This window comes from Vespula pensylvanica, chromosome 6 (assembly GCF_014466175.1).
Source record: "Vespula pensylvanica isolate Volc-1 chromosome 6, ASM1446617v1, whole genome shotgun sequence".
Taxonomy (NCBI): Eukaryota; Metazoa; Arthropoda; class Insecta; order Hymenoptera; family Vespidae; genus Vespula; species Vespula pensylvanica.
The window spans coordinates 2,969,788-3,041,876 of record NC_057690.1 but is presented as its reverse complement, the minus strand read 5'-3'; the positions used below and the strand labels follow the sequence as shown (position 1 = coordinate 3,041,876).

Genomic DNA, 72,089 nt, shown 5'->3' with positions numbered 1-72,089 from the left:
TTACGTAAGGTCAGAAAAATAAGAATAACGATGCACGTATCAACGTTAATGGATAATTTCGACTGAATTTCATCTAAGAATTCTCCGTTTCTATGATGATCCAGACAGAAGGAAGATGTCGACTCATCTGCCAGCAATGCACGTAATCAGAGTCCGGTCTTACTAGGAAGAGGGAGATATACACACACAGATATACAGACACATACGGAACTTGGATTTCTCAATGCAACTATGTATACGTATGTATGTACGGTCTCTCGTACATGACTCGCAGTCTTCGAAAAGCTAGTTTGCGATAGCAGGTGAATAAGGTATGAGAGAACGGTTCGTGATTCTCAGTTGGAACGCCGAACGGATAACCGATCGCGAAGGAACTCGCAGTTCTATAAATTTCTACGAAGCTACGACCGTGGATTTTTAATTCGCACATTATTCGCTTGAATTCGAACGATAAGAATGAATCGATTTTAAGTCGTTCTTTGAGATATCCTCCAACGGTTTTGAAAAAATCCATTGAAAATTATTAGCAAGTTCAAATTTCGTTACAATATATTGAACTTGCTAGAAACATTTCAGCGACATATGAAACTAGATAATTTTTCATTTAGAAAAATAAATTGTTGAATGCATTATTTACGCGTCATATACAGAAAGAGAGAGAGGGTGTGTAAAAAGTTTCTTACAATAATTTTTAACGATCATTAAAAAAGAAAGAATAAAAATCAGGAAAAAAGAAGTCTTAAACATGAAGCTTTGTAAAGTGAAAAACCGTGGAGTTGGTCGCGTTGAAGAGTAAGTCTACCACTCAGACTCCTAACAAAAAGTTTTGATTGCGAATGCTGTCTCGGAGCGTTCAGCCAATGAAAATATAGAAATGTACGTTCAAAGAAGACTCGGTCCAAGGAATAGAATAGGTTCAAGAAACGATTCTTGATAGGTTGGATAATAATGACGTTAGACCGGTACGTACAAGTGCTTCCCGAACTTCAGCATATTCTATGGAAAAATATCAGCAAGTTTTAATTTCAAAGAAAAAATTTCAGAGGTTTCTACGTTAATGTAATGAATTCTTTTAAAAATTAATACGAATGTACGGATAGATTGGTATAGAAAAATTTTAATGAATTTTTTTAGTAATATCGAATATCAAAAGGAGAAAAAACTGGCAAAGAATTTACAATAATAAATTATATAAAATAATATTAAAATTGTTGGATTCGTTTTTGAACTGTTTTCGAATACTTCGAAATAATAACGAATAATTATTTCCCTTTTCACTACAGTTCAACGGCTAATGAAGTAAGCAAGGATTTCACTGGATAGCTAGCTAACGTTCTACGCTCCATTCCCAATGGAATTCCTGCAAGATTGAAAAAATTTCATCATGAAGAAGGACTCCCGGGTCCTTCTACCTCTACGAGCACGCTCTCTCATAATTATCAACTTACAAGCATATCGCAAATCTCAGGAGTCTTTATTAACGATCGTCTGCTTGAGTTCCTAGTGGATGGAAATATTCGTTAAAACGTTCATTTATGTTTTTTTTCTTTTTTTTTTTTGACGACGAAAAAATTATGACATAAAAAGGAGCTTCCCGTATATGTTTATACTTGTTCGACACACACACACACACACACACACACACACACATGTATATGTATGTACATGTATAGATACATATCGATATCTATGAAATGTTTCATTATGAATGTAATAAAGTATTATTGATTTAATCGATTTTATATCAAGCTTACTTTTTGCTACTTAATTACTTTATTTATTAATACTTTAATCTATTATCATGAGATAATTAATTGCGCAAAATAGTTTATTCTTTACGTAATAATCGATTCAAAAAATAATCAAAATTAATTAAACACTTTTTGAAACACTCAGTATGTATAATATATATAGAGGCATGTCTAGATACGTTTTCATATTCAAAATAATTCTATGGACGTCTCAGGAGAGTAGATAAGCGAAATGCGATAAAAGCAATCACGATAAGCATCGGCAGAGGAACTTTGACCGATCGTATGTATGCAAATACGAATACAAACCAGTTTTCATTATATCTGTATTGGGAAAAGTAAAAAGAAGAAAATGGGTGTAAATGTGTGCAAAAATTTTAATTTGTTATTTCGAGGGTTGCGATTGGTTTCGAAAATTATTAATATTCTGGTCGAAACACCTCTGTTATATCGGGTGAAATCAGTAAGAAAGAGAGAAAAAAATATATATATATATTATTAAAATTTATCATGTATTATTTATACAATTTGCGAACTATATTATATTATTAAATATAGAGATTAAATTATAAAGAATTAATAACAATTTTCCAATGTAATTCCAAAGATGTAATAAATTGTTTATAACAAATTGTTTATAACAAATCGTTAAATAATTATTAATATTATTGCAAACGGTAGAGAAAAATTTGTCCTTTAAAACGATATCTATATGACATCTTTACGACTCTTAATTCCAGAGATATACTCATTCATATAAAAGACAAGTTCAATGACACGGTGGCCTACATAAATTTTTGGAATTTACGTGACTCAGCTGGTAGACGTAAACACTTTTCTTTTTCGTACGCATGTTTTTATTCACTCCGCATGTCTATTGAGATTATGAATGAGAATTTTAAATGGATATAATTTTGTAACGAAAAGTCACAGAGATATGAGACAAAGACCATTTTTTTCGAAAACAAAATCTCTTTTTATCTATGTATGATTTCATTAGCTTTAAAAGCTCATACATATTCGCATATATGCTTTTTACGACTTATCGTTTATTTATCATTCTACTTATTTATTCTATTTCAATGGTTATTTTTTATCTTTTTTATTCAATTATCGTTATCATCAAGGACTGTCAATAAATAATGTTGACGGGGTCTCTCAATATATTTTATTTAAAATCGTTAAAAAACTTCTTCTTCCAAACGTAATTTTTCATCAGAAGTTGTTCGCCTTCCCGTTGCTCTTTACTCGCGAAAAGTTTAAGCGCACACAGTTGAAGGTGTTGGTAACACCTACATACGAACAGGTTGTAGATCGTGCGGAATAATTTATTCGCCAACGGCACGCTAAAGGTCGTACCTCTCCATACGTTCATACCTTAATCGGGCCGTAGAAAATCGGATTATAATACATAATTAGACGGTCTAATTGTCGGTCTATCCTAGAAAATTAACGCGAGCCACGAACGAACGGCCTCGTGGCTGCAATTAATGTTCTTTATAGGAATTACGAGATTTGTACGGAGAAAATTGCTGTTGGACGATAAACGCGTATCGTGTGGTCACCGGCACCTTCCAATCTCGTTTTGTCTTTCAGTCGTTAGCCAAAATCGTACGTATTCGCGCATTGTGCACGTCGTTAACTTACGTTATCCATTTTCTCCCACGGATATTCTCACCTAACAAATTACTATGTTGTACGTGCATATATGTATATACATATATTAATGTACACGGATAGGTATATATAGATAGCATGTATGTGTAGAATCTATATGTGTGTATTTGCCTCATTTCTAAAATACCTACAAATAGATCCGACCATTAACAAAGCTTACCTACGTGAATAATATGTCGTGAACGCGATAACAAGATAACTAGGCAAATTCTATGAACGTTCTATTCCGAGAAAATTCAGAGATAGCCGATTCCAAGTAATATGTGTGTGTCTGCCTATCCGTGATCTGAATCAAATTGTACGAGAAACCTAGAGATTGCAATAAAGTGCTGCTTCACAGAGTCAGCTATTGATAAGGAGCTGTGATAAAGAGAACTCGTTCACACGTTTAAATCGATGTACTAGCTATCGTTTTCGAATCGGTTTCGAAATTATATAAAACGATACATCCGTTCTTAAAAAAAAATTATTGTTTGATTCTTCGAACGAACTACGTAGATATTTCATGAAGTAAATTTGCGCGTTACTGAGGTCCACGGTTTTATCATTTTCTATCTACTTCACGACACTCCTCAAGATCGAAAAAGAAAGAAAGAAAGATCTTGGCCGACTACTATCAAGGATAGCGTGTTCCTCAGCATCGAGGAAGCCGTACGATCAATTTCTGGAAACGTCACCCCCGAGGCTCGTAATTTAACGTCGATCGAATCACATAGGCGGGTTAGCGTCGTTTAAATGTCAAAGGCAGCTCTAGTGGACTACGTAATACGGAAGCATTCTCGGCTAGAATAGATAAAAAGAAAGAGATAGAAAAAGGAGAGGAGAATGGAGAGATAGAGATAGAGAGAAAGGAAGCAAATAATTATCCGATTTCGTAGAACGTCTCGGTTGGTGCGAAGTTAGGCGGAAATTGGCGGAGATAGAGATAGAAATAGAGATAGATATAGAGATAGAAGGATAGAAAAAGCAAAGGAGAGAGAGAGAGAGAGAGAGAGAGAGAGAGAGAGAAATTTGTTTTTTGTCAAATCCTTTTTTTCTTCCGCTCCACCTACGGATTCGATAATCAGACGCGACGATGAGGATCGAATTTAATGGTCGATAAAAGTACTCTCGGATATCGACGCTTAACGCTGAGAATCGTGCTTCGAAGAACGTGTGACGACCCGAAGAGACGGCTAATTCCTCTGCATCAGCTTTTCTCTCTCTCTCTTTCACTGTCGAAGAGGGCTATTGGAACACGAAACGTAATTTCGAGGGAAATCGGGCAACTCGTTTGTCGATCGACTTCGACGTGACTGACTGTACAGTTCTCTCCTTCCTTCTCTCTCTCTCTCTCTCTCTCACTCCCTCTCTCTCTCCTTCCTCTTCCGTCTTTTACTTCAGCCACTACTTCGTCTCGCTCTTCATCTTCGTCTCTCTTTCACTCCCCTCCCCCAACTAGTCCTCTCTCTAGTCCTGCGGTATAACGTTCGGACCTTCGTTACTTCAACTAATTGGGAGCCTGATTAATTAGGGAACTTTGGTTGAATTACCGCTCTACCTTCTATCCTTCCGCGGTCTACGTTGGAAGCCTCGAAAATGCGAAGAGTGTTTCGGCGTTACGAGCATTGAGTGTCGGAGAAAGAAAATCGTTGAGGAGACTGAGATGAGAGGGAGAGAGAAAGAGAAAGAGAGAGAAAGAAAGAAAGAAAGAGTTGGGGTACCGAATTGGCGAACCAAAGTAAAAGGATGAAAGAGGAATCGAGAGAAACGCGTCTGTTAACCTCAAAAACCTGAACTCCGCTTTTGTGCTCTCGTCTTGCGATTAGGAGAGCCTCTGAGAGTTTCTAATTAAGACGGTCGAACTCGGTACGAAATTAATGACGACTTACCCTCTCTCTTTTTCTTTCCCTCTCCCTCTCCCTCTCTCTCTTTTCTCTCTTTCTCTCTCTTCCCCTATATCTATCTATCTATCTTTCTCTTTCATTCCTCACATGATTCAGAAAGATCAGCGGAAAATCATTTGCCATAGATCGAAACAATAATTTTCTACGAAATGACGAAATACCTATCCGTATCTTTCCGCATATCTTTCTCGATTTTCATGGCGATAGATTTGATATTCTGTCCGTGATTTATCGGTCGAAAGTGGACATATAACAATGAACGAACGAACTAACGAACGATTATGCTCTTATCGTGATCACGGTCGAACATCCGATAAATTCGATATACCCGTGTAAATCCTATTCGCTTCGATTAATTTCGAGGTACTGTTACGAAGTACTGTTCTGCTTGCTCTACGTGATCGGGTGTTTCGCATCGAGATCAATCGACTCTCTCAAATTTCGTTGTTCCAACGATATCGATTCTCTCTCTCTCTCTCTCTCTCTCTCTCTTCTCTTTCTCTTTTTTTTCTTTCTTTTATATACATTTTATTTTCCTTATCTTTACAATTTATCTCCGTTTTCTTTCTTAATATCGTTAAATATATTACCAATTATACGATCCTTCTTATCTCTTTAAATATACAAATAAATTTATTTTTCTTTATATATATATATATATGTGTGTGTATGTGTGTATACAATATTGGCTAAATGAAGAGAATATTAATTGAAAATTTTGCTTGTCCTTCTTCCTCCTTTTCCTCGTTAAATCACTAAGAATCTAGGGAATTTAAGAGGGACTTACTCTTCGAGAGTTTCACAAGGAGACACAGTAATGAGGTTACGCGGTTGAGCAGCCTAGCGAAAATCGTGGAACGCGTTTCGAGGACGCGTGCAAGTTGAGAGGAGGAAAATAGGGGAAACTTCTAAGAAAGTGAAGGAAGAAGTAGAGAAAGAGAAGAAGCAAAAGAAGAAGAAGGAGCAGAAGAAGAAGAAGAAGAGGAGGAAGAAGAAGGAAAAAAAGAAGAAGAAGAATAAGAAGGAGAAGAACCACGAGAATTGGGACACAGGCGAAAGAGTTCTTCGTTTTATGTGATCGTAGATTCGCAAAATGACATACCTATTAGCTCCGGCAAAGTCCCTTAAGATTCGTGTCTGAGTATCCACCGTATCGTTTCGAAACTAAGAAGAGGGCAAGGGTCTGCGTGCCACCGCCGCCACCACGACGATTTCTCGTTCTCGATATTACAGCCTCTACCATAATCTTCCTTCTTTTTTCATGAGACAGAGACAGAGAGAGAGAGAGAGGGGGGGGGGGAGGGAGGAAGAGAGAGAATTATAGTTTTTCTTCAAAAAGATATGTTATTTTCTCCTTTGTTTCTGAAATATCGATCGAGATAAAGAAACGGAATTGCTTAATCTAAGAAAAAAAAAGGAGGAAAAAAAGAAAAAGGAATGAACGATGTTGCTTGATTTCGCATTGCGATTAAATTTCCATTAATTTTTCGTTTTCTCTGAGAACGTGAAGTTGGGTAATTTATTTCTCTCTCTCTCTCTCTCTCTCTCTCTCTTTATTTTATTTATTTATTTATTTATTTATTCATTTTTTATGATTATTTATGGTTAATTGAAGCAATTTTTACAATCAATTTAGTGGAACTTGGAAGAGATGGAAATATTTTTTCTTTTCTTTTTTTAAACCTTGTTGGAATGTTTATTGGTATAAATAAATCTGAGCAAGCAGGAAGATTTCTTTTGCAATAAGTACAAACATATCGCTTATTGTCAGAAGATATTATCGTGATTATTCCGTCATATCTAGTGATTACCTATTGTTCATTATCCTATTATCGTCTATAAATGGTGATTAGCCTGGAAGCCACAGAACGTTATTGACATACTAGATAGGACGTTGACCCAAGTTTGGATGACTTACGTTGGCTTACGACGCCACACGGCTAAGGTACTTACGTCTGACTCAAGCGATATTATCTGTCACAACAGAAGACAGAGGATAGTCTGCTTCGGACAACGATTTGTGTATGTAACAATGCTATGAAACAAAATGATTAAAGATCATTCAAGTAGGTAACTAGAAGCTTTAACGTTTAAAGAGAGATATAATTAATAATCTCTTCTATATTAATTAAAATGTCATAATTAATAATAAGTGAATCGTTTTCTGAGAGATACGAGGAAGCTAGCTACTGTTTTTGAATTTAATACCATTTTCGCTGGCTTGATCTATTATATCATTATGAAAGAAAATAAGAAGAGAAAAAGAAAGAATAAAAAGAATAAAAAGAATAGGAATAAAAAGGAGAAAAAGTATGAAAGAGAGAAGAAAAAGAAAGAGAGAGAAAGAGAAAGAAAGAGAGAGAGAGAGAGAGAAAAGAGTCTCGGAGTCATCAAATGATGTAAGTATGTACAAGTCGTGGCTACGTGCTTGATCTACCGCATGAAAATCTCTCCTCGTAGGATTTTAAAATGTATTAGAGAGCTCCGCCATGCTAGACTCGTACTGGTGGTATGGGCTTGCAAAGCACGACCTCTTTCTTAAAGTAAGAGAAGAAAGGTCGTCGAAAGAAATGAGATGAAAGAGGTCGAGAAGGTCCAAGAATGAGTTTCGGCCGCCGAGAAGACCCAAGAAATATAACTGGACATTATTCAGTCTCGAGTTTCTTGTTATATCGAGACTATTTTCAAGTACCCCAAAGGTGCGCTCTTCTTCTCTCGGCCATTCTGTATTCTTTTCAACGTGAGTCTACGCTCTTCTGGGGAGATCTTTTTATCTATAATAGTAATAATAATAATAATAATAATAATAATAATAATAATAATAATAATAATAATAAAGATAATAATAATAACAATAATAACAGTTAATGTAATAGTGAGGAACAGTACAAGGGATGATCGACGATAATAAAAATCAAGAGAGAGTTTTTAAGGTTACTTTGTACGAAGATGTTTCTTAAAGGAACTTTTTAAGATTTCACTGAGTAATAAAAGAGTGAAAGATAAATAGAGAGAAAGAGAGATGCATATAATAACGCGAAGGCATATTTACGGCAGACTTTATTTACCAATGTACGATCTTTATCTCCCTTCGTACCATTAATCTTTCTAAACCAGGATTGTACATTATTTTTTTTTCTTTTTCTTATTGGCGAACGTGTAAAAGGGTCGAAAAAGTCTGATGATGAAATCGGAGCTGCTCGCGGACGCTCTTCGTAAGCCGAAATCAGGATTTGGCCGTTGTCCAGAGTTCGAAGACTCGGCCGCATTGATTTTGTTAAAAACACCACAAATTGTTCACCGTCGCCTGGACGACGTACAACTAGGTCGGTGCACTTATCGAATCGTATTCAAGAGATGAAGAAAATTTAATGCGGATTAAAGGGTGAAAATCGGAGTCGAGTTGAGTCAGATAAAAATGTTCATTTTTTCTGCTGGTTCTATCTTCTTTCCTTTTTTTAAGGGTTTGGGGCAAATTTTGTGGTTTTACACGAACGCGAGCGTATAGAATGGCGTGTGTGTATTAAAAGAAAAAAAGAAGGAGAAAAAAAATATATCACATATAGCAGAAATTATATAGTCATTGCGTATGAACGAGCAATTTCAGAAGCAGAGAAACTTTGGTATCACGCTTTCACTTATTCAAAAACCGTAATAACCTGCTGTCCTATTATTATAATCCTACAGAGTGAAGTGTTTCGAGTAAAAAGGCAAAGTGTAGTCTTTCTTTTATTTCAAAATCCCATTTCACCTATTCGGAATTGTATACATCCGGTGCCTTCCCTCGTGATATTATATATATATATATATATTTTTTTTTTCTGCACCGATGGGAAAGCTCACCGTCGTCGGATTTCGCGTTTGTTTGACTTTCGCTTCCAAATAGTTGACTCTGCGGCTCTTCGTGGAAAACAGGATGCACTTTTCGAGGTAGAATCAAGGAGAATGGGGAAATAAAAGAACCGGAGATCGTCGGGACATAGAGGAGAAGAAATACTGAAAGAAGAAAGAGGAGGAAAAAGAGAAGAGTAGAGAAGAGAAACTATTTGAATAGGAGAAAGATATTTCGAGTTGTTGATTCTTAGTTGTTGATTCTTGAATGATCTGAGAAAGCTTTTGCATTGAAGAAAAATCAATAGGAATCGATTTGAATCATAAAAATTTATACGATTTCTATATTAAAATTTTTTTTTTCACACACTTTTCTTTTTCTCAGAATGATCCGTCGAAATTCCTTCGTTTTCTTTTTGTTCATTAAAATCGAGAAAAAGTCGAATGTAATTTCATGTAAAATGTACAAGTGGTGAAACCTTTATAACATCTGCTAACGTCCACTTCGAATTTCCCGCCCGCTCATTATCAGCCGCGTATGCACTACGCAAAGCATAGCTGGCCTCGTTAAAAGCCAATATTCTGTGTCACGTTTGTACTATGTTATATCTACCAGGGATTACGAAGCAGCCTGGAAATCCAGTTTCACGGTTATACGAACGAGAAATTATTTAACGTATCGAGCATGTAACTCAAATATACGATGGATTCGATCATGTCTATGAGTGAAAACGAGAGAGAAAGAGAAACAGAGAGAAAAAAGAGAGAAAAATACAAATGGACACCGAATGGTCTTCAAAATTGCAAATTTCCAATTAATCTCTGAACACCTTTATACTCAAGTTGAGCACTTTCAAAGTATTGGTTCAAATTACACATTATATTTCATTTCATTATTTACTTAAATTCTTTTATATCTTTAATTCCTCTTTTATATCTTTAAATATTCTATTTATCATTAAATCGTATTTTCACATTAATTCACGAGTTCTTTTTTCCTTATTTTTACTTTAAGATCTTAAGCTATTGTTATGGAGACCTAGATACAATAAACCCATTCTTTCTCTCTGTCTCTCTCTTTCTTTCTCTCTTTCTTTCAGACACTATTTCTCTCTCGAAATAAATAAATAAATGGAGAGAACATTTCGCTCGACCATTCCCATTTTTTGATTACGCTTCGTTCCATTCCGAACTTCACTTTTCTTTGTATCCTATCTTTTCTTCCTATTTTTTTCTTTCTATCCATACTACCCCATCTTTTACATTAATTTCCCTTCGTCTGAAGATACCGCAACGAATATTAAGCGGACGATTCTCAACGATAAATTCATCAACCTCAATGAGTAGAAGAGTAGTAGTTGAGGGATATATGGAAAAGGACGATTCTGATTCGCGTGAGAGAGAACACAGTCCGCGTTGACACGCCACGTTGAAAATCTAATGACATTATCGGGCTTGGGAGATTAACGAGCCTGCAAATCGATCGTCAAAGTTGCCGTATAGAGCTCTGTTCGCCAGTGATGTCGATTTTTTATTCTTTATTAGCTTAGAGAATTAAACGACGCTATGAATTAGGGCATCAAATACTTGTAGAAAAATATGAGATCAAAACTAATCGTCTAATTATGGTCCATTAAAGAATATATTTTTAATTGACTTGTTTGTTGATCATTTAAAAAGTTAAATTTAATTTTTTCTTCTATATAATTCTGGAAATTGTGATATGCTTTTTGGACCAAGGAACACGAGTTAGGCTTGCGGTATATATATCGGGCCAAATGTGACAAATAAAAGTCATGTTCGTCGGCAAGCATCAAAAACACGGGTAAAACCCGTAATTCAATTTCTACAGATTCCTGAGCGACTTTGTAACCGACTGTGGCAAGTGCCGTCGCGACTTAAATCATAGTGCAAGGAGTTAGATATTTAAGTTATCGATTTGCAAGCTGTACATTTAATTCACTAATACTGAATGAGTTACCCAGTCCGTATATGGGGATTACTATGACCGAGAGAGTTGACTCATGCTAAGATGACGAAACTGATGGTAAAACCCACTTTATCGAGCAATGATATTCTGTATATATTGGATGATGGTAAAATAAAAATCTAATTTACTGTCCTATTACAAAATCGGAATCCACATTGCCATTTGATTGTAAAAAGTAGAAATTTTTAAAAATGAGATAAAATCGCGAATTAGAATTCGATTACATTTAATTTATTTATCTACCGATATATTGATATATAGTGTAGATTTAGATTTTGATAAATGCTTCTGGATACACACGGACTGATAATGATTCTATTAATCCGATCGTTTTTTAAATGAAAATATTTTTGGAAGCAAGAAAATCGTATATGAAAAATAGATAATTTTTTAGCTGCAAACGGTTCAATTGTTAACATGGGATATATGTCTAGTATAATTAAAATTCTGTTTCGTCGACGATCAGTAGAGTAAATTTTTCACTACCGACTGATGATAGAGTAAATTCCTTTTTTACTATTAATCGGTAAAATACAAATTTATCATCATTCAGGAAAACAGGAATCTACTATTAACAACTAGTCGGAAGAATTCTTTGGTTGAATTTTTGAATTATGAATATGGAATTGATAATTGTGATCGGTAATATTACTATTTATTTATTACACAAATATTAAAATAATCCATGAAGCTATTTCTAAAATATTATACTTATAATATCTTACATAAGATATCAATTGTAATATACATTTGGAAAAGTTTTCTTAGTATGGAACGGAACTCGTGCGCTTGTCACATTGTGCTGATTCACTATTATTTAACTACTACTAAATTAACAAAATTTCAAATATAAATCTCAACAAAGTCACTCGTGTAGTTTAAACAAAAGTAAAACATGTTTCGTACTTTACCGTCATTCACATCTTCCTGTCCCGCTAGAAGAAGAGAGAATAAGAGAAAACTATATCGAGTAAGCTTAAGAAAACGGCAACCGCGAACTCGTAGAAAGTGCTGTAAAATATAGAAAGCGAAGATAAAAGCAAGATAATAGAGAAGAGACTTTCTTTGTATCAGGTGGAAGAAGCACTTCTTGCTAGTTCATCGTCGAACTCAAAGCAATGCCAAGAGAGCAGAAGCTTCTTTCAAAGACTTTTCTCTTCTTTCATCATCCTCCAACCACGAAACGCGTTTGGTTCTTTCCGTCGATCAATAAGTAATCGTTTCGTTAAACGTTTGCAGTTCATTTTTATTCAGCGATCTCGCGGAGAGACAAAGAGAAAGAGGAAAAAGAAGAGAGAGAGAGAGAGAGAGAGACAGAGAGAGAGAGAGAGAGAGAGAGAGTAAAATCAGATGAGACCATGAATAAATACGCGTAGCGTGTTTGTCACGCACGAATCCAGAGCACGCCTCAAATTATCAAGGCAAATGATGTTTTTAACGAAGTCCTCGCATCTAATTACAACGCCAGAGGGTAGGCACCCACGCGCAAATACGTGAAATTCAATTGCATCGGTTCTCCATGTGGACTTCTCTCTTCCGGGGTTATCCATTACATGTCCAACTCGTAAAGTCCGAGTCAATTTCAAAAGGATTTCGAATGAAAATCATTCCTCAATTCCTGTCTAATTCATCAACTAGTTTTTCCTTAGTTTTTCCTCTTTCGTTGAAATATTGCAAATCCCCGCAAATGAAATTCAATTTGCTCTCATCTTTGCTCTTCTTGATATTTTAATTTGTTTGGAAAACAAATGAACTAACGTGTTTCCAGTAATTGGTAATCATTTTTTGTTTTTTATTTTTCTTTCATTTTCTTCGATTTATCTTATCTTTTTATCAATTTTTCATTTTCTGTTTCCTAGATATCTTGATATTTCTATCATCTTTCTTTTTACAGTTCTGAAATTATTAATCTCAATGTAATTACGATGACATATTGTTCATTCGACGATAGTGTCCGTTTAAAAGATCATCCGGAAAATCTGGATCGACTTTTCAACCAGTCAACTGCGTAAAACTTATCAACATCAACAAATATATTAATTTAATACGACGTCTGTCAAAAATTACATCCATTTCGTACTCTATCGATCTCGACAAGGTAAACAGACATTCGACGAATATACTCGGCAGAAATATCAATAAAAATATGACGATTGTAATCACTGTAGAAGGTACAACGTATTCTTTATATTTCCTTTAGCAACATTTGTTTTCTCGAAACATTTTGTGGAAATAAAAAGATGAGCGTAAATTCCAACCATCGAAAACTCGTTTTCTCAGGGCAGATCGTTTTCGAACACGTGTGTTGTTTCATGAGGATGGAAATGCGATAATCGATCGTTTTCGCCGTTCACCAAGCAGGGAAAGAAAAAAAAGACTGATAGATATCTACATATATACGAGAATGAGAACAAAAAAATAGAGATGAAAGCAATTTTCGTAAATGGAAAATCGGCTGGAATAGGGCGTCCGATAGATGGAAGGGAGCAAATGATCGATTATAAAATGCGGAATCCAATTTGAATCTTGTCTCTTTTTCTCTCTCTCTCTCTCTCTCCCTCTCTCTTCCTTTTATGTCTTCTCTTGAAATTTTGCAAAGAGTTTAAAGATGGATAAGACGCGCGTGCGAGCACATGGTCGTCGTTGGCAGAGCATTCTGTGCTTATGGCGGGATCTGTCGCACTAACACACTTACGTAGATACACAAATACGAACACAGGAGTCACATACATTTCATATGGAAGCACTGCGAGTGACAGGGAAATACTGCCTCTGCTAACTACTGCCTTTTGCTTTAAGTTATAGTGCCGCGTATGGATCTACGCTGGACTATTGCCCTACTACTTCCTATCCCCATCTTTACCACCTTTGCGCCACCCCCAAATGCATCTACAGCTGCTCTACTTCTTCGATCGTTTCTTCCTTTTCTATTCTCACTTAATTTCTTCCGATTAAAATCACTTTTTATCATATTTTTCCTTTTTTTTTTTTCCTATTTTCTATACTCGTGCATACGTGTATAATTTTTGTTATTAACTTATTCGTCGATTTTTATCAAAAAAGATTCGTCTGATCGACGTAAAATCCACGTAATATAACTTCTCAGTTTAATTTACTTAAAATTATTTTACGAATGCGTTCGTACTTTAAAAAATGTAACTTTTGAATACGAGTTGCTTTCTGACATGGCGACCTCGTTTCAATGGAATCCGGAAATCTCGGTCGGGAATTTGGTTTACGATCGACATAGTCATTACGTTTGCGGAGAACCTAAAGGGTGAGGGAAAGAGCGATGTATTCGTTAGTTTGACAATGATTCTCGAGGATATTACTAAACGAAATTTCGCAACTATTTCGTTGGTGGTTCGTCATGAGCTTGCGTGTTCGCGACACGTGCGTATCCACTAGCAGTCTGCTAGTTTACCGCACACGGCTCGTCGACCATTCGGGTTCGTTTACCATTCTGTGATTGTACTTCCGCTTGTCCGCAGGAATATTCCGCTTGAAATGTCGAACGAGAGGACGATCGGAATTTCGAAGAGTCTCTCGTATATCCACGAAGAAATAGTTGATATCGAAAATCGCTATTGATCAATGGACGTATAAATTCGTAAACTTGCAAATACGTATTATCAATTAAATCTTCTTGAAACTGACGCATTCACGCGAGACTCAACAATCACGACGTAATTCAGAATGAAATCGTCAATCAAATGTTCGAAAGTTTGTTATTTTACGCTTCACTCAAAATTTATCTCGGCTGAGAGTTTTGAAATTACATTCGAAATGGGTTCACCGATGATACCATAACAAAACATTTAAATGCGCATTTCTGATAAATGATATTAATGAATACAATGAAAAGAAACGGGTATACCAATCGTAACATTTTTTTTTTATATCTTTACAAAAGAAATAAGAAAAAAGAAGTATCTAACTCGTTTCTCGAGTGTGTACTTTGGATTTGATTTTCTATCGCGTTAACGTCGTACCGACGGCCGTAACGTACGACGGAAATTCAATGAACAATAGAGGTACGAAGAGCTCCACGAAACTGATTCTTTGATCACGCTCAGACCTTCTATATTGTCGTTTATTTCTATCCTTCTTTTTCGAATGTTCCGCTCAATTTCCGTCGTTCTTCGAACGAATCACAACACACATAAACAAACGACTCTAACCGGTTCTTCCTTCCAGCGAAATTTCCAACTGTATCACTTTGTTGTATTTTTGCTTTACGTTTTTTTAATTAACGTTCTGTTCCCTTTCAAGATTTGTCTATCCTCTTACGTCTTAAAGACGAGAAGTGCGAATTATCTGTCGATTTTCTCTTTCCAGAACAAAAAAGAAAAAAGAAAATAAAAAACGTGCCGAAAGACGAAGAAACAACGCGTGTCTTTCTTATTTCGTTCCTTCTTACTCACGTTCCGAGCGTATCTTCGCTCTTCCATTTAATTTTCCGTTCCTTTCCCACGGAAAAAGTTCGAGTCCATTTAATTTTCGCGCAAACACTATGGCGCCGGTATCAGGTTCGTCCTTTACCTTTCTCTCAGCGAAGTAATTTCATCTCGACAACGGACCTTTTTTATTATCTCAAAGAAGACAAGTAGAAACGTATGTACTCTCTGAACCGATAATTTCAACAATTTACTCGAGACATTTTCTAACACCGAGCAATAATTTTATGAAAACCATAAAATTTAATGTTGATCTAGTAATGGATGAGAAATAAAAATACTATTACTTTTCTAATCCGTTTCAACTTGACGAACGTACTAATTTATTTCCTATTAACCTTAATTTGTTTATTCCAAAAATATTTATAAGTAGAAAGAAAAAAAGAAACCTCTGAAAAAATGTCTTCGAGGAAGCATCGTCATCGTGTATCACGTAAAAAAAAAAAAAGGAAAAAGGGAAGAAAGAAAAGTAAGAAAAATGTGTATAATTTAATGAAACAGAACGAGAAAAAATATCTAATGAAAAAATGTAACTAGCGTGAATCACGAAATAAGAAAGAAAGAGAGAAAGAGAAAAAAAGAGAAGAACAAAACAAAAAATGAAAAGGAGAGAAAAGTAAGAGAGAGAAAACGAATCGGAATCATTGTTGGCAGAGTAGAATGATTCGTGCGGTAATGTTGCACTCACGCGATACGCACACCGCAATGATTGTTCCGGTTAAGCTATGTAGCGAGTACAGCCATGCGGGAAGCTATTCCTATGAGCTGTCGTCGTGGATTACAATTAATCAAGCAAAAACTGTCAACAGCCATGCCTTCGTATATGCGACAAGCAGCAGGAGAAACTATCGACCGCAAACAATGCGCGAAAGCGAGACTCGCGAGACCGGCAAAACTAGATCGTCCCGTGGGATCTGTTGTCAAATCGAAACTCTCCATGTTCTTCAATGTCCTTCTATGTTTGTCCCTCTCATTTCTTTTCTTTTTCTATCCTTAGCTTTCTTCTTGCTTTCCATTGTCATCCATTTTATTCTTCGCTGTTGTATGTCTGTCCCTCTTTCTCTTTTTCTCTCGCTCTCTCTCTCTCTCTCTCTCTCTCTCTCTCTCTCTCTCTCTCGTAATTTCTAGCCGCTCTTTTTATCTCTTGTTTTTAATTTTATTCAATTAATCCTATTAATAACTACGAAGGAGATCCTTTGAAAGATTTCTTACATTTTTTCTCCGAATTAATTAACTTTCACGATGAAACGAGAAAAGTATCTATTTGACTTTTTTTTTTTTCCTTATTTGAAGTATGATATTTTTTTAATACCCTTCATCGGTTTGCATCTATGCTTTGTGTTTATGGTTTTTCTTTTTGTTTTTTTTTTCTTGTTTTTCTTCTAAAAAAGAAAACATTACGTTTCGATTACAAAAGGGAGATCGTATGGATTCGTTGGAATACAAGATATTCGGTGTCGGGTTTTCTACGTTGAATGAATTGAATAGACGAGCGAATGCTGACCCATATAAATCTTTGCTAGAGCACGAGAGAACTGTTGGTGGTTCGTGTTAGAAAAACAGCAGAGAGAAACCAAAGACCATGCGTTTATCCTCGTCTTTCTAGAGTAAAAGAGCAGGAAAAAAGTGTCTCAGCAGGTGTTCTAACTCTCTATCGAACAAGCTCTGAATTGTAAGATAGGTCAACAATAAGTGATTGTACTATCGTCAATTCGTGATATGTAAAAAATAATAATTCGGACTAATCGTTTTTAATATTTTAAATAATTTCTATTTAAATTAAAAATAATTGAATTACAAAATTTTTTTTATTATAACATATTCAATGTTTTTTTTTTTTTAATATTGATTTAAATATATGAAAAATGGCGTGTATGTATGTTGACGTAAGAAATTGTGTTACATAAATCATGGAAAAAGAAGATTGCGACCTATTAATTTTCTAAATTAAAGAGAAAAAAATTGAGATAATCGACAAATAAGATATTAATTCTCGAGATTCTCGCGTTTTAATGTGGGATCGATTTTACAGAAAAATATTTGATAAATATTAATATCTTGAATTCCGTTGAATCAGTCGAGTCTCTTAGAGAATCTCGAAGCGAAGAAAAGCGATACGAATTGTCGATGTTTCGAGCATTTCTCTCCTTCTCACTGTCGCTCTTTTTCTCTGTCTGTCTCTCTCTCTGTCCCTCTCTTTTTCTCATTTAATCATGATCTCATTTAAACAAACGAGCCGTTTGAAATCGTGCCTAAAATCCAGGAAACCATCGTTGGTTCCTCTTCGTTGGTGCATCTTATTGTCTCGCGTCGTTTAGTTTTAAAGTTTGAGCACGTTCGTGTTTCTCGAGGAAATCAGCTTCGTGGCTCTTCACGTTGTCCTACAGATTCGTATAATTTTCCATTCAGAAAATCAGACGTTAAGCTTCGAACGAAATTGTACCAACGTATCTTTCTCTTTTTGCTGTATTTTTACTACTTGTAGCACGAATAGCTAGGTATGTCATTTATCGCGGATTTTAACGAGTCCCACGATTTTTTCTTTTCTCTTTCTGATTATACTTTAAACTTTTAGCGACCCTATGTTAAAGCTGTACCCGATTAATCTCCATATAAAAACATTAACACGACTTATTCGATATTTTTGCTAACCTAGACGAGAAAAAGATGACTTCAAAAGCAAGCAAAGAAGTGCTTGACATTATTCGTAAATGTACGTCGTTCAAAGAATTTTACCTCCATTTTGATCATCCTACATTTTCATTATTTCCTCCGATTTTGTTCAAATACTTCAAATTTTTAAAAGCCCCAACGAAAGACTCGATTTCTACAAGCAGCTTTTGAATAGAATAGAAATAAAAAGATACTCGCAAAAGTATCGAATGTACCAACTCTTTAGCCGATATTTTTGAACATTTCTTTCATGTCAAAGAACTATCGTCCGAAGAGATGGAAGATCTTGTATATGGGAATACATGCTTTCTGAACGTTGGTATTTATGTGAAAAACGCGAGGGATTCGAGCTCAGAGACTTTTGAAAAATGACGTTGCTTCTTCTTTCGTATTCTTCGATCGAGAGACCTTCAACTAAAGAAAGAAAGACAAAGACAGAGGGAGCGAGAAAGAGAAAGAGAGAGAAAATAAAATGGTGACTAGAAGGTTAAAGGACATGGAGAAAGAGTAGCTCGTAAGTTTGAGACAGAACGATCGTCAATGAAGGTGTCGGTGATAGAGATGGCTGATGGTGCCCGCGAAAGCCGCGATCATCGTCGAAGAAGAAACTTAACGCTAGGCACGTCGACTCTTCGTCTTCTCGCAAGAGAAGACCGAGACCATTAATCTTGCTTGACTTTGTGCCATTCTCTTGGACTTGTCCGTACCTCTTTTAAGACGCTTCTCCGCAGCAACGATGAAAACTTTTAGATAATCGTCTCGTATCAACGCTTATCTTTGTCCTTGTAAAAGTAAAATAATGTGTAATATCCCATACATCATCACGATCTTATGCATTGTAAAAACTTAATAGCATCAAAGAAAAAATAGGAATACAAAAGTAAAATAAAGTAAATAAAAATAAAAGATTAATTACAAAAGCTATGTTCTCTTCGTTTTTCTGATATCAACCTGTCATCATTATTCGTTTTTAAAAATGTATAGGTAAAAGATAAATAAATTAACGGACAAAATTCAAGCTTCTATATGGGATAAATGAGCCGTTTATTATGAAAATGGTTTATATCCATTTGCTTTATTAACAAGATATTAAATGCCTTGCATTTTAATCGATTCAAAAATACTGATAAATGTTAATCAATTTTTTCGATGTTCGCGCGAATGGGAATTAATGTAAATTTATTATAATTGATTATTATGAGAATTACTTGTATAAATATAAGTGTTTTTATGGTCTATAAATGGACTTTTATAACAAATGATTTTTGCAATTCCATTTAATTTAAACGAAATCTATATTAACCAAAATATATAGATATTTGAAAATCTGAAATAAATACACAGTACATTGTTTATTAATGAAAAGTTCATATTAAATTATAGACAAATTAATTTTTAAGTAACTGTTTTCTTTTTAGTATCAAATAATCGATATTATGAAATGCCGTGCCACTTTCATAACAAATGGTTTAAATCATTTTAATAGATTTAATCGCAAACCTCATCGTACACTTTGATATTCATACTTTCTTTCTCGGCGGTACGTTGATATGCGATACTTTATGTATCCGATAAAGAAACAAATTTAAAGAACTTTACCGAACCACGATGTAAAGTATGTAAAATATATAATGCCTATCTACATTATACGAAGACGATGGTAGAAAGCGAAAGATCGATGCTCGAGATAAACGAATTAGGTAGATCCCTATCGAGAACTTTTCTTTAGTCCAATTTGCGAACATCGAAACTTTATCTCACGGAGCCATATCAGAAGGGAATAGTATGAGACAATGTTCTTTGAAAATAAACGTAATGACGTGTAAGACTTGAGCCACACTACATTACATTTTAACGCTATCCATGTTGCACGACTATTTCTCTCTCTCTCTCTCTCTCTCTCTCTCTCTTTCTCTTTCTTTCTCGCTCTATGTTTCCTTTTTTCTTCACTAAAGTCACGTGAACTTCTATCTTTCGTTGTTGGTTTCCTTTGATCAAGGAATCCTTTTAAAAAAGGATGCTCCTATTCGCAGTGATTATGGTACGTGGTGGAGAATCTTGAAAACGTGAAAGTCGAGAACGAAGAGAGAAATCTTTGGCGAAGTTTTGCCCGTTCTTACGTTCAAGCGAAGTTTCAATCAAGTTTTTGACTGAAAAATTCTACGTACCTACGTACGTTTATATCGTCCGCATTCTTTGATAGAAAAATTTCTACGAAAACTCGATTCGTCTTATAAACGTTGTCGATGAAAGAGGCAACTATTTTTCTTTTTCTTTTTTTTCTGTTTCTCTCTCTTTTTTTTTTTTTTTTTTTAATCCGAAGCATTGACGGTATTTTCACGAGTTTGCTTCACCGACGTCGACTTTTTACGATCGTTGAAAGCAACACGTTCGATATCTAATAATTGCATTTTTCTGTTATGGAAACCACCTCTTAGAAAGCTTCTGCTCTTTCTCTCTCTCTCTCTCTCTCTTTTAGTCGCGATAAATTTATAAACCATGAAGAATGTACCTATCGCTCGGTTACTCCCATGAACAAAATTCGTAACTCCTTCATTTTCGTCTGACCTTATTTACTTAATTAGAGCATTGCTTTTCAAATTCGTCGTACACAAAAAGGAAAAAATTAACTTTTCACAACATTACATTAAACAATGTTACTTCTCTTTTCCATCTTGTTACGTTAATTTTGCTTTTAGAGAAACACGATCCTTCGTAACTTCGTACCTACAGCGTTCTACGAATTTGTTTAAACCGATGACATGAGATTTTTACATGCAACCATATATACATATATTCATCTGAATGATAATAATAAAAACTGCTACAACGAGGAAAAAGTTAACAGGTATGTTAATTAAATTTTGTTTGCATCGGATTATATTAAAAATCGAAAGAATTACGAATTGCTAACGAGATCGTTTTCAGATGCGAGCATATAAATAAAATTTTGTATAATATTTAGATGAATAACCGTATTAACATGATACAAAGAACTCGAATCGTTATTAGATAGGATTATCTACGAGATGTATAAAAAAATTTTTCTATTATATTAATTAAGTATTTTATCGGCTAATGAAAAAATAAAAAGACAAATAAAAAAAAAGAAAAAGAAAAAGAAGAAAAAGAAAGAAATAGCAACGATTTAGAAAAAATAAATTAAATGTATACGTGTATCTTCGTTCACCCCTTTCATATACATTTACGATGCTTTTCAACATGCAGTGGATAAAAAACGTTTTTATCCCAAGAGCAGAAATTCGTTATCTCTTGTTTCGAGCGATATTTATCGTTGCTCGTCCGTCCGTTAAAAGCGTCAGCGGATGGCAAGTTTTCGAAGGCGGTGGTATAACACATCGTAGAAAGAATAAAACCGACACATCCGGGATACCATTATTCGTCCACGAAGTTGGCCGATAGAACAGAGATGAAAGAGAAAGAGAAAAATAGAGAGGGAGGGAGAGAGAGAGAGAGAGAGAGAGAGAGAGAGAAAGAGAGAGAGATGAAATGAAACGATGGTGATCGCAATTGCAAGAGGGATACTGCAACTCGATCCTTTCTCTCTAACTCTCTCTCTCTCTCTCTCTCTCTCTCTCTCTCTCTCTCTCTCTCTTTCTCTCTTCTCGTTTAAAGGGGTAGATACCCTTTAAAACGTCAAACGACGATTCCGATCCTAAGATTAATCCATCGCTCGTAATTGGAAGGTCGCGCGCGTGTCGCGATCCGGAAATTTACGATCTCGTGCCGGTTCCGAAGTCATTCCGTTTTCGTTCTTCACAGAGAAAAGCATCGCTCGTTGGATAATAAAAGCTCGTTTCTCGCGAGTCGAACGCAAACAGTGACTGTTGGTAAAAGGATGGGGGATGCTAAGGGATAAAATAGAAGATGTCTTGCATCTCGATTTCAAAAGCTAATCCCTATTCCTTGATTACATTAACCCTATAGAAAGATTCCTCAAATCGCGTCTCTATCTTTTACATTTCTTCCTATTTTCTATTCCCTTTGTAAATTAAGCATTTAAGATAATGAGAAGCTTAAAGAAGTTATTATTTCCTTAGGTGTTAATTTTCTACTTTATTTCTCGTTATTTCTCAAATCGTTATCATTGCCTTTTGATTTCTTTCTTTTCTTTTCTTTACTTATTTATTTCCTTCTCTTTTTTCTCTAAGTAAGATTTATTTTAATTAATTTAAGACACTCTCTGTAATTATTTCCATTTCTCATTAATTACTTGTGATATTTAATCTTATATGTTTTCTTTAGATTTTATATAGGTGCATAGCTATTGTTAAATGCTTCTTCTTGAATTTCCTCTTACAAGATTGCAGTTCTGGTAGTAATCAACTTCTCTCTCTCTCTCCCTCTCTCTCTCTGTTCTACTTCTTCGTTCGAATATAATTCGCAATCAAAAGAACAAGTGTAACGACTTACATTTCAAATGATATTCTTTGGATTCGCTCGAACGAACGAATCGAATAAACTTTTTAAAAGTATTAAAAACTGATTAGAACAAAAAATGAGAGGATGAGAATCGAGAGATTAAAAGTATTCGACAACTTTCGTCAAGCCTTTCGAGGTGCATCGTAATACTGTCGAGTTACACGTAAAATCGTTGCTAGCTGTCGTCAAAGAGAAAGAGGGAGAGAGAAAGAGAGACGGATAAAAAGAGAAAGAGAGAAAAAGAGAGAAGGATTGCGTTAGATTTTGAGGGTGGACCGCGCAGGGGCGCTTAAGATAGCACGAGCACCTCGAACACGTGGTGAAGCTAGATGTCGCCCCATAGGTCGCAAGCTTTCAAACTCAGCGATCCAGCCAGTCCGCGGCCGTCTGTGCTCCGCGAAACGCGATTTCCGGAGTTCGTGATTAAATTCGAAATCGATCGTACGATTTTCGTCGCACTTCAATTTGGGAAGATCGTTGGACGTTACCATTTCACGGTAAGTTCACATGGGAAATAACTATCTTTTTTTTCTCTCTTTCTTTTTCCTTTTCCTTTTTTTTCTTTCTTCCTTTTTTCCTTTTTTCTTTTTTATTTTTTCTTTTTATACGGAGGGTAAACATTCATTTGTACGTAAAGAGAAAAGAAAATGTTTCGACATTTTTTAAAAATCGTCCGTTTGTTTTGAAAATCGTAATTTAAAGGTCGATCTTTTGAAAGAGAATAAAAAAAGGAGTGTCTGATCGAAATTCGCCGTACGAAGGACGAATGTCTATTCATTTGATTGAAGTACGTAAGACGTGTATATATTTTTAAGGATCGATAGAAAGAGAAAGAGAGAGGGAGAGAGACAGAGAGAGAGAGAGAGAGAGAGAGTGGGAGAGAGAAGGCTTAACGGGGCCGAGGAAGGTTGCCTAATTACAAGACTTCCTTTTTGTTCCGTTTTTACGCGTCGTTATGCGGTAGCTAATTAGTTTCCTGAACGTCACTGAAAAAATGTGAATTCACGCGCGCATATTCGGCAGATACCTTAAACACGCGATAATTATGACTTAGAAGTATCGCGAACGTTTTCGAGTATGTTTTTCGTGTGCAATATCGTGTTTCGTGCAAAAAAGAAGGTAGAATTTAAAACGTTAACACGAATACATTAACGTCGGCCCCGAAATAAACGTAATCCTGCTAGTATGAATAAAAGTTAAACGCTTTTTCCTATTTCACTTTACTTTTCTTTTATTTTTTTCTTTGTTCCTCTATTTTCTATAGCGTGCGTGAGCGGAAGTACATACTTTTGGAAAATGTTACATAATGTTGACGATTAGGGTGACCGTCGAAACAAAAGCAAGTACTTGGCGTTGTAACTTGTCGCTTTATTCATAGTCGTCGTCGTTGTTTTCCTCGTTGTCGTTCCTCTCGTAGTTCTCCCGTTTGGATTTAAATGCGTACTGAATGGCACCGTTGCCCCCTCAACACTCTCGAATCTTTCGGATTTACACTTGACGAGTGTTTTTGAAAGCGTTTGTAAAATTATTCGCCTTTTCATCGTCGCTCGTGATATACATTGCTTGTGGCTGCTAGGACGCGACTAATGAGAACGCGCTTAATTTGTAAGTGTGATACGTCGACCTCTACCATTGCTAGTTGACATCGGTTATAGTATATCGGAAGGAAAGTATAAAGATACGAATAAATAAAATCGTACATAGACGACCTGTCATAGTTAACAAATTATCTAGATACCTAAATGAAAGAGATAGAGGGAGTTTTAAAAGGAAAAAGAAAGAAAACGTTATAATTATAATTAACGATGTGGGTATAACGAGAGATTTCTAATCTCGTTACTGAGCTTCGTTAAAAATATTTGCCTTATACATAGTCATTATCTTAAATAATATATGTACATAGGATATACATGATATAAGTATATATAAGTAAATGAAAATTTAATCGACGGTGATATACATATATGTGTAAATAATGGAGACACTCGTGAAAAACTGAATCAATTAATTAAACAACTTATTGTAATTCACAAAATCGCGATGTTTCATTACGCGTCGGTCAACTTTCAACGAGCTATAACCTCATTGTATCTTTTGAAAACACGCATCTCCGATGTGCTTTATTTCGTCAAGCGTGAAAACGAATATCAAAATGAACGAGAACAAGTTGATTTCGCAGAGTGTTCCATACTCGTAGCTACTATTAAAGTACGAATTATCAGAATTATAAACGCGAATCGGACGGATATGACGACGGGTGGGCGTTAAATACGGACCAATGATTCGGTGTCAATTTGTACATGGTGCTCAACTGAAATCGTACCGCTCGTAACAACATCGTTACTATCACAAAGCTAGCTGGTGAAAACTTCGACGATAGAAGCTTTTCGAGAGTCCATTTAAAAATTCAAAATTAGAGGGAATAAGAGGGAGAGAGAAAGAGAGAGAAAAATTGAGAGAAAGGAAAATGGTGTTTCAATGTATTAACGATAAGCTTTACAAATTTTAAGATACTATAAAATACAATCTTTGAAGATTAAATTAGATTGGATTTCCCATAGTTAATCATTTTCAAATTACGAAATGGATCACTTATAAAATATAATATGAAATCGATCGATGAATTAACGGAATGATAGGAAGGTAGGATGACAAAGAAGAATGAGGGTATAATCGGACTGACTTTGGTTGGCACAAAGAAAAAAACGAACCTGAAAATTACATCCATTACAATCAATCGAATTATCCTCGTTCTCGATTCGGTTTTCCTTCGATTCATTTCTTTGAACGAATTCAGAAGCCAGAAGAACTTAGAATGAGAATGGAGAATCGGATGGCTTAAACGGCCACGAAGGAATATAAATTGTAACCACACTCTATGCAGGAGCAACCGACTGACAAGAGACTTTTCGACGTTTTCCTAACGTCGACGGTAGTAGTACTATCGTGCTAAGCTGCTGCCGCACCTGCTTGCAATATGCATAATGCTAATTGTCCCTTTAACAAAGCTCCAACGCCCCTCGCAAAACTACGCCAACTAGAGGTTGCCGACCTGAGAATGTATCTCTTTTTCTTTTCTTTTTTCTCCCTCCGTTTTCTTTCTTACTCTACTTTACTTCTCTCTCTCTCTCTCTCTCTCTCTCTGATAAATTTCATGCATGGATATGTCGATAAACATCAAGGATCGAAATGATCTAACAGTAAATATATATGTACTTATCCACCGAATGATACGATTGAAATTCTCTTTTAAATAACGTCATAAATGTAATTTTCAATCTATCGACTTATTATCCGATATCGAAGTAGCAATCGTATTCAATAAATCCACGAAACGTGAGACGACGTTAACAAGGAGAATGATTTCTCCTGACTCATCAAGTATGAAGATTGAAACGTAGGACTCGTTGTTGAGTAGGTATAGTTAGCTAATGTTTCAACTTACGTACAAGCTGAGCTTTGAACGTTTAATAATTGATAATGTGTACTCCTTTTCGTACAACCTGACGTATCGAAATACTTTAGTTAGTCGACATATGTTTTAAGAGAATATGAAACTTATAAGCTTGCTTACTAAGCGTATAAAGCATATCTAATTTTAGTGTATACTTACATGTATACGTATACAAGCACACATATATGTATATATACGTATATACGTGTTTTTGATTTTCTCGTTAAAATAATAAAAATTAACTCGTCATGAGGATAAAGCAATATACTTTTGAATTTTTCATTTCACGATTGAACGATTTTATTCAACGTTTTCTATCCCAATTCATACTATTTTGTTTGAAATCGATATAAATTTTTCATCGATCGAAAATTTGCAAGGTTAACGGATTAACGATAGGTTCCTCGCACGTTTGTCTTGGCTCAAAGACAAATCAAAGATCGATACGATTACCATTTACCTTGGCACACGTACGATACCAATACACTGTGAAAATCAACGGCATGCTCGTACGTCTTGAATAACGAACGATCGTAGCGATAATTGATTCTGCGTGCCCTGTCGAATAATGCTTTACACAATCGGCGATCCGTCTTATCCTGTGCTCGCTTGTAGACGATACCCCTGGAACGGATGCCGTAAGCCACGTCCATTCGATTCATCCATCGCAAGCATACACGATTAGGAACGATCGACGCGATGTTAGTTCCCTGTAGATGACCGTCAATAGCATTGCCTGGCAGTATCATCGACTCGTACTACTTGATATCAACGACAAACACAGCTTATCCGACTTGCGTGTTTATTGTTAGGATAGGTCATCATTTGTACAACCAAAGTGATTTGACTCTTGTTAACAATGTGACATTTAATATAAAGCAAGATGATATATCAGTACGAAATAAGAAATTTTGTTCTGATTAATGATTAATAAATATTTGAAATTGATTGACAATAACGATTATAAACTTATGGAAACTTCGATTCACTTTTTAATAGTTAAGGTATTGCATCGAAATTTCATTCGTATTTCGAAATTATCGAATAATTGGATGTCTCGATAATACATGGATGATCGAATGCTCTGAACAAACGATATATACGGAAAGGTCTCATCGAATCGACCGTGAGACATTATTAAAGCGAATCTGTGCGGTAATGCGGATTGATTATATCTACTCAGACCATCCAGAATGTGGATATGATGTATCGCTATGAAAGGGATACGGAATTCACCTCATCTCCGCCATCTTTCGCACCTCGTAATCAATCCTCGCCATTAATGTAAACCATATCGAATACCAACTGTTATCCATATCTCTTCTTCGATATATCCTTTTCGATCTCTGAATCTTGATGACAAAATTATTCAATTGAATTAATATTACGATCGATCATAATAAAGTTTTGTTAACGAATTCATGAACTATCCGAGTTATCTTCTTTCGTTTTTGAATAAAAATAAAATATCGGTCACAGGTGAGCCTAATTAAAATTAACTCGTTAAATTAAAATTCTCGTTCCTACTAATTACGACGTCCGTTTGTGAATTCGATGAAAAAAGAAAAAAAAAGGATAAATAACTAAATAAATAAAAAGAAAAGAAAAGGTTCGACGTAAAATCAACCACAATAACGAATCATTACACTTGATTCATTCAATTTTACAAATGCCTTGTCTCTGAATTTCTACCATCCGGAAAATTTCGATAATTCAGCTGAAGGGACTAACGACGTTACCGTGAATATTGTCGCGGTAAATATTACACAGTACCGTAAATAAAATTATATTTTCTTTTACGTATTCCAATAAAAGAACGTACGTATCTTTTCATTGGCATTCAGTATACGCGAGAACGAACATGATGGTCCTGTCATTTATTTTACAATCCTCGTTCTATCCAACTGCCTTACATACACTTTTGTATTTCGTTAAAAGTTCGCAAGAGAATACTGGGAGCAACGTTTGAAATCGAATGTGAGATTTCCGCGCAGACCAGCCGTCTGGTTTAAAAATATATGAAAAAATGAAAGTAAAAAAATATATGAAAAAACAAAAGTAACTTGCAATGTATTTTTTCATCGCTCGTTGCTCATACGCATGCGTTTATAAGAGAAAGAGAAAGAGGGAGAGAGGGAAGAATGGAAAGAGAGAGAGAAAGAGAAAGAGAGAGAGAGAGGGGGGGGGGGGAAAGGAAAAGAGGAGGAGAGAGAGAGAACTTTGTGTGCAACCGAGTGTTCGAGAAACAGAACGATGAAACAATTGATACGATTTTATCCTGTGATGCTTCCTGCATTTTCGATAAGAAATAAAGCCAGCCTGATAATACCTCTATTGTAAAATTATATCATTCAAAAAAAAAAAAGAAAAATAAAAATAAAAAAGAATAGAGTCTTTCAAAGCAAGACGAAATTTTTCTATCGTTTAAAGGAAATTCTAAAAAGAAAGATATTTAATAGAAAGAAAGTACATCATTAAATCACATGCAAACTTTGATCGCGATTTTAAAGAAAAATTATTAATTTTATGATGAGAAAGTCGAGGTTTGATATTTTGATCGTTGATAATATTTTTATACATATATGTATAAATCTTAGAAGTTAATTAACAAGAGTCGAAAAGAAAATTAAAAAAGAGAATTAATGAAACATCATGGATATGCGATTACAATAGGGAAGAAGTTCATTTCGTTTCGTTAAGCCAATGGTAATAGTACTTAGTCCTTGCATAGGTATCTTCCATGTTACGTACGCATGATCCATTTGATGTGATTTGCATATTCCAGCGAATTCCTTCTACCGCGGCTTTATTATTTCGCTCGTTCCTCGATTACATTAACGGATTCGCGTAATCTCCATTTGGTTTAATAGCAATTGGTTCCCCAGCTCGTTTACGCATTGTAATTTGATTAAACCCATTAAAATCTTTCGCTGAATTCCAAGAAGCAGCTTTCAAAATTTGCGACGATTCTATAATGGAAAGGAAACATTTTCAATCGATCGATAGTTATATAATTATATTGTACTTATTCGCATGATATATACGCTTACTACAACTCAACTTTGGTATGAAACAGTTATAAACGATAGAACCAGTTACTAACTTCCATGATATAACATGACTAATGGCCACGTTAATTTCATAATTAGTCATTAATTTTGAACGCATTAGAGCGTTAACTTACGCTCGGATCTGCGAGCAAATTATTCGCAAGAGAATTGGAAGAAATGTGTTATTAATTTATTCCCTTATTATTAAGTAATTCACTATTTAGGCAGTTTAATAGCGAGCAAACATTCTTATTCAAATGGTACAAGTTTTGAGTGCAAACATTAAGAAGATTCTTGTTAAAATTTTCAAGAAAACGATAAGCGTTCAAATGGCACTCAACAGCGTGGGAATATTGCGTTAGGTGTCCTTTACTTAACGTGACTTTAATTACACGTTATTTAAAAAGTTTCGAATCATTGTAGATAAGTTTCTTAAAGCGCACGTTTATTCACACGCCATGGAGGATAAAGTCGTTTTTCTTCTCGCGCAACGTCTCGTTAATCTCGAGAAAGCGTGCTAGTGATGGAAGTGAAATAGTCGTTGATCACGATTAGAAACTCGACTCGTTTACAAAGGATCGACGCTCAAAAGCCGGTTACTACCTTGAAAGCTAATTTCGTACTCGTCATGAACCTCAATGTTTTCCTACGATACATTTCTCAGCTGCAACTACAATTACACGTGGACATTGGTCGATGGAAAAATAATCAAAACGGTTAATTCGAATAAAACGTAAATCGATGAACGAATATTATTGTTAAAAAAGTAGTAAAAGTAAGAATGAGTGTATCAAAAAAAAAAAAAAAAAAAATTAAGAGAAAAAATATTACAATCACATTGACTTCGAATAAAATTAAACGCTGATTTAATAAATATAGATGACTCGTTGAAATGCAGGGAGGATTGAAAGAATACTGATCGAACGTAAATATTAAAATTATGTTTCATACAATGAAATAAAAAATTATTAAAATTAGAAAATCATTTTAATATTATACTAGTTCGCAAATATCAATCTTTGAACGAATAACACAAATTCGATCCGATGAAAATCTGAATAAGGTAAGAGGTAAATAAATTCAACACTAATATTTACGTTCTAAATACTCGATCTAATTTTTAATCGGATATATAATTTCTCATGTTCTCGACGAGCGACCTCGTCGCGGTCCGTTACCGACGAATTTTCGGTATACGAGGTCGTGTATATCCAACCAGGAATCGGATTCGCCTATATTTGCCCTGAAAGACAGAGAACAGGTTCCGTAATTTCGTAGATGCGAATCGAGCATTTGCGGTTAGCTCGCATACGCTCGAGCTAGGCGTTTCTATAGGTAAGCTGAATCTACAATTATTGCGTTTCGTGGTAGGTAGGTACTTGATGGAGCCCAAAGACGCGATCGAAACGCTAACGAAATCAACGTTGGACTGTAGAGGAACGATAAAACGAATTAACTAGGTATTCTGCTAAAATGATTCGAATTAGCATCAAGTACAGGCCATTTTCGAATTTCTCATAGGCCCTCCTTCGAATGATTCTACCTGTGGATTACATGGTATCCTATAGATCTTCGACTGACTAGAAGGACATCGCAATCTTCCAACTAATTTACATTAATGCGCTTAGGAGCAAGAACTTCTTGGATTTCCGTTGACACGAACTTATATATATATATATATATATATATATATATATATATATATCTTTCTCTTTCTATCCGAGTTACGGACACGAGTTAGCTCTCATCTATTCTTACTCTTCCTTTCTTCTGCTTTCATGTGTGAAAAAAGTAAATGACCTTGGGCCTACGTATGCATTTAGATGTTGTACATCAAATCAAACTTCGATCATTCGAAGAATGCGAGCAACGGAAAAGAAAGAGAAAGAAAGGATCTTCCAAATGAAGAAATTTTATGGAATGTCGAGAGTTAACGATTTGGAAGTAACCTTTCGATTTGACATTTTCCCGGAAACAATGATTCAAAAGATCCCTTCGAAAAAAACCTCGAGAGGTTCTTGCAGTTTCTTTACGAACGATATATCTTGTCGAAAGTTTACAAGTATAAATATATTGTATAAAAATAAACAAATCCAATGGACGACCATAAATAATTCTTTTTGCATGTTTTTTTTGTTCTTTATTTTTATTTTATTTTTTTTTATTTTTTTATTTTGTTTTTTTTTTTACTGTGAGAGAGAAAGAGCGAAATGGATGCGAACATTTTAGCGAATAAAATGTTCCTCTCTCTTTCTCTCCCTCTCTCTTTCTCTTTCTCTTCATATTTCATAGCTTTTATTTTCCTGAATAACGAAGCTATGCACGAGCACGTAGTCGCTACTGTCACGTAAAAATATTCCGTCGTTGAACAAAATGTCCTACGCAAAAATATCGGTGGCTAACTTGCCTCCTGGATTATGCAGATATATCGAGAAATCTCGCTATCTCTTAATCGCTACTGTCCTCCAGCGTGAAATGCATTGCCAGTGTACTTTTTTCTTTCTAACTTTTTCTCTTTCTCTTCCCTTCAACAATGTAAAAATTCTAAAATATTTTCTTATATGTATATATGTATACATCGTATTCCAAGCAATACGATATCTTTCTTATTCCTTTCAGCTCAATTCCCAAGTCACTCGTTCTTTCCCACGAGACTAAGGAATTTACAAATCACCATAAATATGTAATCGATTTCTACCTCAAATCTAGAACGAAATCTTTCTAGAGAGAGAAACTGATTGAACTTTTGTATTATTAAAAAATCGATATTCATCAATTATTTATCATTCATATAGGATAGAACGCACATAATAAAAATATATTACATTCTACGATAAAAATACTCACCCGTTTTTCGGTTAACTAAATGACCTTTCCTGGAGATAAATACCGTGAGAACACTAAAGTAAGAATAGAGAAAAAGGACGAGAGAGAGAGAGAGAGAGAGAGAGAGAGAGAAAAGATAACGGTGAAGCAAAAAAAGAATAAGACGAGGAAATTCTATCGAGGAGACCGCTTTTATCACCCCATCACGTTATTTCGCGTTGCATTTCCGAACGATAAATTTAAGAGGATACTTTTGAAAGGATTTCGATCTCGAATAATGAGGAACTAAGCTATGTAAGAGGGAAAGAAAGATAATCGAGAAGTTGTGTTACATAGAATCTGAACAGAGTTAAACCATACACACACACATATATATATATATATATATATATATATATATATATAAACTGTAAAACATTTAAATAAAAAATACTAACGCGTTTGAGAAAATACACTTTCCGACTACATATTTATATGTTTCTACAAAAGAAAAAAAAAAGGGGAAAAAAAAGGAAGATATATTAGATGAAAGATATACGTATGTCATGTAAATAGATCAATCGAACGTTCCGAACCAATGCCATTCGTTATAGCACCACAAAGAAAAATGATATAAGATCGAATCTCAAAGTATAGTTCCAGTTCGTTCGCTAATACCGACATTCTTTTCCAGTTCCTTGAGAGCTCGTCCGAAGAAGAACGTCGAGTAAAAATGGCTCACACGTTGCGGTCGATGTGTACCCGTTGATCTTGACGATAAATTCGGTGGGTTACGAAGTGGTACCACCTCGAACTATCCCTTACTTTTGCAAGCCTTACTCGCCTTTAGTAAATGCTGCTACGTTTCTAGCTAACCTCAGGCTGATTCTTTTTAATACCCAAGACCCACGTACAACATCACAGTGTTTTTTCTTCTCTTTTCAACTCCTCTTTTTCTTGTTTTTTTTGCCTTTCTTTCTTCCTTTTTCTTTTCCTTTTTTCATTCTCATTCTCTCTTATCATTTTTTCTTCTCTTTTTTCCTCTTTCTCTCTCGAACTGACCACACCAGTATAAATTAAAACCACTTTCAGCTGTATAAACTAAAAGGGAACAAAGGACTCTTTTCCCAACAGGTACGAAAGCAGAAAGATTTGATCGTAAGGGTGCAAGAAATTTCTCGCATTTCCTCTACGATTTCACTTCTAATCTCACTTTTCCTTTCCTTCTTTTCACCTCCCTCCCTCGCTCGAAGAATCTCACGTATTCCCCATTATTTTCTTCTCTTTCCCTGATTCATCGGTAAAATACGAATTCTAATGTTTTTTAAACGGTATTTAGTTTAATTGGAAAACGTGCTCTTCGTTTATCTAAGAAAGAGAGACGAACGCGGAAAAAAATACTCTTGCTTGATTAATTATAATACTTTTCAATAGTAATAAAAATAGTAGAAATAAAATAAAAGTAATAAAGTAAAATTTAAAAAAAAAATAAAAAATAAACTAAAGAAGTCTAATCGTCGTATAATCGAACAAGATTTTCTTTTCTAAAACGTCTTTCATCATTGACAAGAGTACTATAACTATAGCGAATTTGAAAGATTATTAATTTGTTCGAAAATTCGTATCAATCTTCAAGCAATCCAAATATTCACGATTTTTTTCTTTTTGTTCGATATTCGACGAGCCAATCTTGTTACGATGAAATACTAACTATTTCTGATATCGAAGTCTCTAATGGGACGTATCTCGTAATAATAATTGCAATAATTATTAATAAAACTCGTTCGCTATCGATGTTTGCACCATCATTAAAGGAGACACAGAATCGAAGGAAATAACAGCAGATGGTGCCAACAGATCGGGTTCTTCTTCGTTTCACTGAGTACGGAAGCTACGGTGAATATTTCATTTCGTTCTCGATTGAAATGCTTTCTACGACGCCGCGTTACATCCGGCGTTAATTTATCAACTTCTCAAGCATAGATAAGTTTTTTATCTCTCCTTTGTAATATTTCAAATCTCGCGGTATGCTCGAGAACATTCTAATGGAATATTAATTCGAACTTTTATTTACGATATCTGACTCGCGAAGATCAGAGCGACGTTCTTTATATTTTTTTCCCTTCTTCTTCTTTTTTTTTTAGCTTTATAATAAAACAGACCGATGGATGTTCTATCTTTCTCTTTCTTTTTAATTTCAAAGATTTCAATCCTTTGAAATTCATGGCAACCCTTCGCAACGCGATCGCCTCGATCTTCGACGAACTTCTACTCTTAAGATGCAGTTTTAATTATTCCAATCTCTCAGAAACGAGTAGCTACGGATAGTAACGGCGAGCTTAACCATTACGACGATTAATCCAACTTTATCAACAGCGATCCATACTTTTTCATTCGAACGGGATATACCGAGGTCGTGGGTGCAGTTACGATCGTGCCTTTATCCACGTTAGTTTTGATATACTTATAAAACGATGTGGTGGTAGTAATGATTAAAAATTTTTAAAGCGTCCCAAAGGTGACTTCGAAGAGCCTCTAATAAGGTGGTTACTTTTAACAAGGTACCTTTCATGGTCGAGTACTCTCCTGCACAATCTTTTAAATATAGAACGGCGACTTAATGACTGTTTTTTTTTCTTCTTTCTTTTTTTCCTTGTCGATAAGTTCGAAAATAATGACCATCGAATTTGGACGTTTTTTGATACTAATTTCAAAGATATCATATAATTAGAAATATTACATTGGACAATATTTTGGAAATGAAAAATAAATGTCGATTTATTATACGTGTATATGAAAAAAAGAAAAAAAGAAAATGCATACACGTGAATGTATAATTATGTTTGATTGAGTTCCGATAAAGACGATTGTCACGAATAAGGACGATAAAATTATTTTCTTTCGGAATCGATTTACGGATAGACCATTAATATTACGTGCCTTCGTAAGATCGAACTAGAATCGCGATAGTAGACATTCGTTTGCCCCCACCTCCAATACCCACCCCTCAAAATTGCACTCCGACTACCTTCCTAAAAGAATCAGTGCTCCAGGCACGTTCAACAAAATGCACGTTACGATCATTGAACCTGTTCACCTATCTTTTCGTTTTTCCCTCTGTCTCTTTATTGCAGTTTCTGATAAATTTAAACGTTTTCGTAACTGATCAGCCCATCTGTAAATTTGTTGGTTTTTCTTCTTTTCAAAAAAAAAAAAAATAAATAAAGAAAACAAAGAAATAAAAAAATAAAATAAAATTACAATTTAATTTTCTACGCTCAAAAATAGAAGATAAGTATCAAGTGAATGAAATATATGTTATTTGACATTACGACTTAAAGAATCGAGAAAATGTAGCAATTTTGTTTCTTTCTTATAAAACAGTTACTTGATTATCGGGCAGTTAGTTTTGATAACGACACAAGTCTTTTCTATCGACCTTTACTTATTAGACTAGAAACTAGCTTTAACTTAATTCTCTAAAGAACATTTTTACTGCTTCAAGTAGTTATAACTCTGTCAAATTTGTCGAGTTTCGACATGAAATTATAAAAATTTTTACTCTTCGTTGACGACAAGCTTTAAGGAGATGCAAACGAAACTATTTTTCCATATATTTTCTTTTTTTTCGTACTAAAACATCCACTTGAATCTTTCAGGGTACTTGAAAGTCTCCATAAAGTACTTTATCTTCCTGACCGTTGCTGCTTCATAGTTATATAACAAACAAAAAAGAAAAAGAAAAAAAATTACGTTCGTTTCCCCCGCCCTCTCTCTCTTTCTCCCTCTCTTCCTGTTTCTCTTTCGAAAAAAAAAAAAACAGGAGAAATTTTTATAGAGTTCGCACATACAAATTCGTGTCCACTCGTTGAGAAACGGAAAACGACTTCGTTTTTCTATTTGGCATTGATGCAGAATTATCATAAAACCGGAATCCGCAAAACGTCAATCTTCCACATCGATGAATCTCCATATCTCTGTCTTTTTCTCTGTGTCCTCCTCTCTGTGTTCGTAGTCGACCGAGCACGTAAGCACGCGTATCTGTAGCAAGTCGAGCGGATATATCGGATATTTTACGTTTCCATTCGCGAACGTCAAATAAAAATGTTTCGCTCGTAGCACAAAGATAGCGGCAAACGTCGAAATAAAACGTACGATACTACGAGAGAGGAAACGTATGCCAATCAATGCGGCCTACGTATTATTCTGTAGAGTAGCCATGTTTACCAGCTTGAATTTTCATGAGTGCGCTCGATTAATACGAATTTATGCGTTAAGTGCTATTTATACAGATTGATATCAATCGGAGCGATGTTCGTCGTAATTACAATTTACTAATATTATCCGTAATATACGTACATATATACATATTATAAAAATATAGATATAATGTTACCTTACATGAAGTTTTCACAGTCGCCATTATCCGTATTACTTCCATCGGTGATAATAAAAATGTACGGTGATGATAAAAGATATACACTTGTAGAAAAGAATATTTAGATATTCGATAAATCTAAAAATGTTTTAAAGATACTGCAGATATTCTTAAAGTGGATACGACGAAGCTTTCGAGATACGACACTCTCAACATTCCGAACAAGACTGACTCATACACAGTTTTTCGTGTTTACGTATTTTGACTCTAGGTCTCGAAGGTTGTATCGTATACAACGTAACCTTCCAACGAGTGTTCATTGTATTATCGAATGATCAAAGAACGTCGTAAACGAATAACAAACAATTACGATACTAGTATTTCTGTGTCTTTTTTTTGTTGTTGTTTCTTTTTGCATAGAGTACTTTGAAGAAATTTTCTTTAAGAAATGGGATACAGTGATTATTACAATAAACTGACTTATACGCAGTTTTTCATGTTTACATATCTTGATCTTAGAGAAGGTTGTATCGTATACAATGTAACCTTGTAACGAGTGCTTATTTCATTATCAAATAATCAAAGAACGAGAAGATAAAACGTAGTAAACGAATAATAAACGATTACGATATTTAGTATTTCTCTTTCCTTTTTCGTTGTCTTTTTTTTTCACAGAGCATCTCGAAGATATTTTCTTCAAAAAATTGAATATAGTAATCACTATAATAAAATACCGATAAATATTGAATCTATATTCCCTTTCTCATTTGTATTCGTTAAACGTTCTACCGTAACTCTTCCATGTTCGAATTACCAAGTTCCGGTAACAAAGTGTAATAATAGCGTGTGTCTTGGTTCTTCCATCGATTTAGTTCGCGTAAATTTTACTATAGAGTTCCATTATACGAATGGACACGTTTGACTAACCATTCCTTCGTTTGATGCTCGCACGCAGAATACATTTTCTGAGGAAACACGCGAAACGTCGAACTCGATGTTCCTTTCGTTCGTTGTAATCCAACTGTTAGAGGTAGATAGTAATAACTTGTCAATCTCGAGCTTAGAATAACCTACAATCTAACGATCCTAATTCCATTCTTCTTGACGATGACCAACGTCTCCTCTTCTCTTGTTAACTTCTATACTTTCCATTCCACGAAATCCAACGTTCAACGTCGAGTCCGTCGTCGAAACTTTCCAATGGTCGCTTCGAAATCCCTCTAAGTGAGTTTGATATTCTGAATATCGAACGACGGTCGATGCTTTCAACAAGGTCCCGAATACTAAATCGATTTCAGAAATTCCAATGATCTCCGATAAAATCAGTCAGTATCTACTTGATCATTGAGTATCGAAAATTTCGAGTGTTTTCGAATCATTCGATTGATGAATTCGATTTTGAAGTTTAATGGGAATCTAACGAATCCTCAAATCTCTAAACATTTCTTAAAGGTTTCTTAAAGGTTAGTTTAAATAAAAAAAAAGATCGACATTCTTTACAGAAAATCCTATTCGTGAATCTCGATATTGGCATCAGAAAGAGATTGATCGAGCTACCGATAACCTGAATCTAACGTTTCCAATGAAAAACCACAGCAACTTTGTTGGAAACGATATGTCGATTACGACTCGAGCATTATCGCAAGCTGGGATTTATTCTTCGGGTACTGCAATCCTCGGTGAAAGAGAGCTTTTTGGTAGAACGTAGACCTTCTCCTTGCCAACGTTATCGCGAAAAGTGACAACGTGTAGCCGTTTAGTTTGGCCACCTAGAGAAGAAGAAGTAATAGAAGTTGAAGAAGAAAAAGAAGAAGAAAAAGAAGACGAAGAAGAAGAAGAAGAAGAAGAAAAAGGAGAGGAAGAAGAAGAGGAGGAAGAGTACTGGAGAACACAGTAGCGGGAGAGAATCGATCAGAAGGATTCCCTCGAGTAGAATCCCCAAATGACGTCGCTTGGTCTCTCCTATCCTTCTCTTCGACAAAGGACACTCATCAAGATTCTCCTTGAGACGAAAGAAAGAATCTAACTGACCCTCTCTCTTTTCGATTTTCTGCCACTCGACTTTTTTATAACTCACTCCCATATACCTCGCATCCCTCTGGCCCATCTCACCCATCTCGACTACTCTTTATCGGTAATTAAGTCACACGGTACTCGCGCGTCATAGAGGCGTCGTCCTACTTGTGTAAATGTCGCTTTAAAACGTCTCCTTAGCGAGTACTTTAATGAGCATACTAACGTCGACGAACGAACTGCTTCGTTATCATCGTTTCAAGGTCACCGGTTAAAGCATCCGCTCTCTTCATCTCGTTAATGTTGTCAGACGTTTCATCTGTTCTTTCTCGTTCAATGAGTAATGTAATTAGCAGAAAATTCATTAAAATATGTATCATTTTCTTTTTCTTTTGTTTGTCACAGTTATGTATTGCAATTCATATTTACTAATCGACGTGTTCAACAAAAGCCTAGTTTCGTTTCTAATTAAAACTATGTTTACCGAGCATCCAATACACATATTAATTAATTCAGGTTATTATTAAAGACGTCGTGAATAAACATGAAACCTACATATACAGAGACACTTATAAGTGTACGGTACTACATATATACGCGAGCTCGTCATGAATGCTAATGAAGATGGTAAACTTTTTCGGATCTCAAAGCGAGCATTGGAAGAGACTTACGCTCTTTTTGCGAGGGACACCCTCGCTTGATATTCAATATGAGCGTCACCATAAAGGAAGAGAGATACCGCAATGTGGTACCGGCCAAGAGATATCGCTATTCTCTGTGTATGTGCGTCGCGTTTTACTTCTCAAAGGTACGCTAAAAATAGCGTTGGAGATAACAAAAGATGGATATATCCTATCTTCGTTCTATGCATTTAAAAGAAAATTTGTAAATTTTTTTTTCAAATACGCCATGCATTTAAAGATTTCCATGCAGTTAACATGATTTTACGAAACGAGCAACTATTTCAATGTTCGCATCGAGTGAGTGAGAGAGAGAGAGAGAGAGAGAGAGAGAGAGAGAGAGAGAGAGAAAGAGATATTTATTGAAAAATGATATTAAAAACATACTCTCTACGTATCGTTCGACATAGGTTTTCGATTATTTCGTCTGAATACCAAATACTACTTTTTCATTATTCTCAAAGAAAGTAGAATAAGAAGAAATAGTAATAGAAAAGCAAAGAAATTCGTTCACGATTCGATACAGTTACGAACGTGCTACGTCAGAGTATCGCGAGAAATGGAATTGCCTTAAACACGTAAATAAAATATTTCACTTCAGCGGTTAGGAAATGCTGCAGGTCTGCGTTCCGCATCGCCGACAAAAAAGAAAAAAGGAAAAAAAAAGAAATTTCTACCGAATTGTATTTTGGTATAACCATCTTGCTAATTAAATCCTACTCGTATTGTTCTCTCGTTGAATCTTACATTTTAATACTGGCTATACCTGGTGCTTCATACATCAGGTATTAATGAGACTTCTATTATTATATTATTTGATAGAATCTATTCATAAAATGAATATTTTATTAGGCAAGAAAATAAAAAGGAGATAGAACGAGAGGATCTTCTCGTTGTTAAGAATCGAAAAAATATTTTATTTAATTCTCTTTCGCTCTCTTTCTCTTCATAGCACTTTCGATTTGAAGATGTCTCTCGCGTAATGTCGTCTGATCACGTTTCACTCTCCACCGCGTTCGTACTTACGAGATTTGCTACAGTATAAATATCGACGCTATGCCTCCTAGAAATTCGAAACGAAAAAGCGAATACTGTTCACTGGTAGTGGTGGTAGTAGTTCCAAGCCGAAAAGCAGTATCGTTACCCTGTCTGAAATCTTTCAAAGTCTTACGAACTTTGTCGTTGCATCGTACAGTTCGTAGTTTGCAGTCTGCATTCGCTATTTACTATGTACATACCTCCTACTTTCCTTTCGTTTCCATTTCTCGTATGTCACGTATCGTTCGAACGAAATTTCTTTCTTGTTTCCTATTTTTTCTTTTTCCTTTTTCTTTTTTCATTTTTCCTTTTTTATAATGATATGCAAAACGTCAACGAAAACTTCAAATCAATTTTATTATGCTTCCTTCCTGAATAAAAGAAATAAAGAAAAATATACGTTTTTTCTTATTCTTTTTTAAATGCAAGTTAACAAACTTTAAAAGAATTTCGTACAATTTCGTTTAAGATATATTATATTTACGATCGGTGGTAAAAAATGATACGCTTGGAAATAAAAATGAAAATAAAAAAAAAAAAAGAAGAAATTACCAAGACTTGGAAAAAAAAATAGATAGGAATGATAGGCCGTCGACGCATGCAGACATTGACATTTAACCAATGGAAAAACGACGTACCAAATGAATAATAATATAATTGGTTGTCAATCAATTCCGAAAGGGATGCTTCGGTGCAAGCGCGAATTTTATTACCGTGAATTGAATATTCGATATTTAGTCGAGATATTTGCACGATTGATTTCTTTTTCCCCGAATCAGAATCATCGTCATCATCAGGATCGGAGAGCTACGCAAATGTTCGATGCAACAATATAATCAACAGGTTTATTGTTTTATTTAAGATGATTAGTAATCAGTCACTGTTTACTTATGGATTTCCTATAATTATTCTCATCCGAATATTGAACGATATATCAAACTTGAAAATGAAATAGAAAAGATATAGAAGAGAATTAAAACAAAGAAAGAAAACCGACATTAATTATGTCCGTCTATGCGAATTGTAAAATTGTTATTGCGTTAACGAGTCTTGACAAATAATTCGAACGTTTCGATAAATGACTGAAAACGTGGACGGAAAAGTTGACGCAAATTTTATTCGAAGATCGTAATGTTTGCATTGCAAATGGGTTTACTTCGTTATTCGAATACAATGGGCAGACTGTGTCCAAGACCATGCGGCAACCGGTGGTGCGTTTATTTCGAAATAGAAAGGGCGGGCCATGTTCTATGTATGTGATTCTACCAATGGATGTATATATTGTTCTGAACGAAGTCAGGAAATCTCGAGCTTTTCGCTTTACGACTGCACGCAGGTTTTAACGTGCGAACTTGGAAAGGAAACTGGAAAAGTTTGCCATCGCTTTACCATTACTTTACTTGTGCTTTCTTGCTTCTTACTCACTGAATGAGATCTTGAGTCTTCCGGAAGACTAATGTTTAATATAGGTACATGTAATAAACTTTGAAAAACAAATGTAAGGAACTTAGATATCTTTTTATATATACAACTACAGCTTCGTTTCGATTTAATGGATAACGCGAAGCAATATTGTGATAAAAAATGAAACTGCGTCTATCATCTTATATTTATCTTTTAAATTAATGTTTTTTTTTCCACGTGCAATACGGAAGATACATAGCTATACACATTTATATTATATACCAATGTATACGTATTTATCATGAAATGCGGGCCAAAAGTCGAATACATTTTTTTAAGGTGAGTATTCAAAAGATAGTGTATATATATATATATATGTACATCATGAGTACACTCGTGATTCCGTGACATCTCTCAGACTCAAAACTCGAAAGCTGAATCGTGCCTTGGCGTTGCCTTTTCATTGATTAGAAGTTCTCTTTTCGCGTGTTTCCTCTTCGCGTTCCTTCTCTTTATTTCTTTAGAACTAGAACATCTAGAGAATCAAAAACTCTTAAATTAATATCCGCGAGTGATTAGGAATTTTTGTGAAAGCTTCTTATAACTTTCATAATGCCAATTTTATCCTAACATGTAACGTTGTAAGAAAAAAATGTAACAAGAGTGTAACTTCGAATTCTTTCGTATCTCATCTTCTTATATTTTTATTAGGGATTACAGTAAAATATTGACTCTATTATAATTTCGATCATTTCCACGATTCTCTTTCTCCATAGATACGTATCATCGTTAACGGAGAACGCAATTCGCAAATGACAAGTCCTAATCCCGTTACTCTAAAATTAGTTCTCGTGTCCCTCTCGAATCGCAATCTAACTGACTTTCAGTTGAAACAAAGTCAAACAAAGGAGTACTACTCAGTTCTACCGTATATTTAATCCGACAACGAACGTTTGTTTGTTATCACAATGCCGTGAAATTGTTCCTTCTTATCGGATGAGTTTCATCAAAGCCATTTCGTTAATTTTGTCACGTCACGAGAGAAGACAAAGTCTCGAAACGTATCACCGACGATAATCAAATAAGATCAAACGCGATCAAACGGTTCTCGACGTGCCTAACAAAATATTTAATCGTACTTTCTCCTCTGGCTGGATAGAATCGTTTGTCGAAACGTTCGAATCAAACGTGATAAAGTCTCTATCCGAGACCTCGAGATTATTACGAAAATATTCATTATCTGTTTGACTTGAAAGAATGGAAAAAGAAGGTTTACGCGTTACTAAAAGTCACTGAAAATGAATGAACATATGGCGGACTGTACATTTGTGTGAGTCAGTGGAATACGTTACGTTACGATGTTCCGATGTGCAACTACTTGCTTGGAATAATGGACGAACCAGAACGTGAAGGAGAAAAAGAGAAATTAGAGGGTGGGTGAAGAGAAAGAGAGAGAGAGAGAGAGAGAGAGAGAGAGAAAGAGAGAAAGATAGATAGATATGTACGGCGAATGAAACATGGACGCAAGCAATGGCTCGAGAAACATTTATACTTTCGCAAGGACTTTGCAGTGTAAGAAAAAAAATTGCCGACTAGGATAACGTCATTCGCAGACGTTAAACTATTTGCCATGTGCCATCTTCAAAAATATAAAAGAGCGTGATAATATTTAATTGTTATTTATAATATAAAATTTTATCTTCCTCTTTCTAGAACGTATCGAATTTTACTCTCGCATTTCCTTTCTTATCTTTTTCTTTTCGTTTAAAAGATTTTTAACATTTTCTATAGTCAGAGAGTAAAATGTTTTATTTCAATCCTTTAGTTTTTTCTTTTTCCTTTTCATTATTTATCGTAAATATTTGTTATAATTATTGTTATTTATCGTATAAAACAATTTTAAAACGATTTAATATTGTATTAAAGTTAATCGACGCTAGATCATTGGAAACGAATTAGAGCATTATATCGAGTTGATAATAGAAAAGAAAGATGAAAGAAAAAAAAAAGGGGCGAAAAATACATAGACAGATGTAGGTATCACGAGGAGACGTAAATTTGATTTAGATTTCGTTTTTCTCCATGGCGATACGAGTACAGCTTCGTCGGTGTTCAAAGAGAAATCGCGAGGTCTTTTTAAACATGGAGAAGAAATGAGGGAGGGGTAGAAGGGGAGGATAGGGGTAAAACGAGCGACCGTTTGCATAGAAACTTTCGTATCGTCTTTCGATAGGAAAGTTGAATAAAATTCCAAACTCTTTTCGGGTTGGTTGCTGGTGAAAAACGGAGATAGGCCGATAGCACAAAATGCTTGAATGGGTCACAACCCGTCGAAAGAGAAAGGGGTGGAAGGTGGAATTTTTGTAGGTTATATCGATAGGTACTTGTATACCAGCGTATACTCCAATGAATGTGCACTTGTATCTCGGCCAGATAACCGTCGAGCCGTCCTCTTTCTTTCTCTTTCTTTCTCTTCCACTTCTTTTTCGCCACTCATCCATCTCTGTTTATTCGCACATCGTCGGCTAAAAACCGACACGAATTTTTCACTAGGCGAGAAAACGAACCTTCACAATATTTCCCTATAACAAACTCAACTGACAGAGATATAATCCGTAAAAATGTTAAAGGTCGAAAAGGAAATTCGATCGGACAGAAAATGTTTTTCCTTTTTTTTCTTTCGCCTCCCTTTCCTGTACACGAAAATTATTCCCCTGTAAATATTTGTAATTTTTATAATACAATCGATACAACTTTTTTCATCGCCAACATTTCAAGTTTTTAATTCAATCCGTCCGACGTAATCGAATAATATTCGTTTGAAAAATATTCTTTCTCGTAAATTTGCAATTTGTTTTTTCTAACTGAAAAGAATTCCTAATATTTATTCGATTATTAAACACGTTAATAAATAAATAAATGGAAAGGAAAGGTAATAGTTCTGAGATGTAAAATATTACGATCTTCCTTCATTACATCTCTACAACCGTGTAAACTTTTACGTTAAGTTGATTGACTTTTGAACCGTTTATCTGGTGACTCCCGTCACAGGCAACGCGTAATCGTTGAAGTAGACTATTAAACCCTCTGCGTGAAACTGACGTTAAAATATCGAACGCCTGTGCACTTCCCTTCGATAATTTAAATGTCGAGAGACGAGCTACGAGTGCCCAAGCGCTACGAGTGCAACTGTTATTATCCGAGTGCAACGATAGTCTCTATTGTACGTCACTCGCACCTGTAGCCATATTTGAGATCGATCCTACGTAGATGTTCTCCTATCGTTATCTCGATCATCATTAAAAGATTAAACCACCGTGATTACTTTTCTTATTTTCTTTTCTTCGTTGTCTTCTTTTCTCCGTTATATTCGATCCTTAAAAATTTGGAATCACGTACATTTGCAACGTTCCTTTAAAAAGATACGAATGAATTATTTTTAATTAAAAATGTTACAATTTCAAAACTACAATTCGTTGATATTTATAATCGAATTTTTATCTTTGTCACCATTTGTTATGCAAATCCACGAATTTCTCGATGGTTGTTCGTTACTTGCTTGTCATATAAACGTACGTACATAGGATGTACATCGGATGTAACTGAATTTTGTTCGACAACGCTCGTTCGTTGTAATAAAAATCGATCTTTCTAAAAGGTTTTAAAAATGAAATGTTATCATAAATTTTTCACTTTTTATTCAGAGTTCGTGAATAATCTAGTTCGTGTTTCAGACGGACAAGTACGACAATTTGCGATCGTTCTGAAAACGATCCCCAGAGGTGTCACGTCAGCGAAAATCAAGATTCCGCGTTGAACATCGAAAGCTTCGGGGGATGCGAAAACCGGTGGACGATGTCGACAGGACCAACCTGGGGGTCAAGGTTGTTCCTCGCGTTCGCGACAACCACGATCGTAATCACCAATTATCAGTGCCACTGCGAGAGGACCCATCTACGCGAGAAGCTTGTTAACGGCTACCGAATGATGAGAAATATCACTGGTTTGCAAGGTGAGTTTGCAAATCAATAACGAACATAGAAAAGTAATTATCTGATCGTATAAAATGTTTGATCTTTTTCTTTAAGTGGTTCGGATTGAAATTTGCAATGTAATAAAATTTAATTAACACGATTGTCATCGATTACGATTAAAGATATTATCTATGGGTAGAGTATAAAAAACAATTTTTCAATAAACGCATCCTAATCGAAAAAAAAGAAAGTAGAGATAAAATAAGGTCGTAGAGAGATATTGGATTAATTCCTTCAACGTATCTAAACGAGACTTTACTTTCGTATAGACACAAAAACTACGTATGTCCTAGTTCAAACGAAATCGACGAACGCGTATTCACGTACATACGAACCAACGCTATTTAGGTTATTCGAAACCAAGAGAATTTCTCGCGTCTAACGGGGTAGGTATCCGTGAAGGTCTCTGTAATTGCCTAGCAAAAAATTCCTACCAATGAAAATCTACTGTGACATTCGAAAATCCTCGTCGCAAAAAATCTCTCAGGGAAAGGGTGAGAATCGAATGCGATCCGTATAGCGAGCCTATATTTATCACGCGAAAGGCTATCGGACAAAGCCCATGCTAGTTTCCAACCGTTTTCGACTCAGTTGTTTGTACGAGGAAAAAAATATTGTTGAAAAAAAAAAAAACGAAAAAAGAAAACTGAGGGAACAGATGGCGAGTGATAATGCATGAATGAGAATTTTCAATATTTGCTCACTTGCTCGAACTCTTCCCTCTCTCTCTCTTTCTCTCTCTCTCTCTCTGTAGCTCTTTCCCTCTTTCTCTTATATCTTTCACATGATATCCTATGTCTACTATTTCTTTTTTATGTCTCTCTTCCCTCCTATTTTTTCTTTCCCTTTTTGGTTGTGTATATTTTTCTTTTCTTTTTCTTTTTTATATTCAATGTAATTTTGTATCATGAATATGTAACTTGTATTACCGAAAATTGAAAAAAATCGTTCATTTATCTACCTATGTACGTACGTAGTTTACCTTCTGTACCATATTTTGTTTTATTTTTTATTTTGAAATTTTTGGCTTAATTTTCGAATCGGTTCAAGGGTTAGAAAATTTAATCAAAATTCGCCTCGATATCTACTTTCCAGTGGGAGAAGGAAAACGCGTGGGACCGAAACCACCTTTCCATTCTAATATAATAAACGGCGCGCGAAGTCGAAGTGCAAGGAGGCGCGCACCGCTTTAATTACCCGCTCCGGAGTTGATCACTATACGTGGCTAATCCGAGCTACCGACCCAAACCTGCCGGTGATTCGTCTGGCGCAAAAGTTGCACGGAACTTTCTCCTCTCTCTCATACCAACCTAACCAACGGAGCTACCAGCATCCCCTTCAGCTTACCTCACGATCCATACTTGCTGCACACTAGCTCGAGTGAGCCAGGAAAACTTTCGTCTCTAGGCCGAATTTTACGAGCCCAAAGCGGCCGTCCTTCTCTAACACCGTACGGATGTTATATGTTCTCTCGATGTTCCTCGATCTCTTTCCCTTTTATTTATTATTCAACGAAGAATCCCAGCCGAATCGTTCGATCTATGCGACAAGAGCTTAAAAAAATATATATATATGTGTATAGGAAAGATAAGTCAGTCTGCTTTAACTCACTATCTTATCTTCTCTAAGTTCAATCGATTGGTTGCATGAGGTTTAATATATACCTCATGCTTTCTTATTTTTATTTAAATAAAAATATGAAGAAACTTCATTGCTGAAGTTTTTGTATTATATTATTTGAAAAGAATTTACGCTTTTAGAAAACTTTTAAAATCTTCATTTTATTTTACACGAGAGATTTTAAACAGCTTCACAATTCTACGTTTATTCTAGTTTTAAATACGTACGAGATTGAATCGGATTATACGATCCGCCATGGTTACATTCTTATAAAACTTAATAAACAATTGTTAGCAGGGTTTTTAAAGTAAAGTAGATAAAATCGAATGCCGGTCACCAATGATTTTCAGTCATTAGTGTTAAACGTTAACGCGTTAAAGGTTGCTCTTTAAGGCTGTTCACCACCTTTCGTTCGGTATATGAAAGATATGGACAAAATATGAGTTAGTATTATATGATGAATATCTTGAATTTTAAAACATGTGAATATAATGGCAAATATAAATAGAATAGAAAATATCATAATTAAACTGAAAAGCTTAAATAAAAATAAATAAAAATAAATAGGAACAAATAAGGACAATAAAAAAATTAAACATTTCTTTCAGTACGTTCCTTTAAGAAATTATTTTAGAATTAGATTTTATATACGTAAACTATGGTCGAGAAAAACCATCATTTTTCGAAACGATTGTTTTTAAAGAAAACGAAGCTCTTTTAAAAGTTCGTAAAAATCCTGTCCTTGCTTGAACCTTTGTCTTTAAAATGAAATCTTGTTCATCAAAATTTTTGCCGCAAGCCATTATAAAATCAGGGGTGATAAACAGTTTTAACTAAAGAATTCACGATATTATTATTTCTTTTTTCTACTTTCTTTTCATTCTCTTCTATCTTTGTTCTGTTTTATCGGGAATTACTATCGGAACTTTTTCATACGGTTTAATTATCGCATAAAATAACCGAAGAGTTTGGATAAAAGTAGAAAGAAAGTTTCGTTTCGAAGATATGAGAGACTTAGAAAGCACTATTTTTCCACGGATATTCAATAGCCATGATTTTTCATCATATTTCTTTTTCTTCTTCGTTTTATTCGTTGTACCGATACATTAGACGAGATTGTTAACGTGAAGAAAAAGAAAAGGAGAAAGAGAAATAAAGAAAAAGAGAGAGAGAGAGAGAGAAAGAGAGAGGGAGAGAGAAAAAGAGTGAAAGACAATATAACGAAAGAAGAACTTCTTAGTATCATTAATATTAAGGTTTACGAGTGGAAGAAGCCCAGAGTTTGAGATAAACGAACGTAAAGATGAGGTCGGATTGAGAGAATACGATGAGACCGTTTGCAATTATAGAACTCTTTCTATATCTCACTCTCTCTCTCTCTCTCTCTCTCTCTCTCTCTCTCTCTCTCTCTCTCTCTCTCTCCTTCTGTCTCTTCCTTTCTCTCTTTCTCTTCGATGCAAACCCAATCGTTACTCGTTATATCGACTGTAACAAAGCGCAAAGCTCTCGATCAGTTCCATTCTCAATTAATTCTTAGTTCTAGTAAGAACTCACAAATGAAAAGAATTTGATCGACCATCGCTCGATTAGTTCAGATTAGCCATGGAAAAAGTCACTCGTTAAAAATAACGAGTCACTTTTTACGATTTCATTTATTTATATTAATATTTGACAAGTAAAAACTCTGACGTACACATATCGTACGTAAAAATTTTCTAAAATGGTGCACCCGAATAATAGCACGACTGATCACGCTATCGAACGATCCTGAATTCTTCTTTCCGAAAAACATCTCGCAAATAATTCATTCCGATAATGCGGATTCATTTCACGCTTAACGGATGGATGTCATCGAGTATGCTGTAATTTTCAACGAATCGGGACGAACCTATTATAGGGATATATGCGGAATGGTGATTTACGTTTACCTGTCCGTATGATTTATTCGAGCGTCGCATTTATGTTCACTCGGGTATAGGATGTTCCTTAAATTGTTGGAGCAAAATTTTGTGAACAATCGATTTATTATTAATTATATGGATAACAAAGTAATTGTTCAAAAAAAAAAAAAATAGATTTGAAAACGTTCGATATTCCAAATAAAACTGATTATGTTGTTACGATTTGAGTCCATATTTTTGGAACACTCTATATACTATTCACACAGTCACGAATGTTAGCGATCGTTTGGTTATCGATGTTGACAGTGGTCAACTCATTGATATAACTTCGTACGTATCTATGTGTATACTTATGTATATAGCTGTAAATCGAATACAACATACCTGCATATATCATGGGAGGAGATCATGTTTGTGTAAGTATAACTCTTAGCGACATAAATTCTCAACGTCGTCGTGACCGCCATAACGATAAAGATCCTCGCGTGATTTCAAAATACATTTACTTCCTTTTCGCACAAAAAAAAGTGTGAAAAAAACTCTTATGTTTTCTTGCCTTCTTCTGGACGTTCTATCGATAGAACGATTTCGCTCACTGCTGTTGTTGTTGTTGTTGTTGTCGTCGTTGTTCTTGTTGTTGTTATTGCTCCCTCGAGGCAACGTGTCCCATATTACTGGTCGTTAATTGCGTCGAAAGCGTAAATTGCATAGCATACCTTCCGTATCGTGCTGTAGACTGTCGAATTTCCAACAGATAGAGACTTTCCTATCAAACTTGATTCATGAATATTTGAGGTAAAAGTAATATCCGTAGATTTCACTTGAACATACTATGGAAAGTTGCATCGTTCATTTTCCATTATGAAATTTATATACCGTTGAAATAAAAAGAAAGGAGAAACTTTAAAGGGATCATTTGTTTTTGAAACTTTTCATCCCATGTCTCCTTGTAAACGTTTAAATTTTTTTTAATTTTCTCTTCTTATTTTTCTTTTTCTTTTTTTTTTTTAACTAGATTATAATATTGAAAGCGGAAAAACTTCGGACCAATATCTTAGAATATTCTCTTTCTCTCTTACTCTCTTTCCCTATCTTTTTCTTTATCGACGAGTCAAAACGCTTGGACACGTAATACGTGAGAAAATATTCTAAGTGCACTTACCTGTTATCGCGCGAATCTCGTTTAAAGCTATTGCTACATTATGCCGTAAATGTACGGTCCTTCAGTTATATTATCAGCACTGGTAGTAGTTCCTCCAAATCCTCATGAAATTTTGACGAGATGGTTTGATTTAAAAATAGATACGCATTTAATAAATGTCCTTGGATTATCATGGAAAATGGGAAACAATGAAAATTTTCAATTGTAACGTTATCAATTTATGAATGAATCGAAACAGCTTAAATATGTATGATCTATGAATTTAAAAATTTTGTCAACTCTGTTAACGTAAATGTCCAAATTTCGAATGATTTTCTCGCTTCATTGAAAATCCTGTTTAATCGAATTGTCTATCGAAACACGGATTACAGTTTTCCAACTCTGTAATGAAGTAATGAATTGCATTATTAAACGATGCATAAGCTTTACCATTGATGTGGAAGTGATCGGGACATTATGGAAAGTTAGTACATACATAGATTGTGATTCTGAATTATACGGATTATTGAAGTAAAGAAAAGAAAATAGATATTGATCTATCAACCGATGAATATCTGTTACAAAGAAAACTAAGATCAAAAAGTAGTTTCTATCGTCTGTCGTTGTTTCGAGAGATTTCGATCCCCATTTTTATCGAGTGAAAACAATCGAACGTTATTGTATTTAATAATTTCATAACGCAAATAATCACGAAAACACTACGCTAGGCCCTTTTTCCTTACGTCCTGCTTAAACGAGGTCATGACGAAAGCATTATTTTACAACCAATCCAGATTTTCAGCACCATTTTCGAACTTCTATGTACGGAAGTTTATTAATATGACATTTATTAACAACTTTCTCTTTTGCATAGAACTGTTTAATTATAATAGATAAGATATATGAATAATTAATTAAGTTTTACAAAATGATGTCCGTTATTCCCAAGTACCATGATTAAACTATTATATTCGTTCTACGATTTAGATTCCTTCTATAATCTTTATATATACATACATACATACATACATACATACATACACACACACACACATATATACATACTGAAAGAAAATTATTTTCGTAGAACGGCTAATTAAAAAGAGAATCGTGCCACGAATGAACGCTTTCGCTCGATTTAAATTTTTATCGATTCTGACAAAATAATCGGTGGTTACATATGACCTTGAACATTTGAAGAGACAATCGATTCTATAAAATGCGTAACAATTCATACTGAAAAGGTGAAGTGTCAAAGTCCTCAGAATTTTTATACAGTTTAATTGCAAATTCTTTTTAAATATAGAAAAATTCAATGGTAGATTTTTTTGAGACTTAAAAATATACAAAAGAAGAATTAACTTAATATTCTTTTTTAAATATGAAATTATTAAGTGTAGGTATATACATGTACATTTCACATTCAAATAGCATAGCATGAATTGAACGTACATACGTAATGCACGTAAAGTCTCTAGAAAATGAAATGATTAAAAAAACATAAAATTATATACGAGGGAAATGCTAACGAAATGAATAAATTAAATTACTTGTACAATATAGTATAAAGCTTTTCAGATATGTACGTATGACGTACATACGTACAATCTTACGAAATACAATATAACAGTATAGTCGAAGCGAATTTACAAGCGGATTAGATTCAAAGTTACTACATTATTGGGATAGTCTTCTTGGAATTAGTCTGTCTCTGTATTAGAACTATTTTATTGTTAAAGTCGAAATTGAAGTAAACAATATATCATCTGAGATTCAAAATTATTACTCGAACGTCCTACTTATTATCAACTCTAGTAAGAAATGAATTTGTCGTAAAACAAAAAAGAAGAAAATATATATCTATTGTTATTGTTACAACGTAAATACGCGTGTGTGTATATAAAATAAGTTTCAATGAACCTACGCAGAATAAATCGATCTGAAAATCAATTTCGAAAAATGCTGATGAAAAGGTTATAGCCGGATGAATCGGGACGACTTTTCCGGCTTGAAAAATGTACAAGCAATTTCGGACTGTGCAGCTTTTAAATCTTGTTCCATTTAACTTCGTGGCATGACAATCCATATTCGTTGGACAGTATAACGTAATTTTCAGTAGTAGCAATTCGAAAATAACGAATACATTGTAACCATGTCGGAGATTCTTCTACTATTTATCCGAGCAACAAGTATTTCTCTTAGTGAAAGACGAGATATTCTATTTCTCCTGTATCTTTTTTTTCTTTTTTACTGTTATATCTACTTTTACTTTTTCTTTTTAAAAAATATACTGTACACGAGTCCAATAATTATTATCTAAATAACGTAAGAAAAATCTTATTTTCACATAGTAAGAAAAATTGTTATACGAGAGAAAGATGCGGCAAAATAAAAAATAAAAAATATATATATACATAATCTCTACTTACTTCTCGTCTTAATGATGCATCAGGAAACGAAAGTAATATTTACATAGGATAACTCGAAACCTCTGGGAACTCTGTCTAATTGCTTCTCGTTGCAAATTCTTCTTTTCTTTTATTTTATTTCTTTTTTCCTTAACGGCCCTCTTTTCTCTCGTCTATTTGCCTTTGAATCGTTAACGTCTCGTTCTCCCATGTCAGTTAATCCCAATCGTATAGAAGGTTCATCCGTACGGGTTCATCTCGTTAACTCCTGACAGTCGAATACCACATACGTAATATACTTAAAATACTTTTTCCTCGTTTTACAGCATGAGAAACGGAAATGTCGGGATCAGAGAACGTATATATGCAATGTTGAAATGTTCGTACCGTTTTTCTTTCTATTCATCTCCTACTCACATCTACCCAACGGACAAATCTATTTTATATTTCCTTTTTTCATAGCTTATCAACGTGACGAAGGAACAAGTTTTAACGTTGGCATTTTCTCTATCCATGGAATATCTCTAAAGTTGCTATTGTAATATTATATTTCTTTTTTCTTTTATATCCGATATAAAAAATTCTTATATATTCACGCATATAAACGTTGTTAGAATATTCAAATAATACATACGTATACACATACACACACGCATATAATCGTCGATAGAAAGTATTACGTACTAATTATTTTGATTGAAATTATTATAATCATTCGCTTTCTTTTCTTCAATGAAATGACTGATATAAAAAATAAATAAATAAATTGTACAATTCCTTAACTTGTACCTTTGAATTCTATCAAGCAGATTATAATTACAATGCGCAAACACATTCCTTGAAACTTCAACTCGCTGTACACGTCGCTCTGAACTTGTTATCGTTCTGTTGCACAGTGAAACCGTAGAAGATACTCGAGAATGACGTACTTCCTTGATTAAGTAAGTTCCTATCGAGAAGTCACGAGAAAGTAGTACGAAAATTATGGAATATACTAAGACAGTGATTTTCAAATAACGAGACGTGTTAGATAATATCTATCATTGTATATATTCTTAAGTGAATCTTGTTTTATCAATAAAAAAGAATATATATATATATATATATATATATATATATATATATATATGTATATATATGTACGTACGCCAAAGTAAAAGCTTACTTACTTTATAAATAAATTGATTGTAATACAAATTGTACGTAAAACTATATTCGCATAATATAAATTATAATTCTTAATCATCCTATAAAAAGGAAATATGATTAATAATTAAAAAAGAGTATATATGTACTTACACGTATATCTGATATATGAGAATTGAACTAAACCGTCCGTACCGTAAGATGTCTACACACGAACTGAGTTCGACATTGACAAAGAACTTTTAAAAGACCTTGAAGCTAAGATCGTCAACGACGAACTAAGGCAATAGAAAAAAGGAAAACATTACGTCACCTGTAATATCTATACTATATATTCCTAATAGATTTTGTTATTATTTAGAAATCGTTCTGTCTGAGAATACAATTCGCTTAAAAAAAATATTACGGAATAATTCGCTGATTTTTTTTCTTACAGTAATTTCTTAGACTTATAATTGCAATGTTTTAAAATAAAAAAAAAATATATAAAAAATTAGAAAAAATCTATTTTATTAAGAAACGATTGAATTTTGGAGCGATTCTTGAATTGATAGTTGACCATTCGAGTGTTTAGCTTCTCTCGGACATAACATGTGAGAAAATTCGCTAAACGTCGGTTTAAAATATATGAGAGTGGGGGTAGCGGCACGTTCCACCGATGAAAAACGAGCGACAAGACGAATGATCCGACGTTCTCGCGCTTTTGCCATAAGGTGATGCGTCGAAACAAATGGTTTTCGTTGGATGTATATTTATTAGAATCGTCTACTCCCATCAGCTCGACCCCCTTTTGATCGTCTTCTTTCCAGTTTGAAGGAAGAACAGAAAGAAAGGAATCAAAAGGAAAATGAGATCTCCTGGAAGATCTTTACGAATGTCCTTCCCGTGACAGTTTCTCGAATGTAAATGAAACGAATGTATTTCGAAATGAGACTGATGACCTGTAATCTCATAGCTCGATCATTATAACAGACATATGACCATTTGTCCTTCTTTTAATATAAATATAAAAAAAAATCTACATGGACTTTAATTTCAATTCAGATTTTAATTTTAATTAATAAAACAAGTATTACAATTTAACTTGAGAATATAATTTTTAAAACAATCGAACGATTAAACCTATAAATATTGTAATGGCTTGAACACAAACGAAACTATATCAAAATAATTTCGTGCGTTAAAGTTTTTCTTTTAATATGCATTTTAAAAAATATAAAAGAACATTGTATTGTCGTAGAAAATTTTTCCACAGAAAAGATCTCGTTTGTTTCCGTGTATTTTTACGATACACCAATGATTGGTCAATTTCACGGGTAAAAAATTCGCCACTAAAACAAAGGGATTTTAAATTCGGGGAAACATCGATCGTAACGAATCGCAATCGAGAAACGACTTTACCATTTCTCGCTCATTTATTCCAAACGTTTATTATGTACGGTTTCTCCCTCTTTCCTTTCTCTCTCTCCCTCTCTCTTTCTCTTTCAACTATTTCCTTCGCGAATTTTCGGCGATATATAATCCCACCCTCGACAATGCAGCTAAGCGTTAATTATTTGAGTTATATGGTCGACGATGCGGATCGAGGCTCGAAGGTCCATCGTTGAAAGAATCGCCGGCAGAGAACGGACGTCGATAATAGAGCACTTTGGGTCAAGTACTTTAATCTCGAACTCGGAGCGACGAGCGAAAAAGAGAGAAAGAGAGAGAGGGAGTGAGAGTGAGAGAGGAGGAAAAGGGTAAAGAGATGACTGTACATACCATGTACATGTACATATACATGCATACATACATATATATATATATATATATATATATATATATATATGAATATATGTGTGTGAGTGTATATGTGTGAAAGTGAGAGAGAGAAAATGGCGGGAGATTTTCAAAGGAGAGTTGAAACCTCTCCCCTCCCCATTAGTGCTAATGAAAGGCACGTGCAGTAACTGACCTTTTTCCCTCCTACTCTCATCACTGTACAGAAGTTGTCGAATGTCTAATGGACGCGTGGAGCTTAATTAACGCCCTTTCGCGTGAACACATACACGTGAAAAAAAGGCAGACAACTTGACGGTTTTTCCGTCCTCCATACTATTTCGCTTATTATTATGTTGGTCATTTGTAGATTTATCTCTTGGCTTTGACCAATGTCGTTCGTACTCTTCCTTTTCTTTTGCTTTTCTCTCTTGCAAGAGTTGAAACAAGTATAGCAAAAGCACCAGCAATGCTCTCCAAAGAGAAACCGGACACACAAAGAACATCATTGCAATTATGCGAGATTCTAACGTATTTTCCTCGAATGGAACTTGCTATTCTTCTTGTTTCAGTTCTTCTTGCTTTATAATTATATTATATTATCCCTCTGAAATTACACATTTCTTATCGTATAAATTATTGTCATGGATAGAATGATGTTTGCACTAAAGGAATTACGAATTAGATTGGAATGGAAAAGTTGCAAAGTAAAGTTTGATCGTGAACTCGTTAAAAATTTGTCGAGAATTGTCGTGTCCTTGTCACGATTTTAGATATTCCTAATAGTTAGAGAAGCTCGATTGAAAAGCAATCAGGAAACTCGTGATGCTATGAAAATCGAACGCGAGTGCCAGCCGTTGTTTCTAAAATCGAATGGCGACACGAGAAAGTGCCAGCTGCCAATTCGGATTTACGACCAGGATTATAATGCAACGTGTGGCGTTTTAGTGTCACTAAAATTGCACATGAATGCTTCCAGAATTCTACATGTCTTTGAAAATTGCTCGAATAGAGGTGGCACGCGTCTCGTGAGGAGTAATTAAAATGAGTGAGCGCTCCTAATATATTAGGAGATAGACTAAGAGATAAAGAGAGAGAGAGAGAGAGAGAGAGAGAGAGGGGAAGCAAATGAGGATATATATATATATATATATATATATATATATATATGATTGAATATCTTTTGACCTTAATTCTTATCCTCCATTTGATGATCGATCGACCACCTAAATCGAATATATCGTTAAAAATTAAATGTCCTAATTATTGTTGGCTCAGACATTGTCAACAATTCGATAGACACAACTCAAACGATCTCTACGTCCGTATCTATCGAGTTTGGTGGTTGGTTAAACTAGAAAGCGTCTAGTTACTGCATTCTCCTCCTCCGCTTCCTCCAACTTCTCCTCCTCCTCCTTTGTCATAGACCGTAGGTCGAGAGGATTCCAAGGTGATAGGGTAAACTCGGCCGGAGGCAAGACATATACTTCGTCGAAGACGTTCAGTTTCTTATCCAGTGAACCTAGTGTACTGCAACAAAATCGAATCACCAAAGGATAAGTCATTTTCTTCGTCGACGAGACGAAGAGGAATCGATCGTTCGAGCGAAAATCTTCTCAGTAACGATCGATTCAAAGTTCAATGGATGAAAGGAGCAATGTAACTTAATGAAGCGTTTAAGACACACTTTTCTATATATTAACCGCAAAAATATTTTTATACGTTCTCGTTAATATTCATATCTCCACGGAAAAGCCACGAGTTTTATCTCCGTCTCTAAATTGAAATATCTCTTCGTAAGCCGCTCGTTTTCAGTGAACTTCATTTGGAGAGAAATGCAAATACGATGTAATCGTTAAAAAAACGTAGTTTTCTCCAAAAGAAAGGAGGAATGAACAAAAATATAAAACAAAATGAAAAAAAAGAACGGAGAAGAAAAATGAAAGGGAAAAGAAGATCAAACAAATCAATCAATTAATATTCTTGTTCCATGTCGAGCACTCGTAACATGGAGTACTTTATTCGCACAATTTTTCACGTACGCACCGCGAATGACGCTTCAATCATCGTTACATTTCGCTTTAGTCGTCCATCCCATTCGCAATACCCTACAAAACGAGAAGTATCGTTGGAAATTTTGTAAAATCCTCTCTTCAATTTCTACGTCATATTACGTAGTTTTATTCTATCTTGGGATATTACTGTATTCCATTTGACTTAGCTAGCATGTATTGCAATACCTTCTATATATTTCAAAGATATTAGGTATCTTGAGTTGCCGTAGAGCAGGAAGAAAACGAGGGATTGACCTCGATGGAACCGAGAACGTAAGAAGGCCTTTACTTGTTTGCCATGTTACTTCGTTCACGGATCCGGAAGATTCTCATATCGGTGACTTTTTGACATACGTAAGAAATTGAAGAGAAACTCTTGGCACCTATGTCGTCTTACATACTATCGACTTACTTACGTTCGCTTCGTATATACTTCCTCTACCGATCGTGCATTCTTAAAATCGGGTCATTGATTATTGCTTATTCAGGTTTGTACGAAGAATCATTCGATGGGAAATCACTTCGTTACTTTTCGGAGTTATATTTTTTATCTCTTTCAAAATTAAATATTTTATTATATATATATATATGCATGTATATGTATATTTAGTTTATAATAACGTTAATTCAAAAGAGGCTGATAGATATTAAAAATTATCAATATCGTTCGTTTTATGATAACATCGATTCGTATACAAACGTGTATTTTTCTTTATTATCTTCAATTTCCATCGTCACGCGGGCTTCGCGTTATGAATAAACATTTATGATGCGGCTGTCAATGAATCGTATCTGACAATTTTCATTGATCATTCATTCTGACAGGATTTTCGGACGACTCGTTTATAATAAGAATACAGCAACCTCTGAACGAAATCAGAAACTAACTTCCGAAAAGTGATCGATCTCTCGTGAGACAAGTTCAACCTTTATAAATCAACCAGCGCACTATAATATGACACTTTGTAGCTTCGTAAACGTTCAAGAGTAAAAAAAAAAAAAATGAAAAAAGAGAAAAAGAAAAAAAAGAGAAGATGGACGATGAAAGAAGTCGTCCTCTAAAACACGGACACCTAACAAGCGAGATATTTTAATACAAGAATAGGAAGTAACTTTCCCTTTTCTTTCTTAAGAAATTGTATAATTTTTTAATAGCGACCTTGCAATGTTAGGCCTTCTTAAAAAGACTTTTTACGAGTCGAGAGGAGGATGAGTGAAAGAAAGAAAAAGAGAAAAAAGAGAGAAAAAGAGAGAAAGAGGGAGAGAAAAGAGAGAAACAGACAGAAACGCTTTTCCACGCTTGTTTTTCTCCACTCGAGCTGGTTCCCATATTTGAGAAGTCCACTTAACTTTTTCCACCCTTTGAACTCATCCGACATTTGCCGAAAACGAACGAAATAAATCCTCTTCTAACTTCGAATATTACATAGACAGTTAATAATTAATAGACAGAAATATATATATATATATATATATATATATATATATATATATATATATAGGCTCAATTTAGTAGTTAATCGAAAAGAACTTTGTCTCTCTTTATCTCTTTCTCTACAGTTTTTCGTTTCGACGTTTTACACTCACGTTTTCTGTGTCCTTTTCAATTCGCAACCTGCCTCTTTTACTCCCACCTACTAAGTCGAGTATCTCTCTCGGCTCTTCACGAACAATCTCGAGCGTTCCAAGAGTTCGACTTTTTTCAACCCCCGTACCGCTCTCAGACGGATATTGCTCCGCGTTGACTCGGAAGAGGCTGCACCTGCTCTCATCGAAGGAATATACCCTCTTTGTGTGCTCTCTCTCTCTCTCTCTTTTTCTCTCTTTCTCTCTTTCTCTCTTTCTCTTTCTCACGTTAATGACTTACGTTAATCTCTATCGATTGAATCTAAATGATCATGATAATCACTTTTAAGCTCCTTTCGTATTTTCACTTAAATGTAATACGTTTTGTTTCTTTGGCTAGTTCTATTTACAAACAAATGTACTTTTATTCGTATGTGTATATTATATATATATATGTGTGTGTGTGTTTATGTGTCTAGGTGGAAATATTCAATTTGTTTGGCTTATAGAATCACAAACTTAAAATTAATATTTAACGAAACGAAATTCGGATTTCCATTCGTAAAGATTTGTATGTATATATATATATATATATATATATATATGTATGTATGTATGTATGTATGTATAATACACGTATATGTATGTATATTATAAAATATTTTTGTGAAGAAGAAAGCCTACGCGTACATTCCCACGCAAGACGTATGTCTATGGCTTATGTGAAAATCTTACTGAAATTGTGCTCTCGGAGAAATTAGATCGAGGCTTTACTCGTGTACTGAGACAGTAGATGGTTCTGTTATCCCTTATTGTTCGGAACATTACGAGTGGAAGAGGAAGATATATATATATATATATATATATATATGTATGTATGTATGTATGTATGTATAGAGGAAGAGAAAGGATAAACGAACGAGTAAGAGAGAACTATAATACATTGTAATCTTACAAGAAGTAACTGTTTCATTCAAAGAAAATCGGTTATAATTGAAAACTTTTTTTCGTCTGGATTATAATAAATAAATTTTGAATTTTATAAAGAAATTAATCAATTAACAAAAATGTGATATAAGTACTGAAATAGTTATTTTAATATTACTCGAATTAGCTCGAATTAAATAATTTCTTATTTTATTTCGCATGTGAAAAACAATTGTTATATCGTATAATTAGCCGAAATAATCGTGTATCATTTCGGCTAATTCCAGAAGAAATTTCTGCTATACTGCCACCATTAAGAATACCTCGATTGAGGCATCACCGTGTAACCGATTGGGATCCTTATTTCGAAAATGCGGAAGGACAAGGAATCAATGGATCACAAAATGTGGCATTGCATTTGGGAGCTACTGCTTTATTAGATTGTCGCGTTGCTATGCTTGCCGGAAGAAAAGTGAGTACTTAAAAGTTACTATCTTATAATTAATGAATAAACAATTAAAGGTAGAAAGAAAAAAAAAAGAAGAAAAGAAAAATGTTCAGTATATTTTTAATTACATGTTACTTTAATTTTTTTTTCTTTCACTTAAAACTTTAATTAAAAAAAAAAAAAAATCATTATTGATTTTTAAATTATCATTATTACTATTATAATGAGAAGAGAAGGATATCGTAGAGATCTATAGCGGAAGCAGGAACTATAAAATATCAAATTTATAGGATATTATAGGTCAGTTTAATAGAGGAGTAAAGTTTTAGGAAAGTTCCATCGGATATTCCATGTCTAACTCAGGTCCGTATGTAAAACGATATTATATTTCAATCGCAGGTCATGTGGGTACGTCGAAACGACGACTGGGGTTCTCTTCTAACTCTAGGCAACATGACTCACATTTCCGACACGAGGTACAGCGTCAGTTTCCAGTATCCAAATAACTGGAGACTAGCGATCGCCGGTGTACGAAGAGAAGACCGTGGCTTGTACATCTGTCAAGTGAATACACATCCACCGAGAATGCTAGTCACGAACGTCACCGTTCTTGGTAATACCATAACTTTGATTATACTGACGATACTTTGACTTATCTGTCTTTATTTAATTACGAGAAAACTCGATGTCAAAGAGACACCAACGACAATGACATATATATATATATACATTGTCGCAAAAAATTGTTCAAGATACGAGTTAACTCGTTCAAACGTAAATTCCATGACTTATTTTAAAAAATATTAATCAAATAAAATTTTTCAGAAAGGAACGTCGAGAAATTGTGACAGCCTCCAACGAGAGATCCGTTTCTTTGAGATCCATTAAAAATATAAGTCGTTACGTTTTCTAACGTAATAAATTCCATCTTAGATATAAAGAATATCTTTGCTTTTACATTCCTCCGACTCTATTCCGTTAGAATAGAGATCGATGGATGCGATCGAGGACGAACACATATCGCTTTTCGACCGTGAACATTGTTCGGAGTTGACTTTACAATTGGCCGTATTTATTCAAGAATTTGCCATTCACTTCTGATTCTTGCTCGTAGCACATGAGATACGCTATTATTCTCCTTCTTTTACGATATCGAACTCTCGAGACGTTTTAACAAATCGATTTTCAAATCCGAAAGGAAGCTAAGTACTTACGTAGATAATACGAACGATATATAAGGAAACCTCTTTCTTGAAATTTCGTTCATTCGTTCCTTCATTCGTTCGTTCGTTCGTTCGTTCGTTCTTTCATTCCATCGTCGAATTAGAAACAGAAGAATCATTTAATTTCACAGTCATTATACCCACTTCCGATGGTGATAAATCTTAATGATGCAATTAGGAGACGGAAATAGATTCTTAAAAGACAAAAGAAGTAGCATAACGATGAGAGAAAGGTATTATTCTCTTCTTACCAATGAAACGGGAATAGATTTTCACTAGGATCGTTCCTCGCAAACCTTGATTTATTTATTCAAACCAATCGGTACTCGGATTTGAAATCACTTCGGAATCGGTTAAGTTGATGGCATATGCATGTACCTGTCGTACTTTCTTCAGATGGGATGTTTAAATCGAAAATATATATATATCAGACGATGCCTTTCTAAACCTTTTTTTCATCCACGTGGCACTTAAACTCACAGACACTTTATAAATATTCATTTTCTTCTCTTTTCTTCTCTTTTCTCTTTTTCTCTTTTTCTCTTTTTTTTTCTCCTACATAAATTATCATTAAAAATTTTTCTATGTTTTAATCGAAACTCTCACGTTCAATCTCTTTCTAAATTACGAAAAACAATATCGTGCGAGGATAGAACGATGAACGTCGTTATATCGGATCCTTTTGTAGCGAATAATAATATCTCCTTGTCCTCGTCAATCCTTTTCGAGCCACATGTTGGCATTACTGTTCTATTATCCGTACTACGATATGTATATATATATATATATATATATATATATATATATATATATATACATAGGAGAAATAGATAAAGCGTATTCTCTGTCTCTTCTTCTTTTTCTTTATCTTTCGAACGAACGAAGCTCAAATAAAAGCTTCTTTTGAAAAATCTCCATTCAAGCATATTAGAATCTGGATATATCTCGACTCTTCGATCCGATCTGAGAATCATCGAAGATACTTGGAACGCATCGCATTCCGTACTACAAGTTCGTAAATACGAGTTTAGACATTCCAATGGAAAAAAAAGGTCGAGCGGAAACGATAACTTTTCCTTTGATTTATCTCCAAAAAGTTTTCTCGTTCGTTGGTCATCGGTCTGAACACTTTGCTAGACATTACACTCAACTCCCTCGTTCTTCTTTTCACTTTTTTGCATCGTCAAGTAGAATGGGAGAAACTTACTTGCGTTTAATCCGTTTAAGTGACAAGAAACTTTTTCTTTTACTTTTTCAAACGAAAAAGAACTTTAAATTCACTCGAATCCCTGTTTAGTATTTTATAGCATTCTTTCTCTCGTTTCTTTTTCTTCGATCGTCATTCAAAGTATACAGACAGAGAGAAATAGCTGATTACTTACATAATCGAACAAATCAGGACTTCCTTTAAATTATAAAAACGGTCCTTTTAATCGTACTTAAGAATCAACAGAACCGATAAATTGATACGATGTTAAAAAAAAAAAAAAGCGATGTTAAATAAATCTCTTTTGTATTGCCTCTCTCATCGTAGTTGTATAGAATTTTCTACGAACGACTTTTTAATACGTTGCGAAAAAAAAAAGGAAAAAGAAGAAAGGTGGAGGATTTATAAAGCTTTATAGAACGTTTCTGATAAAATAGGAAGGAAATTTTGAAGAAAGACGTTAGAGGAAGAAAAGAGGATACCATCGAATATACTCGTGTACACGCATACATATATAAAGGTACATAAAGTCGATCGATCACTCATTTTTCATCGATTTGGAGTCGTAAGCGAAAGAAGCTGGAGGAAAAGAGGAGCCATGAGATCGTTTGTCGCGAAAAGACCTTGAAGATTCGTCGAAGAAAATCTCTTTAGCCTCTCGCATACACAATATCAATCATTCTTTCTTCGACTCGACATTAGCGAAACTCTGAGTTCAATTAAGACACAATACTGCCGATCTTTTGATCGTATTACTTTCGTTCGATCGATACCAAGTAAAATATTTGCAACATCAGAATAAATTGATCTTATCGTGTATGTACATATTCTACGTATTATGTATTATCTAAAACGTTTCTTTCTAATTTATAAATTGATACATCAAGTCGATGATCCATCTTTAAATTAAAAATTATAATCTAGAGAGAATAAATATCTTTTCATATCGACAAAATATCGATATCTTTCTTCGTTTTTCTCTTTTACTTTTCCTTTCTTTTCATCAATAACCTGTTCTACTTTATTATAGAAACTATTACTCGTATCAAGTTAGAATTATTAAATTAATTATTAATATCATAATTAATTATTAATTAGTTTCTAATAAAATCGTTCTATCATTAATGGAAACTATTAAATTGTTATCGATCGTTCGTAGACCACTCGAAAATTTATTTTTATGCCATATGAAATTATAAATTCTATGTAAATATATACCTGTGGAATAATTTGAAGAATGTTACATGGATATATACCAAGAATAACTTAAAATATTCTATCGATATTTTTCAGCCCCGGATATAAAGATTGTCGATGAGGCCAGACACGAGTTACGTGATCGTTATTATAAAACTGGAAGTGGTATTGAACTTTTGTGTGTCGTAAGGCCGTCTTGTCCGGACTCGAAAGTACCGCATCCGGTATGGAGGAAAAGTGGAGAGAGTTTGTCAGATCGTGTTGACGTTTATCACATTAACGGGTGAATATAATTAATCGTATAAATAGTAAAACATTATTCTCTATCGATTACGTTAAAAATATATTATCTTCGTGATATCATAACAATTTTTCAAATATTGATCACTTTCACGTCGTCAGGTTTTCCGACGTGCGAGTACGAATGCGTATGACATTATTCCTATCGAAAATTGCACGTCAAATTGAATTTGTCTGTGAATTGAAATAAAAAAAAAAGAAGTTTCAACAGGAGATATTCAAAGTTCACTTAAAATATTAAGTCTATCTCGTATTACATATGAATTGATCAACCTCGTGGATTTTTCCTAACACAGACACACATACACGAATTCGTAGTAATATCGTTTAAAGTGATCGAGAATAGCCGTACAATCATCTCGATTACTTCGACAAGGGAATATCGTTTGCGTTCGTGACGATATATAGCTATGTCTTTATGCGAGAGAAATATTCGGAGCAATGGATTTTCCAGGTCGAACGAGGAAGTGATAACGAAGCTTCATATCGAACGAGCGAAAAAGACTGACAGTGGAGAGTATGCCTGTTCCGTTGGGCAGTTCAGCACGACCGTTGTTCACATTCACGTTCTTAACGGTAAATTTGATTAAATTTTCTTTTTTTTTATCCTAAGTTTTTTCTTAAGTTTTTTCTTTTCTTTCCTCTTTTTCTTATTTTGTTAACTTTTTATCTAATAATGAATACTAATCAAATATTTTAATTAGTTTTTACGTTAATTAATTTTTATTCATACGTCCCGACGTGCAGAGAAATAGAGAAGAGATTACTTCAGAAGAAGCATGGCATACGGATATTTGCATCGCAAAACTTTATAGTTCGTAGAAGTCGTTAAACATACTAAGAGATATTCTTGCGAACTAATACCACAGTAAAGATTTCACGTTAGAGACGAAGTCGAACCGAAGCGACTGCAACCTATTTAGTCGGGAGCCGCGTTCTAATGGACCTCGTAAAAGAATCGAATAAGAGAGAAGGAGAGAGAATGCTTCGAGAATTACACGGGAACTCGTACGTCCAATCTATATATCTCATTTGTTCAAGAACTTATGTCGAAAAAATAAATAACAAATATGTTATTTCTGTTTTTATTATTTTTATAACCATCTTCTACTCAATAATTATTTTTCGATCGGAGGTATTGAGATTAGATCTGTTTTCATCTTTTATTATTTTTTTAATAATAGAGAGAAAAAGACAAATATCAAAGAGTCAATGGACAAATGGCTCCCATGTTAATTTTTGTTTCTATTGTTTGGTAAACAATGCTCTTTGTCTGAAACACCATTCTGTGATATTTTAAATTCATGCTTATCCTGCTAGTCTCTTCGAGATTAACTATTGAATATAAAATAAGTATATTGAATATAAAATAAACTCATACAATTGAATCTAATTTCAGGTGAGAAACAAGCGGCCGTTCATCACGATCAATGGAACGCAGCATGCACTGATTATTCCGATGGAAACGGCGAATTTTTCGTCTTAATTACTATCTTTCTAATACTACATAATTTGGCAATGAATTCCTTGTAAATCGTGTCTCTACGTTTATACGACGTTACATACGAGAACGCACGTACTCGCATTCATTCACGTAAAAGAGCTACGACTTAAAATGCTACAGTTCATTTTCGCGCAATTTTCTTTCCTTTCACATTTCTAAATACTTCGTCGTGATATTAGAAAACGAAGTACCGTATCGTACCATGGTCATGTAAGCGAGCTACGAAGATTTTTCTCGATCAAGCTAGTGAATAAAAGAACGTTATTATAAGCGTAAAAATTAAAAAAAGGTAATCTTTATTATATATATATATATATATATATATATATATATATATATACATACATTTTTTTTTCTTTATATAGAGAGTAATTCAGTGATCATTAAAAAAAAATTATTCATATAATATATAAGCAAATCATTGAATGTATCTGCAATCTTATATCAAATATTCCTGTTAAGAATAGTTATTCATTCGGAGAAAGTAAACTTATTTGTATCACTTTCACTTTCACTGGCTTGATTGAAAATGTCGAATATCTTGAATAATTTAAATCGATGAAATTATTTTTCTCTTAGAATAATGATAACCGTACTTTAAGATTATTGTTTCGATATATGAAAAATTAAAGTGAGTGTATATGAGTGTTGAGGAAGTATTTGGACGCAGCTACTTTCACCATATCGTTAGATTTGTTCAAAAGTAAAAGCGATCTTGAAAAATCAATACGTACTTCGAAAACGACAGTATTATTTCAAGTTTTCATGAAGAGTATTTAATTGATATTATAAATATATACGTATATATGTATATGTAAGAAACTTGTATATAAGATAAAACGTTCATTGTACCGTAAGAGAACGTTCGAAATTGCGACCGAACAAACATTCGTTTTCAAATTATATGTATGTATGTAAAATGTAAATGTAAAAATATGAAAGTTATGGAAAAATATTTCGTGATAAGTTTCGCTCTTAAGAAGTTACCGACATCTTAAAAAATATTATTGGTTGAATAAACTGTTTTTAAGTGCACTCGCGATCTCGTAAAATAAAGAGCTACGAATAATATTGACATCATGAAGTTTCATTTTTACATTTTGTTTCTATAATCCCAAAGTTCGTTAAAATCAGAAAAAAAAAACAAAGTTCACTAAATTACACTTGTAATAGAATAGTACTAATTTCAATCTAAATTGGTTAAGTGCTATTAAGATCGAAAGATGTTTCTAAAATATTGAAAACAGTAAATGATGTTAGCGGCTGTTGATAATATCACCGATTGTTAATGATGTATCGATTGTTGATAACGTTGGTAAAGTTGAAAATTTTCCATATGATAACTGCTAGATTTATGTCGGTAATAACGTATCCTATAATAAATTGTAAAACGTTATGCCTTCTTATCGATAGAAGATAATGCTTTTAAAATATCAAGAACTTAAAGATATTTTAATTATAACTTATCTTACTTATCTATATAGGATAATATCTACAGAGAGAAAGAAAGAGAAACATAGGTAACAGTATAATTTAACTATTATCATATAACAGTATTTTATCTACAGAGATAAGATTCTTTGTCGATCGAGAAATGAATTCGAATGAATTCAAAGAGGAAATTGATTGGTATGAATACATCAGTTATATTTAACATAACATGAATGATCTTTCATATTTTGAAATCACTTTCGAAGACATCGAATGACATTAAATTTTACATTTAAAATGAAAGTCATTTCGTAGTCACACTTGAATATTTAACAAAAATTATCTTATCTTATACTAAAATTACCAAATTCTAAATAGTATTACAATTAAAAATGTCTTTACGAAAGAAATTTCACGCTACCCAAGGGTCCGGCATGTATAGTAGACATTCTCTAACTTTCATTTTGCTAAATACTAATGACCGTAAATTCAGATAGTACCTCAACACAGGTTAAACCCTTTTCGTGAAACTAAGTTAGAGAAGTTCTACGGAAGTTCGACATCGCGTGTATAACCGTCTTGCGTGAAAGCTTGCGCAAGGTTTTCGTGCGGTATTATGTCAAACTTATCAAGAATGTATGGTACATCACTCTTAACAATGCGAGTACTTGGTCAATATAGATGCCTCTCTTTTCTACTTACATATACGATCTCAACAAATAAACGATACAATAAAATCATTTGACTTAGGTAGTTTTAATTTAAAAGATTACTATATAATCTATTTTGTATCAGCAGAAAGCTATCCAATAATCAGCAATGTTTCTAAAGTTCCAGCTTCCATCTAATTAGTACGATTATAGGAGTTATTTGCGGATTAAACGAAAAGTAGAAAACTTTCGAACGAAACAATAGTAGTTCTATCGTTAGTATTTTAAATAATCTAATATCAATCTAAAGTTTAATTAAACCGAGATTAATAATTACTTGTGTAAACAGAGTTTCCTACGATGTTGCTATGTAATGAGGTATTATTAGAGTAGACGCGTGGGTATCCTACATGTATTAGAACTTTGCATAGACTAAAGCATTCGACTCTCGTAATCTCCGTTTAATTTTCATATAATTTATAGAAGGACTAAGTTTTATTGATTGTTCTTAGGGAAATTATATTTTCAACGATATTTATGATCAAAATATGTATATAATAAAATAATTTCTTTAGACATATTTAGTTCGTTAACAACTTGAATATTTATATTTTCAGAGAGAAAAAAAAATATGTTTAAAATAAAGTTGTAATTAAAAACAACATTACGTAAAATAAACAGTAACATAAATTGCTAATGAAACTTTGCAAGCTCAACAAATCAATTATGATAATTTTCAAACCAAAATGCACTTCGTTATTACGTTATTATTTATACAAAATGCACTGTTCGTTATAGTTGATAATTCATTTTCATATTGACAAAGAAAGAGACAAAGAGAAAGAAAAAGAGATAAAGAGAGAACGAGAGAGATACTATAAACTAGATAAGTTAATACTAACAGCAAATGTGAAGATGCATCGACCTTGAGGAGTAATCATCGTAGTGATTGCGTTTGCAGTTCTCTGGTGTTTCATCGTTGTCACTATCGTGCTAGAACAGGTATTGAACGAACAGAGAGTGTTACTAACCCTCTCGTGGAACTCTATTAACTGACAGACTGGAAAATCAACTACACGTGCCTATAACGTATATATATATATATATATATATATATATATATATATATATATATATACACATATATATGTATATATATGCATATACATACATATAATCGAAGCGAAATTCTCGATAAATTTGCTATCACGCAAGTTACCACATTATTATACAGGAGCGCGGAATAAACGAAACAACATTTAATAGGCCCATTCATTGAAATATATTTTCAATCAACGTAATTACGTTTTCGACCAATTAACATCGTGATAACCTCTTCATTATAATGGATGTTATGTATACACATACAGACGTGTATGTATAAATAAATACTTCTCGTACGACAGACACTCTTATTTTACTACGAAATATAGCATTATTATTCCCCCGTAATTGTTTGCATAATAAATCTTTCGAAAACAAAATGGGAAGAATTAAAAAAAGAAATTCCACGTATTTATATAGAAGATTGAATATTATAAAATAAAAACGTTAAAACTACTTATTCGAGTTATAACAATTTTATACTTGTTTAATCTTTCTTTTTGATTTAACGCGATAGAAAAATTTGTCTGTGTTAGGTACGTATCAAACATAGATACAACACGTTCGACTGAAAAAGTAACGACACTGACACACATTCGCGGTGTGCACAGGATTTTAACTTTTTAGGACTTAATGGTGCTTTTAGATCCACTTAAAAGAATGTTTATAAAATATGACGGCTCGCCGAGGAATATCTTTGGGGAATACGAAGAACGCTTCGTAAGTTCTTTCTTTTAAGATTTATGACAACGACGAGACCTTCTACGCATGGACTTCAGACGCAAGACGTAAAAATTGCTATTCGAAGGAGGAAGGATCGATCTATCGATCGCTTCCACAAGTGCCGACTTTTCTTCGATAAATATTTCTTATTCTCAGCGAACTTTAGAGCTAGCGAACACACGAAAAGGAAAGAGAGAGGAAGACAAAGTACAAGTTTTCCCTTTTGCATCACAAACGTTATAACGAGGATCGTTATATGCCGTGAACGCGAAAACGACGTACGTGACTACTCGAGATTCTCGATGAGAACGATAATCCAATTTTTCTCTTGCAATGATGTTCAACCGCTATCGTACAATTTCATTTTTATTGTAGAACACGTTGGAAATTGCAGAGGTTGAACTGATTAACGATTATTGCTGACATTTTATTCCAGTACACGATTATTTCAGTTACACGTTTATATATTAGAAGAAATTGATATAAGAAATTAATTTCTAATTATTTTCACTGTTATCCCTTTATATATATATATATATATATATATATATATATATATATATATATACAATGTATCTCGAAGTGTATTGAAAGTTATCATTGTCAAATTTTGTTTGAAAAATAAAAAAAAATACGAATATCACGAATAAATTTCTTTACTTTTACGTTACGATCGCATCCCATGAGGTCGTATCTACCTATCGTTATCGTCGTTCTTCCAAGGATTCGATACTTTTTCCATTGAAGAACGTTTAAACTCGTATCAACGAGAGCTATCTATCTAAGCTCTCTTTTCCTCTCTTTCGCTCTCTCTATTCCTCTCTCTTTCTCTTTCTCTCAGGATATACACGAGCACAGGCGTGACATTCTTTCTTGGTCTCGTTTTTTCGTTCTTACCATTCACCGAAAATCCTTGAAAATTTATTCCCTTCGTGAGAATTTTAAAGTTAGCTCCTTCATATTTATATTCGATAAATGTTCAATGTCATGGAATACATTTTGAAACAATGGACTTACGTAGTCGAATACTAATTATGATATCAAATATTATATAGAAATATTAATTAAATATAAGTATCATATATTCTAATGTAATCGTACATGTTGATACACTCTTCGAGTGTTTAATTAAATTTATAAGATATATTTTCTATATCTCGAATACGTATTACATGTATTTATATAGTATACTCTAAACTGTGAATTTCATTTCCCTTTTCTTTACTGGATTTTTTCAAAATAAACCGATACACCGGCTCTGAAATTCACGAGAGCACGAATATCTTCTGATATAGGAGACAGGATATTACGCTTCGCTGCGATCCCGTTCGTATTTCGTGGTATGCGTTGTATAAAGTAGCTTTTACGAAAGCTATAGTAGCTAACCGCTTGAAACATAGTCGTGCGTTTAGACATCGGAAACCACGTTACACGCACTTCCATTCTATTTTATCTTGCATACTTACCTACGTACATATATATTTCACGTCGTCAAGGCACGGATATCATCCAAATACGAGAACAGACACATCTTCTTACGTATAGTAGAGATATCCGGGTAGCAGAGATAGAATCTTCGTGTGTTAACCTTCGACCTTCTTTTTTATGACGACTTCCAAATATATTCACCACTTCGTGAGAAAATTTTTACGAAAACTACGACGCATCTTTTTCCTGGCTTATCCCTCTTCCTTGGGGATGATATTGAAAAGTTATATCAAATTTATGTAAAGCGTTCGACGAAAAGGAACATCAGCGAATCTACAAATATGGCTCGGCTTAAAGAACTTACGGATTATAGATTATAGAAGATGCTCGTGAAAGACATGATCGATGTACGAACCAAAATGGTCGAATGTTTTCATTAAAACAAGAAAAAAAAGTAAATTATTTCGTCTATAACTCGATACTATGTAGAAATAAAATCATTTTTAAATTTCTAATTAATATTAAAATGTGTGAGATAAGATTTTAAGAGTCGTACAACCATCGCACTCGCTTGCTGACTTTCGACTGTGCTCCTTTTGTTTCCTTTGTTGACGTTAGTCATCCTTTATCGTTCTCTACCGTCCTCCTATCGTCCTCTAACTTATCTTTTGTTTATTTCGCTTCAAACATATCTCTCTCTTTCTCTCTCTTCGTCTTTCTCTTCCTCATTCTCCGCCTATACTCAGTTAAGACCATTTTTTCATACGTTCTTACATACGTATACACATA

The 72,089-nt window shown here is 34.2% G+C and overlaps 2 protein-coding genes and 2 long non-coding RNA genes across 4 annotated transcripts in view; 2 read left to right on the top strand and 2 right to left on the bottom strand.

The window, feature by feature from the left end:
- The window catches only part of LOC122630160, an 11,224-nt gene extending 8,697 nt beyond the window's left edge, over nucleotides 1-2,527 (top strand). Inside the window, exon 5 of the mRNA XM_043814344.1 lies at nucleotides 2,492-2,527. Coding sequence (XP_043670279.1) covers nucleotides 2,492-2,527 — 36 coding nt within the window. The remainder of the gene's footprint in view (nucleotides 1-2,491) is intronic.
- Nucleotides 2,528-23,058: 20,531 nt separating this feature from the next.
- On the top strand, nucleotides 23,059-67,039 carry LOC122630272 (zwei Ig domain protein zig-8-like). The gene is made up of 7 exons (XM_043814609.1): nucleotides 23,059-23,205; nucleotides 45,265-45,542; nucleotides 60,373-60,557; nucleotides 60,933-61,146; nucleotides 64,257-64,443; nucleotides 64,915-65,036; nucleotides 65,860-67,039. Exons 2-7 carry the CDS (start codon nucleotides 45,386-45,388, stop codon nucleotides 65,991-65,993), a joined length of 999 nt encoding a protein of 332 aa, XP_043670544.1. The 5' UTR covers nucleotides 23,059-23,205; nucleotides 45,265-45,385; the 3' UTR covers nucleotides 65,994-67,039.
- Nucleotides 28,714-36,612, bottom strand: LOC122630276. The gene is made up of 2 exons (XR_006327448.1): nucleotides 36,414-36,612; nucleotides 28,714-29,131 (listed from the first exon to the last, which is right to left on the bottom strand). It is a non-coding gene; the product is annotated as an uncharacterized LOC122630276 (long non-coding RNA).
- Nucleotides 41,935-53,229, bottom strand: LOC122630275. The gene is made up of 3 exons (XR_006327447.1): nucleotides 52,656-53,229; nucleotides 46,912-47,117; nucleotides 41,935-42,065 (listed from the first exon to the last, which is right to left on the bottom strand). It is a non-coding gene; the product is annotated as an uncharacterized LOC122630275 (long non-coding RNA).
- Nucleotides 67,040-72,089: the final 5,050 nt, after the last annotated feature.

Excerpts from the sequence above, each read along its gene's own strand:
- LOC122630272 (XM_043814609.1), top strand. The coding sequence starts at position 45,386 with ATGTCGACAGGACCAACCTGGGGGTCAAGGTTGTTCCTCGCGTTCGCG. Across the intron at positions 60,558-60,932 it reads CTATGCTTGCCGGAAGAAAA|GTCATGTGGGTACGTCGAAA; the intron begins GTGAGTACTTAA and ends TTTCAATCGCAG. Across the intron at positions 64,444-64,914 it reads GACGTTTATCACATTAACGG|GTCGAACGAGGAAGTGATAA; the intron begins GTGAATATAATT and ends TGGATTTTCCAG.